At 42.5% G+C, this 60,948-nt stretch overlaps 2 protein-coding genes across 2 annotated transcripts; both read left to right on the top strand.

Moving 5' to 3' along the window:
* The first annotated feature begins 6,987 nt into the window (after positions 1 to 6,987).
* LOC145404588 (uncharacterized) lies at positions 6,988 to 25,560 on the top strand. Its single transcript, XM_080276109.1, has 4 exons — positions 6,988 to 7,064; positions 16,855 to 16,947; positions 18,699 to 18,911; positions 25,438 to 25,560. The coding sequence occupies exons 1-3, from the start codon at positions 7,032 to 7,034 to the stop codon at positions 18,909 to 18,911; spliced, it is 339 nt and encodes a 112-aa protein (XP_080132235.1). The 5' UTR covers positions 6,988 to 7,031; the 3' UTR covers positions 25,438 to 25,560.
* Positions 25,561 to 25,646: 86 nt separating this feature from the next.
* On the top strand, positions 25,647 to 26,649 carry TBC1d7 (TBC1 domain family member 7). Its single transcript, XM_080276081.1, has one exon. The coding sequence runs from the start codon at positions 25,662 to 25,664 to the stop codon at positions 26,610 to 26,612; it is 951 nt and encodes a 316-aa protein (XP_080132207.1). The 5' UTR covers positions 25,647 to 25,661; the 3' UTR covers positions 26,613 to 26,649.
* Positions 26,650 to 60,948: the final 34,299 nt, after the last annotated feature.

The raw sequence follows: 60,948 nt of genomic DNA, 5'->3' as shown, positions 1-60,948 counted from the left end.
ACCACTGTCCGCTCACCCTGGCTCATATCTGCTATTCTTTCTCTCATCCCAGTCATGTCCTCATGGCCCATATTCTTGCTGGTTAAATGGGAGCTTCTTAACACTTCTTCCTTAGCAGTTTATTCTTGACATGGCACATTATTCCTCTTCCTTAGTGGTTTATTTTGCAGTACAGTATTGCACATGAATATTCCCTTGAGTATGTTTCCTAGTACGGTCTTGCATATAAATATTTGCAAGGTTCCTAACGGTTTACGTTTTGATACTGCGCATGAGTACAGTTTTATCTTTCTTAGCAGTTTATTCATTGATACTGCACATTAATACAGTAATCTCATGTTATTTATGCAGTGTACAGTCATGAGCTAAAGTTACCTGACACTTCCTTACAGGCTGTGGTTGTGGAGGGTTTTGTTTGATATATTTTGATATGATTGCAGTATGAAAAGGAAGGATATTCTCCAATGTTCTGGGAGGAATGAAAAATATAGAATGCAGAATGCAGTGCTGTCAGGGGATTGTTGGCAAACTTTTACTCATGGCTGTACATTGGTTTTAGGCACATAGACTATTAGTAGCATGTGGGAGAGTATTAAATTATGAAATGAAAAATAGGCAAACCTGGGGTCTGGGTGGTTAGATTGTCAAGTTGGAGTGATGGCAGTGCATAGGTTGAGATGCAGAGGTGACAGGGTACTCAGTGGTGTGCACAGACAGTTTTGGTGGCAGGGGCTCTAGCTCACACCCCTTGAGAGAGAGAGAGCGAAAGAGAGAAAATCATTTTAAGAGTGCACTTGGTAACCAGCAGGGCAAAGGGCAAAGGCTGTGACTTCTTTGATCCTTACCTGTGCATGTCCTGTGTTTTTGATTCTATAATACCACCAACAGAAGTAAGCTGGTTATCTGCTGTTAAAATGTACAGGACTTGGGTAATCTACATTAACCTCAAACCCCTACATCCTGAAGGCAATAAAATGGAATTGGCTCTTATTTTTTAAACTACACCTTACTATTCATGCTTGTAATTCATGCCTTTAATGTTGCAGTTGATCACATAACACACAAGAAAATCTCTGTCACTCTGTCAAGCTGCAGTATCTGTTAGTCTGTACTGTATATTAATTGCCAAACACCTTAAACTCTCAAAGAGTGGCCACAAATAAATTACCTCCACATCACCCTGTCCCATGCTATTTGGCTGCCCTCCCTCTAACTCTCACCCCTTTGTCATATCTCTCTCCACTCCATCCCTTTATCTAATCCATGGTCTCCCCCTCCATTCACTCACATGCACTCTCCTAGTCATTTTCTGTCCTCTAATTGTGCCATATGTGAAAGTAAACTATTAAGGAAGAGGTGGTGGTTTGCCTCCTGAACCAAAGAGGATATCATCCCAAGTATTTCCTGCTCTCGGCCTGAGTGTGGTGGCTGTGTTAATCCTTTTGGTCTTGTGATGTGAATCTTATATACAGTATTCATGCTAACTCCAGATGACTAAGTTTAGGGATAAATCCATGTCAAATAGTAGTAGTAGTAGTAGTAGCAGTAGCAGTAGTAGTAGCAGCAGTAGTAGTAGCAGCAGTAGCAGTACAGGTATTTGTAGATGTAGTCCCAGGTTCATCTGAAACATGAACCCGGTGGACTGCAGACCGAAGTTCCCTTTCTCCTGCAGTCGACCATCCTTCTTGTGGGGGAAAGGGAGGGAGTTGAAGGACATTTGTATAACCATCAGTGGAGTTGCTTAGTTATTTTATTACCACCACTTGAAAGCATCCCTCTCTAGCACCCCTCTTGTAGTGAAGGAGTTAATGAAGGTCATATCTAACCCCTCCATTCCAAAAGCTCTCTCCTTTGGTTAATAAAATCATCTGGAAGTAATAAGAATAATTATAAAAGTCCATCACTGAATTGAAAGGGTTAAGGGCATATCAGTACCGCAGTTTCTTGTGTAAGCCCTTGTGGAGCGGGCCAAGGCCACACAGCCTTTGTAAGTGTCTGTATTTTTGGCTATGACAGCAGTGTGAACTTGTTCATAATAAAAGTAATGGTTTTTTGGTACCACTTCACTTTGTATCCCAGAGCTTGTACTGCATGTTGTCTTTGAGGAAAGTATTACGGTTTCTTCTGTGGATGAAACTGGGCCTGTCACACAACTTGAAGTTGTGGTTGCTTGAAATTCATTTATCTTATTTTACTGAGGTAGGAATGAGTCTCTTTGTTCTGTAGTCAAATTGATCCTCTAGTCTGACTTGACATGGGTGTCAAATGAGCTGAAAGGGATTTGGGAATTTCATCAGATTAGAACAAACACACTGTACTTTGTACTCAAACACTTATAGGAGTATTGAGAGATTGAGAGAGAGAGAGAGAGAAGAAAGACATCATCACTACCATTGTAATGCATTCCAAATGTATCAATCTGTTGACATCAGGAGGCTTCTCAATGACTCATAAAACAATCTTGATATTAGTCAGAATATACAGTGGAGTCTCTTTGATCCGAAAATCATGGGACTTTCAAAGTTTTGTTTAATCGATTTTTTCGGATAAAAGATACTGTAATAATATGTAGGATACAAGGGGACAGTATTGTACTCTCCCATCACCTATTTCTGGCAACGTCTAGCCCACCACCACCACCCCAAAAGCCACTCAACCATCACCAAAACACTTAAAACGCTGTAGTAACAACGTATGTAACAGCAGTTTTGAAACTGTAATAGAAACTGTCAACTTAAATAAATCTTCACTCAAATAAACTTAAATAAACCTTCACCAAAACAATTGATTCACTGATGCAACCAACGCTCGCTCTAGTGACTTGCAGAGCAACCGTAAACTAACGCTAGTGGCAAAAAACAAGCCCGCCGTGTTTGAATTTTCGGATAGATTTCTGATTTTTGCGGTTAATTGAAATGAAAACGTTTTAGTAAAACTTACAGTTAATGGCATATTACGGTTAAAAGAATTTAGGATAAAAGAGACTCCACTGTAGTACTGTAGTTGTAGTTTTAGTAACTGCAACCCCAGGCTCATCTGGACATGAACTAAGTGGACTGCAGGCTTAAGCTGGCCTTCTTTAGTCCATTATATTTTCAGGGGATAGGGAAGAAGTTAAAGGATGTTTGTATAACCAGGCGGGGGACCCAGCTGGTTACATTATTGCCATCATGTGAAGATGTCCCTCTCCAGTACTGTTTGAGTAAAATAAGTTGCATCCAGTAGGTGAAGGATTAAATCAAGATAGTTTCTTAACTTTCTGATCTCTGAAAGTTTCGCTCTGGCAAGTAAAATTGTTGGTGTTAAACTGTACTGTAGTTCATTCATCTTAGCGTGGCAGATGTTAGTCCATTTGCAGCCAAGTTATAAGACCTTGCCACTGCCCTGCATTCTTTGTATAACACTTCATTTTGACTGCAACCATGTTCAAGTATGGATCTCTTGCTATGCATTCAAGATCTCCAGATGTGAATTTTATGCCTATTTAAAGTGAATAGTGTACAATATAGCCCTAGTTAATAGAGAAGTTGTCCCGTGGGATTTAAGGGCTAACTGTGCGGGATTGGAGGTGAATGCTGAAACCTTTCCCCACTACTGTACTGGTTTAGGCCTGTGGCCATTTGCATTCTTGTGCCTTCCACAGCAGGTGAGGTAACTGAAATTTGTGGTAGGTGGTGGCAACCATCATCCACTCACTTGATGTAGTGCTGCTTACTTTGCCCTTCCCTTTTATCATTCTTTTTCTTTGTCTGCTCTCCTCTTCCTATTTCTCTTATCTTTCCTGTCACTTTTTATTACTCTTCTTTCTTTCCAGGTGACTTTACATTGATTGATAAGCCTAATGGTTTCCTGTGAACCAGGAAACCATTTACAATGCTGAGTGGTAACCATATAACCAACCCCTACTTGTTCCTTTTGTGTCATCAAGTAGGTTTGCAGAGGGTTATTGCCTCTCCTGGTAAAACAACTAACACAAAGACAAATGGCCACCCCTTAGAGGATAATGGCATCTGGCTGAAGATAGGTAGATAGGTAGAAAGACTACCAATTCAGGTGCTGATGAGGACCCTACACATGGTGGTGCTGTGCACTCTGGGTGCAACAGCTGTGGCATCCACTTAGGAGCCAAACTTAATATTTCCCAGCACCTCACCATGGGGAAGGAACCGTCTGACCCTGGTGAGGTGCTGTCTACCACAAGGGGGCACCAGATTCCCTCACAATGTATCCCTTTGTACTTGTAGGATGGCCGCACAGAAGCAGTTGTTTACCTGTGGTTAACGAACCTACTTGGCCAGACAGACTGGAGTTAAACAACAGCAGCAACAACTATTGGTTCAGCTTTTGGTCAGTTTTAAAACTCACACCAGTACTGTACATGATATTCTAGAAAGTAATTTGGGCTCCAAAGATTGCCTTTCTGGATTTGAATGACTCCTTATTGCATAATTATTTATTATAATGGAATAGATCATGGCTCTCTGAAACGACTGCCATGATTAAGTGGCCTATTGGATTGGGCAGATTTAGGCTGTCTGGACATTGCTACTCCTCACCCTGCCCTTGGGTGGGAAAGGAGGTCCAGATGATGGTGATAGAATAGATCGTTTATGTCCACAACTGCCAGGGGCTGCCTTTCATGTCTACTGTGTGTTTTTGGTGCTGTAGATATCATGCACTGCAGGCTCACAGGGGTTACTAGGTCAGGCTGGTGATCATGAGCAAATGTATATCTGGGTGGATTTTGATTGTGGTTCATCTGTATTTGAATGTGGTGAAGTGCAGGGTGTTACCATCCTCCTGCAGTCCACCATCCTCCGTTTAGGGATATAGAGGGATTTGAGAGGCATTTGGAAGCTGCTAGAGTATAATTTGTTGAGAGAATAGAGAAAAGGAATAAAAATCGTTTTACCCTTGCCTTATCACCATGTTGAGGATGTAAATAAATGAGCATCTTAATCTGGCCCCTAGTGGCATTGTGTGTGTATATATATATATATATATATATATATATATATATATATTATATATATATATATGATATACATAAAGAAAGAAAGAAAAAACTATTGCAGTGTATGTACATTTGTAGCTCAGATTTTCATGAAGCCAGCTGTAGGCAATGTTGATTATACCAAAAGATAAGAAATACATAAATGTTGCAGTGATGGATCACAATTTTGACTGCACCACAGAACGTGCAGGATAACTGCAGCGGGACAGTTAACCCACAGTATCAATTATCCCTTGTCGCAATATCCAGCCCAGTGCAATTTCCAGAGCATTTCGCTCGGCTCTGTTCAAACTATCCAGCAAAATTATGTGATATCCAGCTCAGAAACAGGAAACAATCAGGTCTTCAGCTCAGACACAGGACCCAGTCGGCATGTGGGCAGATCCTGCAATGCGCCAGCCACAGTGTGTTGAGGGAGCTACCCAAGTGGCACACCTAGCCTACCGTCACTCTCTCAATCTCTTCCATGGATGCCGTATAGTGAGGACGTATATGTGTGCTCTGCTCTTGTGGTCTATGTGGTGGTAGAGCCCTAGTACTGCGATATAGTTTGTGGCCTTCCATGCCTCGCCTGTCGCTGTAGTGGTGTGACTAACCTTGTGCCCCCTCAGTGTTCTGTTCCCTTGTGCTTTGACTACTGTATAGTGAGGATGTACCTGTGCATGTCAACCCTTCATCAGTGCCAAAACTAGGTAAGTACACTACAGTTATGATTATATTATGTACTGTGTCACTCCATTATATGCACTGTATCAGTACTGTATTGTATTTTATGCTTAATTTTAATCTTTTGCTTATGGGTAATACTGTAGGAAAGTTTTTAGGATAGAGAGTTGAGACGGATAACAACACATTATGTGGCTTGACGTCGAATGGATAGCCAATTGGGGGTATTATGGAGTATCCGGCATTCTACAATATCCGGCGTGGGTGTTGGCTGAATTATGCTGGATAATTCAAAGTTTTACTGTACTATTACCATTTCAAGGAGATGTAATTAGATCATACTGTAGAAATATGAACTGCAGACAAGGTTTCAGCTTTCCTGCACCCAGCATACCTTCCATGCCAAACTGGCAGAATAACATAAAAGATCTCCATGTAATACAGTATATAAAATCTGACATGGGAATATTGGGAACAGACTGAAGGAAAACCTATAGGTTACTTCTGTAACTTACTATCGTTCTGGACCCTGGAATGAGAAAATATTTATAAAGATTGAGGAGAAGCACCCTGAAATGGTTTGACAAGGTGGAGAGAATAAAGAATGTAATATTGATTATACAGCCATTATTCTAACTTTACCTAAAATTACCACCACATTATCCCGAATGCTGTTTTGTAACAATAGGTTAACAGTAGAATAGGTTGTTAATAATGAAGAAGTGCTATGGAAAACATGCAGAGCTGTGTAGTCCCTTATTCTGCCACTGAGCTATTTGAACAAATTACGAAAGGACAAAAATCTAGATGAAAGAACTAAAGGAAAGTGTATTTATGTGAGGAAGAATGGGTGGGGGAGGGCAGGTATGGGTGGAGTTGGAGGGGTACAGTATATGAATGAGGGTGGTTGTGAATTGGAGAAAGGGCAGCCTGATGGCAGTGAGCAGAGTGACATGGAGGCGATTTGTATGTGATCATACTTTACTAGCTTAAGGTGCTCATACGTAGACAGAAAGATAGTGATAAATATTTCAGTGACTCCTCCAACTAAACTCGATTTTGAACCTTCATACTCCCAAGAAGAAAAAGATTATAGATAGAATAGTAAGCAAATTGGCGCTAAAATACATTGCTTATACAGTAGGTTTGTGTTTTATATATATATTTTTATTTATCGGCAAACGAGGATTTGAAGAAAAAATGACATTCATATGACAAATTCTATGACTCTACTGCTTGGTAGTTGACGCGGCGGCCACATTACAGCAACAAACCTTCAGTGTTGGTCGCAGCCGCCTTGGTACATGCTGTCGGTTGTCACTCACAGCAGCAACGGCAGCATCTGTGTACTATGGAAGATACAGCTAAGAAGCTGGAGAGCCTGGTAAGATAACAGTGACTGAAATGTATAGGTAATAAGCATACATAAACATGAGTCCCGTTTAGTGGTGTCAGTTTGGGGATTTTCCTACTGAATTTTGATTCTTCATGGAATCATGGATTGCCTGACCCCTAGGGAACTCCCTTAAGCTGATACGAAATCATTATACTTCAGTCTTAAGAAAATACTGTACTCATTTCACTCAAACTTGGCGCAGATTTTCGTCCCTTTGCAGCTTATTTCACATGGCTCAGTGACATAAAAGATGACCACAGCCTTTACATAGCATTTATGAGTAGTGTTAATCTCTTGTTATAATTCCTCATTCAGAATGGAGAGATGGCAGTTTTAGGCAAGTTTGAGTAAAAAAGGCCAAGTGAATCCTTAGACTGAAAGAGCTTAATGGAAAAAGTTTACAGTTTCATAAAGTCTTGTTACTGCAGGAGGCTTTCTGCTGAGCCTGTGACTCCAGCTCAGTGCTACCTGCTGAGATTATATGGTGCTGTTTTGGCCCGTTATTATTTGGATACCCAGCCTAACCTAATAATTTAACATGCCTTGGAAACCTAACCTAAAATTAGGTGACATTTCTACCATATTACTACATTAATATGTTTCCCTGTGCCCTAGCAAAGTGTTTAGTAGAACAGCAGCTCATGTCAGGCATTGTGTCCTGTGAGTTTGGATCTGTAACCTATACCAGTATGTAGGTAGTAATTAAGTAGAAATGTCACAGAATATTTGGTTAGGCAAGGTTAGGTAACCAAATAATAAGGGACTGAAACAGCACCACGTAATCTCAGCATGACTGTAATCTTAAAAAGTGACACAGGCATGTTTCTTGGTGGTGGCTGCTTGAGGTGAATGTTAGTGTATATGTGCTCTATGATTGAACTTTTGTTCTGATTTGCCCCAAATTCATCAAGGCTGTCAGGTTTCCCAACTGTTTTAGACACTTACTTCCAGTACTTTTAAAGTTCAGGTAAATCATCCCACATGTCCACAACTCCATGGAAATTAATATTTTCTTACATTCAATCTTGATATTGTCTTGGAGATTTTCTTTGAATTGCCTCTTACTGAAATTTCTCCCTGAAATGGAACATCCTATCACAAAAGTGTGTGTAATATTTCCTACAGTATAAGTTCAGCCAACTGATTATAAGACTCTAGGTTCTCTTCTTTACCCCCTGGGGGTAGGGGGGTTTTTCAAGAATACTCCCCCAGTATCCCTGCTTGTCGTAAAAGGCGACTAAAAGGGTTGGCGGAGGGTTAGTGCCCCTCCCCGGAAAACAACTAACTAAAAAAAACAAACAACAAGCCTCGGACAAGGACTGACCAAATGATGACGACCAAGGACCAGACAAAGGACATGGTAATTGGAACTTGGAATGTAAGGGGAGTGAATGATGAGATGAAATGGAGGGATGGGGTGGAGAGGTATATGAGAGAGGGGGGTGTGAGTTGGGAGCAGGGCAGTGAAATGGCGGGGGACAGGGCGACTTGGAGGCGATTTGTTTGTGGCCACCCCAAACGGGACTGAGGCGTCTGGCAATAGATAGATAGACAGATATTGTGGTAGGTGGTGGTGACCATCATCCACTAACTTGTAGTGCTGCCTGCATCTTCCTTCACCTTTATCGTTGTTTTTCATTGTCTGTCCTCCTTTCTTCATGTATCTCCCATCTTTCCAGTCACTTTTTATTACTCGTCTTTCCTTTCCAGGTGGCTTTACATTAAGTGACAAGCCAAATAGTTTCATGTAAGCCAGGAAACCATTTACAGTGCTGGGTGATAACCATATAACCAACCCACATGAGTTCCCTACGTATCAGCAAGTGGGTTGGCTAAGGGTTAGTGCACCTCCCCATAAAACCACTAACTCAGAGACAAATGGCCACCCTTTGTGGGATTATGGCATGTGGCTACAGTTAAATAGATCTCAATTTTGTATGTTTCAGTCATATTCCCATGTAATCTTTGATAGATCAATATATATATATATTTTTTTCATATATGCTAGGAAGAAGGAACCAAAGGCCACAAGCCCACAATAATCGATCCCTCCAAGAGAAAAACAAAATACAATAGAGAGCCAAATTCAAGATCCGATCATTTTGAGATGCCTGGACACACTGCGTTTGAAAGACTGGAAATCATAGCTAGCAGGAAATACAGACAGAGGGAGACAGTTCCTGATTTAACCTGTTGCATTAATGAAGGACTGGGAGTAACAGTTAACTCTTGCATTAGAGAGTTGGACAGAAAAGGGATGAGAGTTTGCTGCTAGACGGGTGCTACACACCCGTCGTAGAGGTGGAGGTATGCAAGCAGACAGTTCAGAGGAGCAGTGACCATTAAAGTAGCGATAGAAAAGAGATAAAGATGCAACAGTGCGGCGAAGAGACAGAGGTTGAAGGGAGGCAGTAAGAGGAGAAGAGTTAATGAGACGAAAAGCCTTTGACTCCACGCTGTCGAGAAGAGCTGTATGTGGGGGAGCCTTCTCACACATGAGAGTTGTACTCCACACAGGAGTGGATAAAACCCGTGTATAGAGTCAACATTATTGTGCAGGGGTAAAGAAAGAACAGAAATGGCTTAGCACACCTAATCTCTTAGAAGCAGATTTTGCAAGAGATGTAATATGTTCTTTCCAAGATAAGTCCCAAGCGAATGAAACCCCAAGCATATTCAAGGATGATGCAGGATTAAGCTGAATATTATTAAACATTAGTGGGTATACCTGTGGAAGATTTTGACAGGTTGGTAGGTGTAAGAACTGAGTCTTTGATGCATTAAAAACAACAAGGTTAGTTTTACCCCAGTCAGAGATATGAGCCAAGTCAGACATTAGCTGTGCCATAGCCTCATCCATTGTTATTTCATTTTTTTTTTTTTTTACGTGTCCGAATTTGGGCAAAGGCTCAGGGCCTATTTCGTGGGGGCAGTGACCTATCCCAAGGCCCAGTCGTCCTCCTACACCTCCACATGTCACCACTTTGGCGCTAACACCCACCATCCATATTGAATACATGCTAGGTCTGTCTCATACAGGACTGGTGTCCTGGTACTAGCGGGGGTACTTTTACGACATGTCAGCGGGTCATCAGGTAGATCAGGAAAGTCTGCTTTCTAGGAAATTCAAATCCTTAAACTGTTCCCTGCCCCGGCTGGGATTCGATCCTGGGTCCATTAGGACTGCAAGCCGCCTCTCTACCAATTCAGCCTCCAAGTCACTCTGTCACTCACCATTTGACTACCCTCCCCCCTCCCTCATAGACCTCTCAGTGGTGGATTCATCGGCGTACGAGTGGATAGGGTTAGATGTACAGCTTAGAAATTCTTTGATGAATAAAAGGAAGAGAGTGGGTGATAGGACAGAGCCCTGAGGAACACCACTGTTAATAGATCTAGGAGAAGAACAATGGCCACCTACAACAGCGGCTATAGAACGACCAGAAAGGAAGCTATAGATGAAGGCACAGATAGAAGGATAGAAACTGTAAGAGGGCAGTTTGGAAATTAAAGATTTATACCAGACTCGATCGAAAGCCTTTGAGATGTCAAGTGCAATGGCAAAACTTTCGCCGAAGTCCCGAAAGGAGGATGACCACGATTCTGAAAGGTAGGTGAGGAGATTGCCAGTGGATCGTCCCTGATGCTCAGCCTTTCTTCGTATGGTATTTCCTTCATCCCAGGTACTGGTAGCAGTTTGGTATCCCTGCATAGCACACTCTACTGCCTCAATATCTTTCACCAGCTGTGGGTTCCATGTCTGATTTGCATACTTAAGATGAGGTCTCACCAAGGCTACACACACTGATTTGAACATTTTGTTGTCCACTCTAAGGAAGGTCCTTCTTATCAAGTAAACAGTCCTTCTTGCCATGTCTATTTTTTCAGCAAGATGGTCCAGCAAAGCCAGTTTATCATTGATGATTACTCATAACTCCTTTTCTGAAGAGCTTTTTTACAGGCATCTGGTCATTTTGTAGAGTCAGCCTTCTGTACTGCCCCTTCTATTTCTCATGAACTTGCACTTCTCTGCATGGCAATTAAACATCTATTTCTGAGTGCATTCAAGTACTTGGGTATTATGATGAGTAAGGATGGAACTTTGGGGGATGAGTGCTTGAAAGGGTACAGCAGGGAAGGAAGGTTGTTGGTTCACTGAAACCAGCGATGCGAAATAGGGAGGTGAGTATGGAAGTTAAGAGGTCACTGCATGATAGTATTGTGATCCCTACCGTGATGTATGGAAGCGAGGCATGGACCTTGCAAGAGGGGAACAAGTCAAGAGTGAAAGCAGTGGAAATAAGTTACTTGAGAGGAGCATGTGGAGTGATATGGAGGGACAGGTTGACGAATGAAGAAGTGAAGGAACGTTGTGGGGTGGATGTGGAGGTGGTTGAGAAGATTAGGAGAAATACACTGAGGTGGTTTGGACATGCGGTGAGAATGGAGAATGAAAGACTGACTAAGAGGGTGCATGTAGGTGAGGTGGAGGGAGGGGTAGACCGAGGATGAGGTGGAGGGATGGAGTTGAGAGGTCTATGAGGGAGGGGGGAGGGTAGTCAAATGGTGGGTGACAGAGTGACTTGGAGGCGTTTTGTCTGCGGCCACCCTTTGTGGGATTAGGGCGTCTGGCTATAGATGGATAGGTAGATTTCTGTGTCCACTGATACAAGCTGTGGCAACTCCCTTTGCCTGCAGTCTCTCCAAGATTGACTCAAATTGTCTTGGTGTTTTCTTAGATTAATGCAAATTCCACTCTTGAGCTATTGTAAAAAATGTAGGCTAAGTATGTAGGCAGTTCTGTAGTAGGCTCTATACGGTTAGCTATTTCACACTTTCTCAGCGTCTGAATTCTCAGCACATTACTGCTTTTAGTATTTACTGTGTGTAGGCTCTTTATGTATAGCCAGACACCCTCATCCTTTAAGGCAGGGGTGGGGAATCTTTCTCCTATTAAGGGCCATTAGGATATTTTTAACATCATTCGCGGGCCATACAAAATTATCAACTTAAAATCAACTGTAGCCCAGTACATAATATACATATATTCATTCATGAGTTTATGACATTGCATTTATGAATTGTCTCGCGGGCCTGATCAAATGGTCTTGCGGGCCTTGTACGGTCTGGAGGCTGGACATTCCCCACCCCTGCTTTAAGGGGTGGCCACAAACCAACCACCTCCATGTTGCCCTGCCCTCCCTCCCAACTCAAACCCTCATTTCTCTATATTTCTTCATATTGTCAGAAATATGGTCAGTATAGGAGTAGGCCTATAGGAGTAAGTGTTTCTTCAGAAGGTGACACATGCTATGATGCCGACTACCTCCACGGTATTGTATGGTACAGTGCTTTGTTAATAGCATGGATTGTTGGGAGTTCATATACAGCTAGTAAATTTAATTATTCTGGGAAGGTTTTCTCTTATATGCTTCTATCACAATTGAATTGTAATGTTGGTGCTTAATATTTTATTCAGCTCGAGAGTCAGCCAGTCATGTTGTGTTGGCCAGGTTTCAGCCAGTTGCAGCACAGCACACTGCCTGTTGGTGAAGTTGAACTCCGGGTCAGGTCTAGCTTAGGTTAAGTGTTAGCACATATATGGTTGAAATTATACTTTTGTGATACATTTTTGTGCAGTTTGTATGATTGTAACACACATTTCCCAGAGGAAAAGCTGGAGTCTTGAAACAGAGTGGGGTGGGGACTGTTGCAAAAATAAGTGAGTATATGTAAAAAATGACTCAGGTCAGGTCATGCATTGACATGCTACAGATACCATGTAATCCAGTACTACCTGTTTCATGGTCGGAACGTCGGTGACTAAACCTGCAACCCCACTGGTTTTGTCCAGTGAGGAGGGTGACTAGACACCCAGCAAAAAGAAAAACAAGACCTATCAAAGATTATATGAGCTGCTTCAGCCAATGACCGTCTGGTGGGGTAGGTGGAGGGCATTAGCTTTGGTTGGCAGTTCACCTGGTGGCTAGGGAACCCACCCTCATGTCCTTAGGGTAGTGGTAAGGCCTTCCATGCCTTTCGGGACTTGGGAGGTTGGCCAAGGGTTTGCATTCTCTCCCCACAGAAACTGCTGCCACCATGAAAAGAGGAAGAGGGATCAGGGTCACTTGGTCTTGGCTGATCCTAACCCATGTTTTTTGCTGGGGGTCCCTCCCCACACACTGGCGAGGAAGGGCTCTTGAGCAGGTCCAAGTGGTGACTCTGATGGGCTGGCATTAGGTATGAAGGTTGTTGGGTCAAACACATGGGACCCCATCAGCCAGATGTAAGGTTGGGGGGGGATACCTAACCCCACCTAGTTTGTGATGGGTATTATGCTGGTGCAAACATGCATTAGCCAGGAGTTTCACCGGGGGGTTTAGCATTTGGAGAACACTTTGAAAGGGGGCTTTGAACATTCCAAACCTTCTGCAGTCGAAGAGAGTCATGTTGCCAGACTGGCTAAGGATCGGGAGCAGCACAGGCTTCTGTCATGTTCTGTAGAAATTTCAGTGAGAAGGGATAGAGAAAAGTATGTCATGGAAATTGCTGAGAGGGTGGAGGATCATTATCATACAAATGACCTTCTGCCTACTTATCAGCCCTGAAGAAACTCTTCTTCAGGCCCAACTCCCGGGATAACTCTGTTCAGACTCCACGCAGAAGGCTTCTGTCAGAGGTGGGTGAGTAGAGGGCTGGTTGAGTTGAGTGTTATGTGCAACTCTATATGGCAGAGCCCCCAGTGAATTGCCTCTGTTGACTTCTCTTGTTGTTGAGTAACCTGGTCTGTCTGGCCAAGCAGTCTTGTCAACTCTTGGCAAGCAACTGTCTCTGCAGGGCTGTCCCATGCAGGGAACAGATGTCTGCTTGTGATAGACAGTGCCTTCCTATGGCGAGGCATGGGTAAGAGTGTGGGGATTTGGTTCCCTGATTGACGTCGGATTTGCATCTCCACCAAGTCAACATGGACACCAAAGGAGGCTCCACGTCACCTCATTGCTTTGTTATGTGGTTACCACCCAGTATTGCAAAGTATTTCCTGGGTTACAGGAAACCATTAGGATTGTCACTCAGTATAAAGTCACCTGAAGTGGGGAGAAGAATAATAAGTGACAGGAAGGATGAGAGAAATAGGAAGAAAGGAGGGCAGACAGAAAAAGAATGATACAGATGTAGGAAGAAGTAGGCAACACTACATTGAGTAGTGGATGTTGGTCACCACCAGTGACCAGTTTGCACTGGCTTATGTGTAACCACTAACTGCTAGGCTGTCCTGTCATATGTTACAATGCTGTGACTTTTCTCGAGGAAGTGAAGAAGGGAGTGGCTAAATTGAAAAAAGACAGAGGTGCTGGTGTTTGTGGCATCCCTGTGATCCCTGTGGAACTTACCATAGCTGGGTGAGAGGCTATGACCTGATGGTTACATGTGGGCAAGGAAACTGTTTGGTATATTGGTATAATTCCTGTGGTAGGTAGTGGCGACCATCATCCACTCACTTGATGTAGTGCTGCCCACTTCTTCCTTAGCCTTTATCATTCCTTTTCTGTGCCTGCCGTCCTCTCTTCCTATTTCTCCCATCTTTCCTGTCACTTCTTATTGCTTTTCTTTCCTTTACAGGTGGCTTTACATTGAGTGACAAGCCAAATGGTTTCCTGTAAGCCAAGAAACTATTTACAATGCTGGGTGGTAACCATATAACCAAACCATACATGCTCCCTATGTGTCAACAAGTGGGTTGGTGGAGGGTTAGTGCCCCTCCCTGTAAAACAAATAACTCAAGGTCAAATGGCCACCCCTTATGGGATTATGTCATCTGGCAATAGATAAATAGATAGACCCTCTGGCCAGACAGGAGGTTTAGTTATCCATGTCTGGAAATGGAAAGGAAATCAACATGACTGCAGTACTTTGTGATGCTCAGCATGACAGGAAGTTTGTAGCTCATGTGCTTTTGATGCAACTCGAAGACCGGATGCTGAAAGTCTTGGGGCAGACCTGATTCATGCTCAGTAACCCTAAAGTTGACCATATTCTAGCACTGTAGGTTCTTGTGATGTGCAGACAAGATTTTTGGGAAGGAGTGCTAGCAGTCTGTGCTGATCTCAAAAAGTTATTTGACTGAGCAACATAAACCAAGAGTAAACCCTGGCGGTTGCATTGTTTCAGTCAATCAGTCAAACCGAGAGGCACCTTTTTCGTTCATACTGTGTGTCCTCTATAAACAACATTTTCATCTGTGAGTGTAGTTCTTCCATTTGCAAAGTTCACAGCACTGTAAAATATGTCTATCTATCTATCTATAGCCCGACGCCCTAATCCCGCAAAGGGTGGCCGCAGACAAAACGCCTCCAAGTCACTCTGTCACCCACCATTTGACTCCTCTCCCCCCAACTCACCCCCCCTCCCTCATATACCTCTCAACTCCATCCCTCCACCTCATCCTCGGTCTACCCCTCCCTCTCCCTCCCTCCACCTCACCTACATACACCCTCTTAGTCAGTCTTTCATTCTCCATTCTCTCCACATGTCCAAACCACCTCAGTGTATTTCTCCTAATCTTTTCAACCACATCCACATCTATCCCACAACGTTCCTTCACTTCTTCATTCGTCAACCTGTCCCTCCACGTCACTCCACATGCTCCTCTCAAGTAACTCATTTCCACTGCTCTCACTCTTGACTTGTTCCCCTCATGCAAGGTCCACGCCTCGCTTCCATACGTCAGGGTAGGGATCACAATACCATCATGCAGTGACTTCTTAACTTCCATACTCACCTCCCTATTTCTCATCACTGCTTTCAGTGTACCAACAACCTTTCTTCCCTGCTGTACCCTTTCACATACTTCATCCCCCAAAGTTCCATCCTTACTCATCACACTACCCAAGTACTTGAATGCACTCACATTCTCCATATCCTCACCATCCAACCTCACTGCACACTCTGTGACTTCATTCCTCTCAAACACCATAACTTTACTTTTGTTTACATTAACTTTCAGCTTCCTCCTCCTACACACTGTCCCAAATTCATTCACCAAACCTTGCAACTCCCATTCATCTTCACTCAACAATACTGTATCATCAGCAAACAGCAACACCGGAAGCTTCCAAATCTCACCCTCATTCATTAGGGCCACCCCCACATCCACTGCCCTACCTTGCACCTCCTTTACAACCCCATCCATATATATATTAAACAGCCATGGAGACATCACACACCCCTGTTTCAGTCCCACATTGAGATCAAAGAACTCACTCAGCTCACCATCCACTCGCACCGTAGCCCTAGCTCCCTCGTACATACTCTTCACAGCACTCAACAATTTCCCCTCCACTCCATATATTCTTAATACCTTCCACATACCTTGCCTATCTATTCTGTCATAAGCTTTCTCCAAGTCCATGAAGGCAGCATACACTTTCCTTCCCTTCTCTAGATACTTCTCCACTAAACATCTTAGAACAAATATCTGATCTACACACCCTTTTCCCTTCCTAAATCCCCCTTGTTCTTCTCCAACTAGCTCCTCTGTCATATGCCTAACCCTATCAATGAGTATTCTACCATATATTTTACCAGTCACACTAAGAAGGCAAATACCCCTATGGTTACCACATACTTCTCTCTCCCCTTTTCCTTTGTACAGAGGAACAATTATACCTGATTTCCAGTCCTCTGGAACCCTTCCCTCTTCCCAAGCCAATCTACACAACTTCCGGTATATATTTATATTTTTTACAGTAATTAATCATGTACTGTATTCCTCTTGCAGATTGGGAAGGCTGAGAGTGAACTGGATACTCTGTCATACAAGGTTAATCAAGAGTACCTGAATCTAGCTAATGCACAGAGAACTGACTCAAAGGTAACTACCCCTTATTTGATTTGTGACTGTTGACAAAGTAAACTGGAATTTACTGTTTTGTTCACATGAACTTGTAGAGGTTTCCATCCTTTTGTAGCATATTTCCCTGTAGCTCAGTGGCATAATAAGACAATGCAGTGGCTCTACATCTGTTTCTGTAGCTCTTCATGACTAAGCACTGGATTTTAGTGTTACTCTCATAACAGGCATGGCATTTTAGATGAAGAGAGACCACTTTTAGGCTAAGTTAAAGTGGACAGAAAATGTAGGGCTGAGGCACAGTAAATTGAATCAGAGGCAAGTAGCTCTTATCTGATTAATGATTTGTGAGAGATGGGACTGGAATTTACTGTTGTATACCACTGTCTTTGGGATTACATTACCAGTGGACACAGGCTGAGTCATCATCCAGTACACTACAGCTACATACTGGTATTAGAAATTACACTAAGCCCTTGTCATTCATAGGAGTTATGCTACGTGGTTCCCAGAAGAATGGAATCTTCAAAAAATAATGAAACCCCTTAAAAGGACTCATGCAGCCATAATTTAACAATGTAAAGTCATAAAAATCCTTTGTAGTATCCCAAAACATCACCAGGCATTAGAATCTGCATGTAGTGTATTTTGAGATGATTTAACAACAGTGTTTAGTATAGTCCCAAATTATACCTTGAACTTTTTTATTTTGTGATCTTTACACTCCTGCAAAAAACAATTGGTAAAATCAAGAACCATGATAGACAGTGGTGTATTGTATATTGTTACCACCACCAGATGATTATTATTTTTTATTCTTGCCATATCCTGACTCTTTTTTTTCTTCTTTTTTTTTTTTCTTTTTCAGCTCAAAATGGACATCTTGAAATGGAGGCATTAAATATACCACAGTCTTAATAAATTCAGTCAGAGTGAGAGGCATATCCTGATTTGAATAAAATAATTTGGTAGTAGGAAATTACACTACTCCATTTCACCAAGTATGGCACCTTATCAGTGATGTCGTCAACACCTGTTACATTGATAAAGGCCCTCAATACTGGATATACCTTTTTGCATTGCCTTTATATTGGTTCTTAAGGTAATAAGTAAAAAGTCACCTAGTACAGAGGATTTACATGTACATTACAGGTGTTGATGACATTGCTGATAGTGCCAAACTTGGTGAAATGGAGTTAAAAAAAAAAAAAAAAAAAAAAAAAAAATTACATTGGTTCAAGGGGTTAAAAAGTAAACTGTATCTGCATAGTCGTTAGAAAATTCCTGGCTATGCCTCTGAATAAGACATGTGCTTTTGCTGTATGTCAAGTGATTTGGTGGGTTGCTGTGACAACAGATGACAATGATGTATACAAGTCCTGACAGCAGATGTTGCTGATGAGGATGTCAAAATATGTTTTTTCATGTCATCTTGTTAAAAACTGTCTGTAATGAAGTAAACTGGTATTTTTTTTAATGCTGGGCAAAAGCCCTGTAACTTAGGTCCATTATGAATGAAAGAGATAGTAACTTCATGTGAGACATTTCTGTGCTTAAGCATGATCTCTTTCATACCAAGAGTAATACTAGTTTTGATAAGCTTAGAAGCAATTTTAGAGTTAATCCTTTCACTACACTGATGTCCATTTGTTCACTCACTAGCACCAGACTACTGTATTTTTAACATCATCCTGTGATTGGAAAAAAAAAGATCAGGATAATGATGATGATGATGGTGATGACAATGATGATGACAATCATGTTTTTTCCAGACACCAAGTGAGTTAGTGGGCTGTGTTCAGGCCCTGAGGACAGAGCTGAAGCAAGTAGCAGAAGAGGTTGCTGATATTCACAAGCAGCAGCAAGACCTGATGGTCTCATTGCAAGCTCACGTTGCAACCCTGTGTTCCCAGTTTGATGATCTTAGCAGCATAACTGGACCTGCGGCCACACAAGAGGGGGATGACAACAGTAATGGTGTTTAGGTAATTATATCTCTTAAACCTTTCACTTTAATTACATTTTGTTTTAGTTGCCACCGTGATACTTGTTCAGGGTTAGGGAAACATCTAGTCTTGAGGGGGTCCCAGCCATTAATGCATCATCCAGTCCTGTTTTTGCCCCATCAAGAGCATTTGAACCTGGGGCTAGGCTACAAGTCCCAACATTTAAGGTTAGCATAGCCAGCCTCAATCATCCCTGAGTGGCATTTTAGTAGTAATCCCCAGCCACCCCTAAAATGTAAACCCTCCTTGGCCTCATCCAGTGGGAGCACCTTAACCCACTAGGCCATCAAGTGTCATAAGGCTTCATGGTTACCATCCAGCAAATTAAATGGTTTCCTGGATTATGCCTTACATTTTGAAACATGAACAAATCATTGTGATAGCCTATATGGGCTGGTCTGTGGTGGTGTTACAGATGATTTGTAATAAATCATATTATTCTTATTTGTTATGGTAATACACTAAAATAGATATGGCACAATAAAGGATGTTATGTAGTTTGAGGCACCAAAGTATAGAGCCATCTGTGTTTGGGGAATGTGCTCATTTCCAATACCATCAAACCCCAGTGACATGATGCTGGTTTTTAATAGCTACACTGCTATACTAATCCCTCTTTTACCAGCAATATCTGTTTGCTAAAAATTATGGTATGGTCATGTGGAGAGAATGAATAACAATAGAGTGGTGAAAAAGATATATCTGAGCGAATTTGAAGGAGGGAGGAGGCGAGGTGGGACAAGGAGAAGGCAGAGGGATATGGTGAATGAGTGTGTGAGGAAGAGAGGTATGGAAGTCGGTGAGGCTAGGGAACTGACAAGAGATCGAGCTGGCTGGATGAATGTTGTGAGGAGAAGTGCATGATCAGGGATTTTGGCATCCCTTTTTAACGTGCCAGCATCTGGATTGACTCAGTCGGATACGTTTGTGTAAAGCTACAGAGCGTGGTGAATGTTTTTGGCATATCCAATGGGGCCAGGATTCTGGGGGCTTGATGATGAGTGAATGGAAGTGTGGCCCATTGGATTGGGCAAATTTGGGCTGTCTGGACATTGCTACATCTCACCCTGCCCTTGGGTGGGAAAGGAGGTCTGGATGATGATGATGATGAAAATTATGTTATAAATTTGGATTTGCATGAATTTCCTCCCTGTTACCTGGTTAATAAATTAGGCTTTGGGTAACCCCATCAATCAAGCGATGTATATTTTTCATCGTACTGTATTCTCTTTACATCCATATAATTACTCTTTATAGTCAACGTAGGACAGACCTCTAGTAGTTAACCTGTGGGCTGTGACATACTGGTACCACATGTGGGAGTGTCTTGTAAAGCTGCCACATACCTCTCATGAGCAAGATTTTCAACAACGCACCAGAAACGTTGTAGAAGGATCAGCGTTACACAAAATTTATGGGGTATTAGGGTACCTGGTACCTTTCATTCCTACCCCATATCTTGAGCCCAGGTGCTAAGTTGAACCAGCAGCAATGACCCAAAAGTACACCCTTTGTAATGCATTTTCCCAAATATTATCACCCCAGGAAAGGCAGTAGTTGGCCAGATATGCTTAGAATAACATAAAATTAAATGTAAGGTCAGTAGGAGGTAATGGAAGAGAAGTAGGGTGGTAAATAAGGAGTGTAAAAGTAGCACCCTAAGCTTGTATTGCAGCTTGCAGAGCAGGCTGGCAACCCTCGTGGTGAGCGGGGAGACTGGCAAAAGTATGTTTACAGCCTGTCTTGTGTGCCCCAATATACATTACATTCTTTTTCTCCCTCTCTCTCTCTCTCAAAGCATAGTTTTCATGTTCCTTTCAGAAAGGCAATGTCTGACAGTTATTTCTCCAGAACTTTGTCGATTTCAATAAAAAAAAATCCAAGGGTAGCTGCATGATGCAGTTTCCAAGCCACTGATATACATGTCACGGAAATCTGTAAGAATGACCCAAATTGCCATTTTGCCTCACCACTGAGGATGTCTGCACGATCCCTTGCCACAGCCCACAGGTTAAGGTGTTAATGAAGGCTGCCATGTACTGGACCTAACTCCATGAATTTGAAAAATCTGTCCAAACCTGGATAAAATTGATAGAAATTATTAAGTCCTGTACCATACAGCGAGCGCTCACACATCGCACGAATATTGTCCCTGGAAGGCCCCGCTTTTTGAGATATTCGCATTATAGAGCCATATGTTTTCATGTTAAAAGGTTTCATGGTAGCCAAGCTAGCCCCAAGTTCACCTTTTGGAGCAATTTTTCAGGGATTTTTCCTGGGACATTTACGTACCTAATAATGACTTCATTATACGAACACTGGAGAATTCCTCGCCTCGAGTGGAATAGGTTGTGGACTTGCTGGGGGGAGATGGAGTGGGGTTCCATGACCAAAGAAAAGCAAAGATCACACAGAGCACATGTGCAACCAGAGCACAGGGAGAGGGTAGGCTCAACTGGGTCAGGAATATAGACCATGACGACACCCCACGCAGACACATGACAGCCATAAATCACTGGCAGATGCAACCCGCCCTGTGACTATTGCTGCCCTCACTATGTCTGTTCCCACCATGTTATGACCATTTTTTTCGTGTAATGATTGTTTAAACCTTAATTTGTGGCCTCAGGCTGAGTAATCCCTATCATTGCAGCGTACTGTAGTATGGTTTTAAAAAAAATGATTAGGTATTTTTTTTCACCTGCATTATATGTCATTTTTGCATTTGGACCATTTCTTGGCCTCAAAAATTGCCTTCCGTGTTATGTGAGGTTCGTGCATTCTGATCGTGCGATAAGTGAGCGCAGGCTGTATATAGTATGCCCTTGAGTGAAATGGTTAACCCATTCAGTCAGATGTCTTTGATTTAATTTATAACTTATCATGATTTTTTAAAACTGTATTGTAAACTTACCAACTGGAGGGGCAGAGGCAGCCTTTAAAAGCCCTGTTATTGTAAGATGTCTTTCCCAAGTCAACAAAATTGCATGGCAACCGCAAGGCACTGACCCCTTCTTGCTACCAGCAGACAGTTTTATTTAGTTTAGGACAGAGTTTTCAGATACAGAGATTAAATCCAGTATTTAGTAACCCTTTCACATCCAGAGTTCTCTAATATATGAAATAAAGTTTAAAGGCTTTAAATCTAGGTTACCCTTTGTCTTATTCCTGGATGTCTTGTTTCTTGATGCACCACCAAATCCAGTCCTCATTATTACTACTATCCTCTTTTTATTCAGATTCTCCATTATTTAAAAGAAAAATGTCTGCTCAGTATATTTTTCTCGTTTTACTTTAGGAAGATATATAATTAACTTCAGATTTATATTGTATAGTAAGTCCTTGTTATAAGTATGGAATCGTTTTCGTTTTCGTTTTTAAAGGCTCCAACATGCATGCATGTGTCGGCCTTGGTCACCTAATGGCAGCTCTCCACGCTGCTCGATCCATTGCAGCCTCCCTGTTCAGTCCCTTAACCCTAAGGTCACACTTAATGACCTTGTCCCATGTCTTTCTCGATCTACCCCTCATAACCCCACCCCCAATATTAACACTTCTCACCTTCCTCACCCAATTATCATCCCCCATCCTCTCCACATGTCCAAACCACCTCAATCTACCTCTCCTCATCACAACACCAATACACTCCAGTCCCATCCTACCTCTCAACTCTTCCATTGTAAACCCAGCCCCTCCAGGCCTTGGACGCAGGGACACACTGCACATCCACCTAATCATTGTCATTTCTGTACATCTGAGCCGGCGAATATCTTCCTCCTTCACTGCCCAGGTCTCACTGCCATACAGCATTACACTCCTAACACATGCTGCATACAAAGACCCCTTAGCACCAACCACTTCTCACCCTAGCCAACCACTTCTTCCAACCACTTCTCACCCTAGCCACAGAGCTAGCTCCAGCCCCACCTCCAGCACACAACATGTCTCCCAAATAACAAAACTCTTCCACACACTCAAGAGATTCACCAGCAAGTTCAGTCCTTTCACGTCTGACACTCTCCACCTGCTCACCCCGGCACGCTGTACACATAAAATCAGCATTATCTCGCAGTCTACCTCTGATACCACTACATCTCTTATGAACCCATTTATCACACACCGCACAAGATGAAATTACTTCCCACGCCCTTGTGGCAAACTGCACATGGCCACTCTCCCTCGTCTTTGACAGTACCTCCACCAACCCTAGATATCATCACTTTTGTTTTATCTGCATTTACCCTTAAGCCCTTGTGCCCCATACCATCTCTCCACTTCCTAAACCTTTCCTCCGCCTCCCTTTCATTCTCTGCAGTCAACACCAAATCATCAGCATACAACAACTCCCACGGGAGTCCATTTCTAAAGTCACGTGAAAGGGCTTCAAGTACCATGATAAACAACGTGGGACTCAAGACTGACCCCTGATGCACACCAACATTCATGGAAAACTCATCACTCAAATCTCCATTCACTCTCACCTGGGTGTGAGCACCCACATACGTGGCCATAACCACCCTAACCAGCTACTTCTCCAAGCCAAGCTTTCTCATTGCCCACTTCACCACCTCTCTAGGGACTCTGTCAAAGGCCTTTTCCAAATCAACAAAAACAAAATAAAGATCCCTTCTGCCACCAATATATTTTTCCTGAAGCTGTCAAACAATGAATATGGCATCAGTGGTCCCCCTACCTGGCATAAACCCAAACTGCATCTCATCAATATTCACTCTTTCTCTAATCATACCTTCTAAAACTCTCTCCATTACCTTCATTATCTGATCTAAAAGCTTTATACCTCTATAATTTCCTCTTTCCGGGGCAGCACCCTTCCCTTTATACACATTTACAATTACACTCTTCAGCCAATCATCTGGGACAACACACTCATAAATAATCCTATTTATCATGTCAGTGACTAAACTCACCCCTATATCGCCTGAGGCCTTCAACATTTCAACAGTCAACCCAGACACACCTGCTGCCATCCCCACCCTCATCCTGCCTATTGCCTCACTCACAGTAGCAGTATCAATCAAAGGCCAAGGACCACACACTGGATCTGCTGGCTCCAAACCTTCCCTGTCCCAGTCAAACTCCTCATTCAACAACCGGTTATAATGCTCTCTCCATGCATCTTTAATATCCTCACTGTTCACCACTACTCTTCCTTCATCATTCTTCACACACTGCTCACCTATGATATCCTGATTATCCCTCTTCACCTGACCTGCCACCCTAAATATATTTTTCCATTCCCCATGATTTAGGTTATCAAGTAATTGTCTCTGTGACTCAGACTTTGCCCTGTATACCTCTCTTCTAGCCCTACGCTTGGCAGCCAAATATTCCTCTTTGCTACCACCCTTCTTCCATTCCCGGAAAAGCCTTCTTTTCTCCTTAATTGCAGCTTCTACACCCTCATCCCACCACCAAGTTACTTTATGTCTTGGTGGTCCTTTTGTCCAACCGCATGTTACATCAGTAACTCTCAAGAAATTGTTCTTGAGGGCTCTGTACTGTTCATTAACTCCTCTGCCTACAGCTCCCTGTTCAGCTACCACTCTCCTCAACTCGCTATAGAAGGTATCCCTTACTACTTGGTTTTCAGCTTCCATATTTTCCTCCTAGGTACATAAGTCCTTTTTTTCATCACTTGTTCTTTAAGCACCATATCACAAACCAATAGTTTGTGCTGCTGCACACGCTCCTCACTTCCTATAACTTTAACATCCCTCACTAACCTCCCATCAGCCCTTCTAACCAGAAAATAATCTATCTGACTGCTATTTCCCCCAGACTGATACGTAATTAACCTACTGTCTCTTTTCCTAAAATATGTGTTGCACACAATCATGTCCGTTGCCTCCCCAAACTCGAGTATCCTTTCCCCTTCTGCATTGCTTAGACCATACGCACATCCCCCATGCACTGCTTCATAACCTTGTACTGCTTCACCTACATGACCATTTAAGTCCCCTCCCAAAATCACTATCTCATCATCCCGCATAACACTCACTACACGTATTAAATCATCCCAAAATCTATCTTTCTCTGATTCATCCAATCCTGCCTGTGGAGCATATGCCGATATAATCGCAGCTATCTTTCTTCCCAACAGAATTTTCACTACCAATATCCTATCGCTTACTCTCAAAACATTCATAACATATTCCACCCATTTCTCCGCAACCATCACATCAACACCTCCATATCCGTCTGTCCCCCCCTGCCAAAATGACTTATAGCAACAGTCCTTCCCAACAATCTTTCTGGCTGATCCACCCCTGTACCGGACTTCCTGCAAACACGCCACATCCACCCATCAGACAAATCCACTCCATACAGTATGTAGGAGTGGAAGTTCAATTAGCAGCTTTTCTGAAGTTTACCCAGGAATTAATAGTGAGAAAGTGTATGTAAAAAGGTAGCTTATAATAAGGACTTGCTCTGTTAATACAATAATGGTAATTCTTTGATCCTAAAGTTTTCAAACAATTTTCAGATTACCTTCGGTGATGATATTCAAGTAAATGTGTTGAAATTGACTGAAGTACATTAAAGTTTAAATGCAAAAATGGTAAACTTTGACTTGTGGTAGTCTGTGAATATGGTAGTGTAGTGGATATACACAGTTCATGACAGTGCGATATAAGTGAAATGTATGCATGATTTAAAAAACTGTAAGAAACTAAAACTGTAATAAACTTTAAGAGACAAGAACTTTCAATGATGGCAGAGGAACGCAACTTTCGCGTACAGTTTTACGAGAAGGTTGGGCTGCGTGAGGTTGAGGAGAGGCGTGCACTGGAGGCGTTACTGAGAGAAGAGCCAGTGGATGTACGCCGGCTTGTTGTGTGGTGCCGGAAATGTGTTGTGCCTCAGTGCTGGCGTCCATTAGTGTGGCAGTACCTCCTAGAAGTCACACCCAGACATCTTGAGTCCCAGGAGTATGTGCGTCTGCAGCAGAGACTGACTTTTGAGGAGCTGTGGCGTACTGTGAGGAGTCTCCGTCTACACAAGGCCCCTCCCCCAAGCTCCCCACTCCTCCTGCCTTGTCCCAGTCCCCCCAGGACAAATGGTGTTAGTGACCACGGAGATCCGGGGACCCCCCAGGGACACCACTATGTCCTGATGTGGCTGGTGAGTGAGGCGCGATTGCTGTACAATCCCCAGCAGCAGTTGCAGCGGCAGGAGTGCCGTAAATTTCTCTGTATTGCACGCCGCATGATCATCTTCTACCAGGACCCAGTAGAGGTGCTGCATGTGAGCCTGGCAATGTGGCGGCTGCTTTGCAATCAACAGGACGTTGTGATGGAAGCCATTAGCGAGGCAACTGGACAGCTAAGGCGTGAGAACCTTGCTATACATCACCACCTACTGAGCATGGGTCTCTTTGCAACCTCACTACTCACAGATCTTTGCATGGGACTATTTTATGAGGTGCTGCCAGATACTGCTGCAGCTAAGGTGATTGACAAGGTAGCAACTGGTAATGTGAGTGTGTTAGGGTATGTAGTGCTAGCCTTGCTCCTGTATCTACGTCAGTCTCTCTCCTCTGTCACCACTGTGGAAGGTGTGGCTAGTGTTTTGGCCCATTTGCGTCCAGCTGAGGCAGAGACTGTGGTGTCAACGGCCCTTGAATACTGGGCTAGACTTGGCCACCAAAGGCGTTCATAATTGCTGTCTGTGCACTAGGATTGTGTGGAGGAAATGTGAGTTGAAGAGTATAGGATACAAAAACCCACACTGGCAGACGAAAAAAAGATGTATTCCAAACAGTTTCGGCGACAGCTGTCGCCCTCTTCAGTGGATCTACAGACCAAGAGTGGTACATACAAATGCCGAGAAGCTGCTTATATGCAGGGTGAGGACACGTTTTCCCAACCACACCTGATGTGACCTCACCTGACTCTCCCTCTACTCTGTCCACGACCTGAGTGAGGGATTACAAGGGGCGGCAAGGACCTTGCCACTAATCCTCTCATCACTGGATCTAATTTATACATTCCTTCACCATGGTTAAAATTATTATATCTCTCTATACATACAGCTTCCACAATCCTACGTTTCTTATAGTTACTACATTTGTACAATATTTGGCTAGAATTCCAGTCGATTCTATGGTCGTTTTCCGAAGAGTGAACGTACACTGCGTTATTTATGTTCCCTATCTTACAAGCATACTTGTGTTCCTTAATGTGAGTGTCCAAATCCCTTCCCGTTTCACCAACATAAACCAAATCACAGTCTCTACATGGAATTTTGTATACCCCTGCAGTTTTGTTACTAATTGGTTTATTCTTTACCAGCATTGATCTTAAGGTGGAAGTATATCTAAATGCAATGTTTACATCCAAATCATGACTCACAGACTTCACCAAGCTAAGATTTGACACATACGGAAACGTGATGTATGGCTTATTTTGCCGACTTTGTGGCGTTGATCTAGGTACAAAAAAGGCTTTTCTGGCTTTAAAATACGCTTGCCTTATAAACCAACTGGGATATTTTAGATCTAAAAATATTTTCCATATCTTGGCGTTTTCCGTATCCAGATGTTGGGGACTACTAATTCTGAGTGCTCTAAGGAACATAGAAGAAATAACTGACATTTTAGTGATATGAATAATAATGTATATACAAATTGCACTGGGTCGGTTTCCTGTATACAGAAAAGCTAAGTGTCCCAAGTTCATCCCTGTGCACAAATACATCTAAAAATGGAAGGGAACCATTATTTTCCCATTCAACTTTAAATTTAATCGAGGGAACCAGTGCATTTAATTTTGTAAGAAACTCGTCAAAGTTAGCGTATACGTCTGGCCAAAATGAAAACACATCATCAACATACCTATACCAAATTAAATTTTGAGGAGATATGGTGGTAAGAAGGTTGGATTCAAAATATTCCATGTACAGGTTACTAAGAATTGGAGAGAGGGCGAGCCCATACCCATACCAAACTTTTGCATGAAAAACTGATCACCAAAAGAAAATGCATTACACTGCACACAAAGGCTAATAAGTTGGAGAAAGACATCATGTGGCATGCCGAGATCAATGTTACAATTAGGTAATTTTTCTTCCAAGAAACTAATTACATCTTCAATAGGGACTTTAGTAAAAAGCGAGTCTACATCAAAACTGACCAACCTGCCACTGGAGAAACTGAGAGACTTAATCTTATCAATAAAATCAGTAGAGTTTTGGACATGGGATTTAGAGAATGTGCCAACCAATGGTGCTAATTTGTTCGCTAGAAATTTTGAAAGTTTGTAAGTGAATACATCTTTTTTTCGTCTGCCAGTGTGGGTTTTTGTATCCTATTTCATTGTCACGATAGTGTGACTCTTCAGCCGGCTGAGTTGAAGAGATTGTGGTAATAACACTTTTTTTTTTTTTTTTTTTTTATACCATTTGAATTCTCTTATACAGTTTTTTATTTCATTCTTGCTACTCCCAGACAGTTCTGTTCAACCTGGGCGAGCACCTTCATTTTAATGCATGCTGTATGTAACTCCTCCATTAAAAAAAAAAATCTCTGAAACTTCAGAGGCAGCAAACATGAAACAGGAAAAAAAAATGTCACTGTGGGATTAAATTGATAGGACGATAAACTAATTTACATTAAAAAAATGGGCATTGAAGATCCATTGCTGCCTGTGATTTGCCAGTTCTCCCATTGTGCAGTAATGTACTCTCTTCATATGAATTAGTTGTAAAATTGCCACCTTGCCTTCTTGAATACTGAGTTTTAATAAGAGACTGACCCAAGAATATGTTGCTAGTCACAATGAAGTTCTGTGGGAAGGATGTTAAGCCATAGTATTGTTGCAGTCTGCCACTGAACTGTGGGAAATAAGCTGTAATAGAACAACAATCTCTGCAGAGTTAATGTGAATGAACTTTTATATATCATCATCATCTGGACCTCCTTTCCCACCCTAAGGCTCGATGAGGAGAAGCAACATCCAGACAGCTAAAGTTTTCCCAGTTCAGTGGGCCATGCTTCCATTCACTCACCATTCAAGCCCTCGAAATCCTGGCTCTATCTTTTATAAGTGTTTAGAAAAGTTGTAATAAATTGGAACACGTATCTGACCTAGTGAGGACTTGATATGTTTAGTTGTGCAGTCGTATTTATGGTGATCTGATGATAAAAACATCTCATTTGGAATGATGAACATCTGTAGGTTTGATCCTCAGGAGGGGAGTGGTGGTTGTTGATTATGTAATGCCGTCAAGGGAAGTAGGCTGGTCAGCTACAGTAAAAGTACTGGGATGGGATTCTCAACCATATTTATGATTGATTCCATGTAACTTTTTATATACAGTCAAGCCTCGGTAACTGAGACAAACTGGGGGGTAACTCGGTCCGAGTTATGCAATTGTCTGACCTAGACGGGTTTGTACAGTAAATCTGCATAAATCATCACATTTTCATGCATAGAAGTATTAAGGCACGTCAGAGTACAATACGGTATATGAAAACTATGATGTCTCTTAACATTATATACATGACAGTTGTGCAAAGGAAAATGTTTTACGTGACATTCCATACTGTGAGCTGAGCAATGATATGATGAATATTCCCGTGTGGCTAATGGCATCCCCAGAGTTAGAATTATTCTGAGGATGAAGAGCTGTTGCCCAGCTCCATTTCCTCACCAGCTCTGGGGGTTGAAGGCGGCAGTGAGGGCAGATGGGCCTTGGCAGAGAGTTTGGCACCAGGTAAACTCCACTGTGGAAGTGGTGAGGCGGGATTTTTTAATGGGGGTGGCACAACTTTGAAATTTTCAAATGGCCACTTAGTTACCCCCTTGTCTGACCTGTATGGGGATCTGAGGTATGCATGTCCGACTTATTGAGGCCTGACTGTGTATATATATATATATATATATATTAAAGGAAGGACAAAGAAAGTAGTATCATCCCATGTAGCTTGTTCTTTGTACAGAAGTATATCTTTGTTAGAAGGGAAGAAACTATCTTAGGTTGTATCTGCTTTCTGCAGTATGAAGAAGGTAAATACAGTGCAGAATCTTTCCTCGTCAGTGTCCTCTTGCACGACAGGGAACAGATTGTACAAAACTTGTTTGGAATCCCACCTCACGACTACAGTAGCTTAGCCTCAGACCCTTACACCTCCAAGGGAGTAATGTGGTATTGGCAGTTACCGGTAGCATTTCACCCAAGCCATACCTAACAAGGCCTAACCCACCTTTGAAAGCTGTCTGATTTGGTCCAAATTGGGTAGCCTTTAGAATTGACCTTGACAAAGAAGGAAAAACCAAAATGTGTGACTTTCACAGCTGAGTTGCCTTGTTAAGTTGGGTTTGTGTTGTAGTATGTGGCAGTAGTTGCAACCCCAGCCTCATCTGAATATGAGCCTGGTGGACTGAAGCTGAAACTACCCTCTTCTTGCAGTCCATGATCATCCCTGGTGGTAAATAGAGAATTAAGGGACATTAAAGCAGTTATGTTTTTTAACCAGGCACTGAAAATGCTCACTTATATCAGTACCACCACATGAAGTGTATGATTGTTTTAACCCAAGGACTTTTTTGTTTTCCTTTAATAATTTTATTCAGCATTGGAAAGACTTTTCAAACAGGAGGAGATTAGATATGGCATTCATTAATCCCTAGATCTCTCTCCTAAATTTAATAGAATTGGGTGGTGGCACCAGGAATAAAACACAAGTTACCATTCCTCAGGCTGACCATTGACCAGCCCTTCATTTACCATAACATCCCCAACTTACAATGGAACTGCCTTCCCTGAGTTTGAAGTAAAACTTAGTAATTATTATTTTTTTTTTAATTTCTTGTACAACAGTTGTAAAGTTGTTTTCCAATTTTGTACATTGTATGACATGAAAATTTTGTAAAGATTACCCCCAAAATACATGCAGACAGCCTGTGAGGTAAAATCAGTATTCTAGGGGCATGAAATGTGAATGAATGAGTAAATGTCCCATTTCACTGGGCATTCTGTTGATTTGTTCTCTCTCTCTCTCTCGTGTTGTCTTGTTTCATGCTTTCTGGATCTTGCCCCACCTAGCCCTTTGTTGAAGTCAAGATCAGAATGATTGAATTTTTTATAATTTAATATGCTATGCTACAATTGAAGATTTGTTTTGATGTATTTGTTGTGTGAGTTGGTTTTAGGCAAGTTTTGTGAATTTCTACTTACCATGGTACCTGCATCAGTGTATTCTGGGTAATGTAATTTAATAAATGTTACCTAAATCTTGATTTAAAGGTGATTTTTTTTTTTTTTTTACACAGGTGAGAGTACCTAAATGGTGACCTGTATATAACTCAGGAAACTGATTACTATATTGGGTAGCAATTATACAGTATTGCCAAAAAGTGTAGTGTAAAGCTTCTTGGGCCTTGAATGGTTGTTCAGTGGGGGTTTGGCTCAGTAGGGCAAACTTTGGTTTGTCTCATTCCTCTCTGGTTCTATCTGGCTGTCTGGACTCTGGACCGTACCACACCCCACCCTATGGTGGGGAGGAAGGTCTGGATATTGGTGATGATGGATGCCATGTGGTACTAATGAGTTGAGAAGCTCCACCATTATTTTACCTGTAGCTATGGGTGTAAGTGTGAATTCTGGTTGGAGTAAATTGTTCTCATAATGCCATTTGGGAGTTTTTGGCTGGTCACCTTTTCCTGAAATGTCAGGGCTGGTTAACCCAGCCCCTATACAATTGATAAAAAGGAACCAAGGCTTGGATGATACATGGATAGAAAGTAAGACTGTGTTATGTTAAACACAGTCTGCATTTGAACACATGAGGTCTGTTCAGAAGGTATCTGACTTTGGGCCCTTAAAAAATAAACAGCTAACCTGTTGAGCTAGGACACTAATCCCCCTCAAAGTAGGCCTTTTCTGACTTGATACACACAGCTCAGCTTTCTTTTCACTGCCTGAAACATTTTTCAAGGTTGGTTTTCGGTATCTGCAGGTGCTTCGTTGCATTAGTCATGCTCTTTTCTCTAAGATGAATGTTGCTCAAGACATGTTGGAGTGTGCAAATTGTGACCCAGACTTTCTGAAGACTGTTATTGCTAGAGATGAGACTGAGGTGTACGGGTACGACCCAGCAGTCAAGGCACAGTCATCCCAGTGGAAGCCTGCAGGGTATCCTCAGTCAAAAAAAGCACGACAGATCTGCAGCAAGGTGAAATGCACTTGCATATTGACAGTTTTTTTCGACTATCATGATGTTGTGCTTTATGAATATGCACCAGGTCAAACTGTCAGCAGACATTACTACTGTACCTTGGTGTTGTCCATCATCTTCATGACGTAGTTTGGCGGAAGAGACCAGACCTTTGGAATGCGGCAAGTTCGAAGCTGCATCACAACAGTGCCCCTCCCCATTCTTCTCAACTGATTCAGGAATTTTTGGCCGAGCACAACTTCTCACAGGTCCGGCAGGCTCCTAACTCACCAGACGTTGTTCCATGTGACATTTGGTTATTCCCAAGCTTAGAAATCTGCTGAAAAGTTCCTGGTTTCAGACGAGAGATTTTGACGAATGTGGTGAAGCACCTGTAGGAGATATTGAAAACTGACTTTGACAAATGTTTCAGGCAGTGGAAAGAACACTGGGCTACGTGTGTCAAGTCAGAAGGGGCCTACTTTGAGGGGGATTAGTGTCCTAGCTCAACAGGTTAGCTATTATTTTTTTTAAAGCCTAAGGTTGGATACTTTCTGAATAGACCTTGTATATTAATGTCCGTAAGAGTGGGGATTATCTCTTTAGTGAGAGGTCTAACACTTTCATGGCCAATTTATGCACTTGTAGCTTTATTCAGTCTAATGGCAAACTGTTTATTCAGTACAGGTTAGTCCCTGGTAAAAAAAAACAAAAAAAAACACCATATTACAGTATTTATTTGAGAAAGGCATCTCGCACAACACACTCACTACATACACCACCCTCTCACAATACAGTTCCTCAACACAACCTCATCAAAAAAACTCAGGGAGTACTCAGCTGAAGCGGCCCGTTTCCTGCAGTCCACTGGGTGTGAATTACAGATAAGCTTGAGGCCACAACAAGAGCAGCAGCAACAGCAACAAGAACATGATATATCAGAGGAACCACAAAGATTTGAAGGGTAAGTATTGAATCTTATAATTTCTATACATTTAATATAGGTAGTCATCTTTTTAAAGTTTTTAGTTAAAGTTCTTTCAGTCTGAAATAGTTGATAAGATAATGTCAGTTTTTCACAAAGTTGCACATGATTCACTGGTGAAGTTTCAATTTTTTTTTTTTTTTTTTTTTTTTTTTTTAAGCATGTCTCATTTAAAGTTCTTTCACTTGAAGAAGCATTGATTGTTCTGTCATAGACTTTTAAGTGAGGTTGTCCACATGGTACTCATTTAATAGCATCATTAAACCCATTAATAAGGTAATGTATTATTTAGGCATGCCTTTTACCAATAATCAGTTTTCTTCACCGAAAGGAGCTAATAGAAATTCTATAAAAGAAATTTTAGGGAGGGGAGTTTGCTTATAATCACTTCATGTCAAGATCAAACACTTCCATTCCCCACTGAAAATGATTTTTACTTGAATACAGGTAGTCCATGATATTATGTGAAATATATGGTCAGTTATTTTAGGGAGATGATTTAGGTTGGTCTGAATGCAAATATAAGCAATAATTTGCACTATTGGTTAAAATCCCTGCTTAAGACATTTAGATATCAAGGGGCAGCTACAGACAACATAAAGGAGAATATCAGAATATTATAAACAAAATACCATGTATTATTAAAGACCAGATGTTGTACTCTTTTTACTGTAACTTGGCCTAAAATTGCTATCGCTTCATCTTGAATACAGTACTGTGTTTTACATTAGAATATTATGCAAGTCATGAAGAACTGGCATGGAAAGGATGTACAGCCATATTATTGACTTGTTCAGCTACTGGTCTGTGTAAGCAGCAAAATGGCATAAATCTGAGTCAAGTTAAGGTAAAAGGAGTATAGTAAAGATCTGTGTTCTTACTGCAAAAACAAGTTAGGTACATGAGGGAGCTAATTCTGTGTTATATATTTCCAAACGACCTAAAATTTCTCATCATCTTGAATGAGGAGTTGTAAAAAGAGTAACATTAATGTATGATGATAGTCCAGAAGAAGTGCTGTGGAAAGGATGTAGAGTCATAGTGTTGTAGTTGTGTGAAATTAGCCGTAAAAGGAAGAATATCCGAGACAAGTCATGGTGAAAGAATTAGAGTGAGTTTTGAGCTCCCATTGTGATTCCGTGATCTGGCTGCAAGATTAGAGCTGAAGGATTAGAATTAACTGGCTTATCATCATCAAAATAATAATATCTTGGCCCCATCATCATCATCGTCATTATCATCAGTGATATCTTTTCCCATCATCATGATCATTATCACCATTAATATCTTAGCCCCATCATCATCGTTAACCCGCCCTGTCCCGGAGACGTGAATTCACATCCTCACATGATGTGCACTCATATCCCGGAGACGTAAATTAACGCGGCAACGTTGAAAGGTCCCTAATTTGCACAATTTTCAATTTTCACGAGTGATTTTTGGCATGTATACACGGGACACCTTCCTCTACAAGATGCCAGGCAGGGACAATGCCTTACCCAGCATGACCTCCTCCCCCCCCCTGCATGCCCTTTTCTCAGCAATTCACCTGTTATCAGTGACCTGGCCAGTAAAGCCACGTCATGCCACGGTACGAAATTCAGGGCCACACCGATGGGAAAGGAACGGCCGGTAGCCGTGCTCCCCCTGTTTTCCGCGGGACCTCAGCGACAGTCGGTGGCTGCGCCAGGGGGGGGACACCACAAAAGTCCCTCACCCCCTGTGACTCTACATCTGGAGGGAGACCCCCACTTGAGCCACCCTGCTGGTGGTGGAGCAATTCCCATCTCTAATTCCCCAGCCCGAGGCAGCCTCCAGGAGGAGAACCTCCCGACAGTGGATTGGTGAAGAGGACCTGTGTTGACCCCGGGGCTGCACTTCATCCAGCTGGCACCTGAAGGTGACCAGCACCTGTTGGACTCCTGTCGCCAGCAACGCTGCAGGCCTACCTTGACCGTGAAGCAGCGGGAGCGAGACCACAGCAGACGAGCCCTCCACGCCGCCTCTAGTACCCCGGGGCTCGACCTCTCCAGTCCGGGCGAGGAACGACGCCCTTCCCGCACCGGGTGCTTGCAGGAGCACCTACAGAAGATATTTGGCCTCAGTTCTGAGAGCCAGACCCCTGTACCAAGCCCCTTCAGTTCGGGGCCGTTCACCACGCCCGATCGTAGCCCACTCCGGAGGACGATGCCCCTACAAGTAGTCCCATGTCCCCTAGACAAGAAGACTCCTGAAGGGACTCAGCCGACACTGGACTGACACCTGTGAGCCGCCAGACGACTGCTCCCTTGCCCCTCACCCCTACTGTGACTGTGACTTCCATGCCCGTGAAGTAAAAGTGAAAGTGACAATCAGAGTACTGTGATAGTGTTTAACTACCTCAACTCCACTATCTGTGTGGCGAGACATTAGCAGTATTTTACCATCCTGCCCAACTCAGTGAACACGGGACATGTGTATGATTATTATAAAATACATGCAGCCCAAGAATTAAGTGTACTCCCAACTTCACTTGAGTACAGTGTCTGTCCGCCTATTCTCGAAACTGCCGGTATCTATCTTGATACCCGTAATATATATTTGCCATCTGAGCTTTGCCTTTGTATAGTCTCGTGGATTGTCTAGCTTCCCTGTATTAAGAATTTGGTAATATACATGTAAGGTTGTTGCCTTGTGTTTTTATGCTCAGTTCCTCTCACACTGTGTCTTAGCTCCGGTCTAGAAAGGGAACCCAGCTATACCTTAGGTGTTGCTAGGACGGGGAGCCGCCCTAAAAACACCTAGCATAACAAATATCTTGGCCATAGTTCCATTATCATCATCGTCATTATCAACAAGAACACCAACTTTATTTACATTATCATTACCACCACCACCATTAATAACATTGTAGTCCCATTATCATAATCACCACCACCACCACCATCTTAGCATCATCATCATCAGTATTATGAATGAGGAAGTAGGCCCCATACAGAAAAACAAAAATACTGTACTGTAGGAAGAGAATTGGCAGTTGAGTTTCAAGCAGAGAATATGAACCACACCGTCATTCATTTGTCATTCGTGCTTGTCGAAAATGACACATAGATTTTAATCCTTTGAAGTACGTTGAGATGGTTTAGTTATGTGGAGGGATTGGAAATTGAGAGACAGACTAGAAGAGTGTGAGGTAGAGAGTAGGATGGGAAGGGAGAGACTCATGGGATGTAGTGGAGAGATAGGAGTGAGGGTGGTGTGAGTTGGATAGAGGGCAGCCTGATGGCAGAGGTTAGGGTGGCGTGCCAGAATTGAGGCGTTTGACTGTTTGTAGACGATGGGAAGCTACTCAGTGTTGCCGATTGCAGTCCTGAACGATTGAATGCGAGTTTCTGATCATAAGCTTAACCTTCATTGTATGATGTATACGATAGCAGTGCAGACAGCGTTGCAATGTGATTGAGTTATGTGTCTACGTTAACTGTCTGATCAGCACCCATTTGGTTCAGAGGTGGAGCAGGGAAGAAATTATTGGATTGTCTTCAAGGTCAGATTTCAGGGCGTGGCGTTTTCTCGTCAATACCTGATCTTCTTCAGCTCACACTTGGCACACGCAGTACGTGTGAGCATGGGAAGAGATTCCATTTTAGCGCAGAATGATTAGAAGACCAAGGTCATATGTTATGTTGTTGGTTAGTGGTCGATTTGTTTGCGTCATAGAAGTGAAGGAAAGGATACAGGTTTTTCCTCTCAGCATTTTGGAGACCTGTGTTTGCGTTGCAGTAGTGAAGGAGATAAAGGATTTGTGTGTGTGTGTGTGTAATTCACCGGGTCGGTCAGGATCACTTGATGGTCGTGATCGTCAGCTTTTACCCTCCCGGAAGAGAGCTGAGAGCTCATATAGTCCGATCTAAGGGCAAGGCTGTCACACACCCGTCCCCTTGCTCGAGGGGGACAGTAACCACCCACTTCGTCAGTGAAACTTTTCGCAACCTGAGCGAGGCGCGAACTCCTGTCCACCAGTTGGCAGGCGAGAGCGTTACCACTGCACCAGCGAGCGGTGTGTGTGTGTGTGTGTGTGTGCCTTTGATCAGCGTGTGCATCCTAGTGGTGCCTGGCGCAGACATACACCGTCACTCTTCACGCGCTCTTGACTCACCGCTGGGCCGTTCGCACTTGGAAATTGATGGATACTGTTTCACGATGTATCTTCTATCTATCTATATCTATATACCTAGGCTGCTTCCCCCAAGGAAAGGGAGGTAGCCGAGACAGGACGACTCACTCTCCATTTACTCATCCATTCAAACACATTCATTCGCATCTTAGCTCCAAAGGGGAGAACGGACAGATCCTCACCGCATCACACCGCACAAGGGTCAACTGCACAATGCAATCAGTGACATCCGCAGCAGGGCCCGACAGCGGAACTGGTTTACCCCTGCCACATCATAACAGACCCATCCCCTTACCCGCACCTGACCTGACTAGCTGATCAGATGTATCTTACCTCATTTAATTCATTCACTGTGAGGACGTACTAGTATATTGCTACCGCCAGACGATTTCATTAAGCTTAGAAAGGAATGAATTACTGCAGACTAACTAACCCCCATGCCTCCCACAAGGATATTGATGGCTGCAGTTCAAAGACATATTGCATTTGGCACCCGGTTTAAACAGTTTTGTAACTGGAAATGTTGGTTGAGAGAGAGAGAGGTTAAAACTTGAATTCTTTATTTTCTTTACGTTTTGGGCTACACGGAACCTATCTTCAGAGAAAACAAAGAATTCAAACCGTAACCTGTCTCTCTCCCACTCAGCATTTCCGGTTTTTGTAATCACTGATCATATATTTGTTGATGGAGGTGCGTGGTAAGACTCGCCACTTTCTTTTGTTGTATATCTCGGCCACTCTTATCACTACAAGCAGCTAATTGCCTTGAGTAGTTCATCAGTGACTTTTCAACTTTAATTCACTTTACGGTACTGGAATGTCACAAAGAATGTTCCATATCGATAAGACACCGTTTGAGAATATCAGTAATCTAACGATGTGTTTGTGGTGGCAGTGATGAATTAAGTCCAGTATCTTATCCTAGTCTCTTGCTGGTATTGTTAAAATAGCAGCGGATATGGTACTGTCCTGTTTTCACTTTAACTTGGCCCAAATATTCGTTCTTTAGCAGCTTTTCACGCGTCTCATTGACAAAATAATACGATACTTCGGCTGTACATCCTTTCCATAGCACATCATGGTGGCCGTCATCATAGTCGATTGTTAATTAGTTGTTACCGCTAAGCATTCAAGATGGAGAGAGGGCTTTTGAGGCCAAGTTAAAGTAAAATGGGTATAATAATGCCCGGGGGTCATGTCAAGGGGCGAAAGCATCAAATTTAGGTCAAGCTAGTTTGGGTTGGGCTACGGTTGGCTAGGTTAGACTAAGCTGCAGTTGGCTAGATGAAGTTATACTGGGCAAGGTTAGGACAGTTAAGTTAGACTAGGCTAAGTTAGGGCAGTTAAGTTAGACTAGGTTAGGTTATGGTTGGTTGTTAGATTAGGTGCGTAAGGGTAGGTTAAATTAGAGGAGGGCCTCAGGTCAGATTGGGTCACGTCTGGTTAGGCTCACTTCTGCACGGCGTGTATACAGTAAATAATCCGATACTTCTAATGTGGAGGTCAGTGGATGAGCCAAGGGTCTGAGTAGGACAGGTGTTCTTAAAAGTATTGCCAGAAAGCGTTAAAAAAAAAAAAAAAAAAAAAAAAGTATGGTAACTAGGACTAACTGGCGACATTTTACAGGAAACTAAAAGTGAAAGCAGTAGTAATATTATAGATGGGGTATTGGGGGAGTATGGGAGCCGAAAAATGTAAAAAACAATTGGACTGCGGCTACCCACCTACCCCCCCGTGCCCCATAGCTAGGCCACTACTGGGTAAGGCTAGATTAGTGTATCCCCCGTGTTATGACAGGAAAGCTGGTTGATACGACTAACTTGCATGCTGATATTTGGAACCGTAGTATTTTTTTCCTTTTAAGTGCTGTCGAGCTACGTGAAATGGCTGGAGACCGAAAATCTGGACCAAGTTCAGATGAAAAAGGTATAATAATTGACAAGGAAAGGATGTAGAGCCGTATTATTTATGATTATATACTCATTTTTTATTGTCACAGCTCCGTGAAATAAACTGGAAAGGGAAAATCTGGACCAAGTTAACGATGAAAAGGGAATTATCATACAGTAGGTGAGATGGGTGGCCAGGGTGGTGTACGGCTGCCAAGACTGTTCCTTTCCCAGTCACAGCCAGTCATCGACCCCAACCACGAAGGCGGGAAACGCAGTGAAAGGGAAACTAAAAGAGATGGGTCGAATTCTTAGTGGTATAGGAGGCTTCTTAGCACTTCTTCCTAAGCGGTTTATTTTGCCTGTTTCACCTTGCTGCCCTCTTGCATGTTGGTAAAGAAAATTATTCGATGTTAGATAATGCAGATTTTGTCGATAGGGGAAACGGGGGAGGGTGGAAAGGCCGTAGTAATAAAGGAAATTGTTATGCTGAGCGTTTTTAGGTCGAGTCCTCGTCCTAAAAACACTAGCGACTGAGCCGGATCCTCTTTCCGGACCGGAAGTAAAGCACCAGCAGAGGAACAGGACATAAAAACTAGGCAGTATACCTTAACACATCTATTGCCTTAATTCTAAAACCGTTACAATATAACACAGAGTGATATTTAAGATACAGGATACAGGGACACAGTTAGACTTTGATAGCACAAAATACAGTTGCACTTAACACACGATATGATACGTGTATACCAATGTCTTTAGTTATTTATACGGAGATACCCGTATTTCATTTAAGCCCAAAACATATATGCACTTGTAACAAGGGGAATAAACAAGGTTAAGAGTCCGTGGGGGGAATATTACTATAAAGAAGACAGGGTGCGGATCACGACACTCAACACAGTTACCTGGTCGCGGCGGCACTTTACACAGGCTTTTGATTCTCCCGCGCACCCTGATCTTCATTCACAATCACGGGAAGTTCCCTTATTCTGGGGCAGGTGCAATTACTTTACTTTCTATGACTGGGGGGTCTAAGTATTTTCTACTCTGCTGGGTATGTAATTCTTTTGGATTAATAACATTAGTCACTGGTTTTACATTAATCACACTCTGTCACTGTTCACTGTTCTTCCCCTGGCTTATTTTCGGTATAAGGGGCGTCACTTATTTACCCGTGTTTCCTGGGTTGTTTCACTCTGTCGTCGGGCGTGAGGGGAGGACCTCAGGGGGACTCTGCCTGTAACGGGCAACACACTACCCGCAGGGGAGTCACTGCCCGGGTCCGGGCCGTCGGTGAGGTGCAGGGAGGCCCTCCTGTCTGGGGGCCTCGACCTGAGAGGTGGCTCTCGGGACTGGGGCCAAACAGCTGGAGGAGGCGGGCCTGGCGTCTGTGGCTCCGCGGGGTGAGGGAGTCGGGGTTGCCCTCGCCTGTGGTCTGCTGGGCTCGCCTGGGGGTGCGGTCGTCTGCCAGGGGACGCACCGTCAGGGTCGGACTGCGGCCTCGCCTCCTGCTGGTGCCTGCGAAGGACAGAGTTTTCCCAGGCGTGGGAGGCAGGTCCGGTCTCGGACTTTGCCACCACTCTGGCGACACCTCCGGGGCAACACTCTCGGGTGGTGACGAGCAGTTCCCACAGGGGAACAAAGTAGGCTGAGTGTACACGGAGACCGTGTTCTCTCCTACATACAGGGAGGGAAGCATAGAGGCGACTCTCTCTCATGGGCCTGTCACAGCCGTGGCTCCAGGTCTTTTTACCCTGGGACCCACTTCTAGCTGTCTGCTAGGGCCTCCTGCCCTTGGAGTGGCTGAGGGTACTAACACCTCGGTGCACACTATTGGGCCTCCTGCCCTGGACGTGGCTGAGGGCACTGACACCTCTGTGCTCACTAAAGGGCCTCTTGCCCTGGAAGTGGCTGAGGGCACTGACACCTCTGTGCACACTCTAGGCCGCAGCCTTGGGCCTCCTGCCCTTGAGGGTGTAATTATGGCCGTCGCCAAAACGTTACTTGGGACTGAATCCTGTTCAGTCCCACCCCACTGCTGGCGATGGTTGTCCCGCCTGCAAGGTCATTGCCGATCTTTGTTCACCTGGTGTTGGGGCAGTTGCGGGGAAGAGGGGCGCAGGTCAGTAGTGGACGGGTGACCCTCTTGCCCTGGGTCACTAGCCCCCCCCCCCCGTTGTTTCTTCCTGGGGTCGTGGTGTGGCGGTGGCCCGATGGTGGGGTGGGGGGTGGCGGGGTGGGTGGTCCGGCGGCGGGCATTTTAGAAATTATAGTCTAGTGATATGGGAGTAAAACAAATAATTCAAATGGCCACCCCTTAGGGGATTATGGCGTCTGGCAATAGATAGATAGATATAGGAGGCTTCGTAGCACTTCCTACTAAGCAGTTTATTTTGTTGCACCTAGGTATGTTAAGTAATGCAGAGTATGTCGATACGGGAAATGGGGGACGGTTGAAAGGTCAATAGAGCAAAAAGGAAGCTGAGAGTTCGAATTTTTAGTTGAACAGAGATTTCGTAGCACTCCTTCCTGAGCGATTTATTTTCTCTATTGTACCTACGTATCCTCTTGTATGTTAAGTAAAGCAAACTGTGTCAATATTAAACGATATAACACAACTGAAAGGCCAACGAAAGGAACTGAAAGGTGATAGGCTGAATTCTTAGTAACGTAGATGGTTTCGTGACATTCATTCCCAAGTGATTTACTTTGCTTGGGGCACCTTGTTGTCCTCTGGTATGTTAATTAATGCAAAATATGTCATTGTTAAAAAGTTACGCAGCCAAACCTTTAATTTTTCCCGTAATTATGATTTTGTACGTGTTAGTATCCTTTCCCACAAATTTATCGTACCCTTTGGCTGTAATTATCGTTCATTTATTTTTCTGCTTGTTATTTTTGCGGGCAAGCCTCCTCGTTGAAGAGTAATTAATTCTAAAAGCGGTCAGGGTTATATTTGGAGCGAAGGGGCTTAATCGATATGGACTGGAAGTAGTGGTATGGGATGTGCCTCTGAACCGCTGTAGCGTTATGATCTGTCCCCCTGTCCGCCCCCTACGGCGCATGCGCGGGGGTTGCCAGAGGCCGCCACAAATATGCCATTTGTCCTCTGATCTCTGTAGGGGTAACATGATCGGAGCCTCTCGCCCTTTGTTTACAAACGGCAAATGGTCATTCCGGCTTCTCTTATCATTCGTCTCAAAGCTTTCTCGGGTAGTTTCCGCCCTTAAATTAAATTGGGTTAGGCGGAAAGCGGTAAAAATTCGAATTTCAAAGGTATGAATGAGTTAGGTTGGATAAACATAGATATAATTAATCATCTGGGGACGAGTTATCTAATCTGTTAGGCGTGAGGATTGCCTTAGCTATGTATCTTTACAGGAATGAGTCAAGCTCGTACTGTCCCGTGTATTAAACCATTTTTATCATACATATCCTAGAAATTATAAATAGTTTTGGCACACACTACCTCATTCGGTTGTGCTTTCCACTGATCAATTGTCCTATTAGGGAAACTGAATTTCCTTACATCTTTATCACCTCTCGTTTTATGCTGTATTTTGCAATGTCCTCTTGCTGATGCTTCACACACATATATATTCATTTATGTCTATTTTCTGTTCCCCTGATATGCATTTATATAGCATAATCATGTCTCCTCCTCCTCTCCTGCAGCGTTGGTTAATTCAATCTTTCCAGTCTCTCTCAGTAACTTAAATCCCTTAAGCTTGGTACCCATCTTGTATTGGCCCGTTATACTTTTTCAATCTTAATTTGTGTTTTTTGAGATGAGGATTCCAGACTACTGTGATGCATACTCCAGAGTTCGTCTGATGAATATCTTCCTCAGCATATCTTCATTTATATATGTGAATGCTATTCTCATATTAGCAAGCAATGTATACATGTTTCGTACCTTCTCACTGATGTGATCATCAGGAGATAGTCTGTTACTGATAATTACTCCTAGGTCCTTCTTCTTTTCTGATGTGTAGGGTTGATCTTCCTAACTTATAATACCAATCTGGTCTTTTCTCACTTTTACCAAATTTTATTACATGACACTTATCCACATTCCATTCCATTTGCCATTTATTGCTCCATTCATGAAGCTTGTTCAATTCCTCTTGCAGCTCTTTGCAAGAATCTATGTTAGTAATTTTCTTTTGAATTTTTGCATCATCTGCAAACATATTTAGATAGTTTCCTCTCTGCCTTATATATTCACTTTAATACCCACCCAACCCCTTTTAGATGCCATAGAGTCAATAAGTGGCTTGGTGCTAGCTTTTCCTTTTCCTTTTTTTTTTTTTTCCAATTATCCAATCCAATCCCTTTAGTTTTGAGAAATCTTACATCTCCCTTTAGTTTTGAGAAATCTCACACAAGAGTGTTAGGCTAGTCCAGTATAGTTCAAGTTCAGTCAATGTGAAATATAAATTAGCCTCAAAATTTCATTTAATGGAAAAGTACTTTTAACTCCAAACACTATGAAAACAGTATGCACTCCAGTAGGGTATGCTTAGTGAAGTAAATGGATAATTATTCAATGGATAATTATAAAGTAAAAACCCTTACCAGTTACGTTACTGAGATCACTTCAGATACTAGTTGTTATGGGAAATAAAAAAAAAAAAAAATCCTAAGTTAGGTTGTTCAGCACATTGGGTACATTACTACACATCACTGATTGGCATATTTTAATACCAATCGTTTATTTAAATCTGCACACATGTGCAGTAACATAAATCCTGTCGTGTCCAGTAGCACAGGATATATTTATATACTGTACTATCAGTGGAAATGCATTGAACACAGTAATAAAAAAAAAAAAAGATTAAAAAAAAAAGCAAAAGTTAGCACCAAGCCAATGAAACTATGGCACTGAGGTGGAAGGGGGTTAGGTGGTTATTAAAGTGAAAATATAAGGCTGAGAGATAAGACACATGAAGTACAAGAGGGAGTGAATAATAAGCGCCAGTACCAAGCTAAAACAATGACTACATGGCACTATAATGGAAGAGGGTTTGGTGGGTATTAAAGTGAAAATGTAAGGCAGAGAGGTAAGACAGATAAAGTACAGGAGCAGAGTAGGAAGAGGGGAAGGATGGAGATTAAAGTGCCCCTTTTGCCACAAGCAGGGATACTGAGGAAGTATTCTGTCCCCCCTCCCCAGAGGGGTACTATCAATGGAAACTAAGCCAGCTCCCAGTCACGGTTATCTCACGAATCCTTTCCCCTCGGGGAGGGGGGGATAGAATACTTTCTCAGTATCCCTGCTTGTCGTAAAAGCCCACTAAAAATCCTTCCCCTTTTCCCCCTCTGCTTCTTGTACTTTATCTGTTCCACCTCTCTGCCATATATTTTCAATACCCACCCAAGTTAGTGCCATATAACTTAGTCATTGAATGGAATAGATTATTAAAAAAAAAAGAAAAAGAAAAAGAAAATAAAATAAAGGAAAGCGAGCACCAAGCCACTCAATGACTATATGGCACTACAATAGGAGTTGGGTGGGTATTAAAGTGAAAATATAAGGCAGAGAGGTGGGACGGATAAAGTACAAGAAGCAGAGGGGGAAAAGAGGAAGGATGAAGATTAAAGTGCCCCTTTTAGACGGTTTTTCCGACAAGCAGGGATACTGAGGAGGTATTCTATCCCCCCCCCTCCCCAAGGGGAAACTTAGTCATTGAGTGGCTTGGTGCTCTCTTTCCTTTTATCTTTTATTTTTTTTATTCCATTCCATTTCATTCCATTCCATTCATGAGTCCTTTACTCATCCCTCTTAACCACCTGTGAGGTCTACAAATACCTGTACACTAGTCAAATTTAACACAATGAGAACTACTCAGCTACAGACCAGTATCACTGACCAGTGTTGTAAGATACTAGAAAAGCTGATAAGGGAAGTTTGGGTAAAACATCTAGAACATGGTATGATAAAAGAGGCAGTTCGGTTTTAGGAAGAGAAAATCCTGTGTTACTAATCTTCTAAGCAATTATGACAAAGTTAGAGAAACATTACAGAAAAGAGAAGGATGGGTGGACAGTATCTATTTAGATTTTAAGAAAGCATTTGACAGAGTACCGCACCAAAGACTTTTATGGATGCTGTACTATCAAGGAGATATCCAAGGCAATCTCCATTGTTGGATGCAGGATTTTCTCAGAAAAAGGGAAATGAGAACAATATTAAGGGGAAATTACTCATCATGGAGGGAAGTGACCAGCGGAGTTCCACAGGGCTCAGTTTTGTTTTTAGTATATATAAATGGCATAGATAGTAAAATTGGAAACGGAAGCTATCTAAATATGTTTGCAGATGATGCAAAAATTCAAAAGAAAATTACTAACATAGATTCTTGCAAAGAGCTGCAAGAGGAATTGAACAAGCTTCATGAATGGAGCAATAAATGGCAAATGGAATGGAATGTGGATAAGTGTCATGTAATAAAATTTGGTAAAAGTGAGAAAAGACCAGATTGGTATTATAAGTTAGGAAGATCAACCCTACACATATCAGAAAAGAAGAAGGACCTAGGAGTAATTATCAGTAACAGACTATCTCCTGATGATCACATCAGTGAGAAGGTACGAAACATGCATACATTGCTTGCTAATATGAGAATAGCATTCACATATATAAATGAAGATATGCTGAGGAAGATATTCATCAGACCAACTCTGGAGTATGCATCACAGTAGTCTGGAATCCTCATCTCAAAAAACACAGATTAAGATTGAAAAAGTATAACGGGCCAATACAAGATGGGTACCAAGCTTAAGGGATTTAAGTTACTGAGAGAGACTGGAAAGATTGAATTAACCAACGCTGCAGGAGAGGAGGAGGAGACATGATTATGCTATATAAATGCATATCAGGGGAACAAAAAATAGACATAAATGAATATATATGTGTGAAGCATCAGCAAGAGGACATTGCAAAATACAGCATAAAACGAGAGGTGATAAAGATGTAAGGAAATTCAGTTTCCCTAATAGGACAATTGATCAGTGGAAAGCACAACCGAATGAGGTAGTGTGTGCCAAAACTATTTATAATTTCTAGGATATGTATGATAAAAATGGTTTAATACACGGGACAGTACGAGCTTGACTCATTCCTGTAAAGATACATAGCTAAGGCAATCCTCACGCCTAACAGATTAGATAACTCGTCCCCAGATGATTAATTATATCTATGTTTATCCAACCTAACTCATTCATACCTTAGAAATTCGAATTTTTACCGCTTTCCGCCTAACCCAATTTAATTTAAGGGCGGAAACTACCCGAGAAAGCTTTGAGACGAATGATAAGAGAAGCCGGAATGACCATTTGCCGTTTGTAAACAAAGGGCGAGAGGCTCCGATCATGTTACCCCTACAGAGATCAGAGGACAAATGGCATATTTGTGGCGGCCTCTGGCAACCCCCGCGCATGCGCCGTAGGGGGCGGACAGGGGGACAGATCATAACGCTACACCGCCACTGCAGCTCGGAATCCACATCCTGGGGCAGGGGGGATGGGGAGAGGCTAGAGCTGTTGTTAGGCCCAGCCTGTGGATTCTTCATTCCGGCTCCGATGATTGTTTGGGCTCCGATGATTCTTCGTTTGGGCTCTGATGACTCTTCGTCCAGGCCCTGATGATTCCTTGTCTGGGCATGTCCTACAGCTAGGCTCGTCGATTCCTCCGAAGGGAAGATGCGTACTCCAGTGTCGACTGCTATGGCAGGTAAATATAAAGATGATAATTTGAATTGTGAGCAGGTGGAGATTGTCAGGCGTGAAAGGATTGAACTTGCTGGTGAATCTCTTGAGTGTGTGGAAGAGTTTTGTTATTTGGGAGACATGTTGTGTGCTGGAGGTGGGGCTGGAGCTAGCTCTGTGGCTAGGGTGAGAAGTGGTTGGAAGAAGTTCAGGGAGCTCTTGCCTCTCCTGACATTGGGAGGGCTCTCCCTACGTGCTAAGGGGTCTTTGTATGCAGCGTGTGTTAGGAGTGTAATGCTGTATGGCAGTGAGACCTGGGCAGTGAAGGAGGAAGATATTCGCCGGCTCAGACGTACAGAAATGACAATGATTAGGTGGATGTGCAGTGCGTCCCTGCGTCAAAGGCCTGGAGGGGCTGGGTTTACAATGGAAGAGTTGAGAGGTAGGATGGGACTGGAGTGTATTGGTGTTGTGATGAGGAGAGGTAGATTGAGGTGGTTTGGACATGTGGAGAGGATGGGGGATGATAATTGGGTGAGGAAGGTGAGAAGTGTTAATATTGGGGGTGGGGTTATGAGGGGTAGACCGAGAAAGACATGGGACGAGGTCATTAAGTGTGACCTTAGGGTTAAGGGACTGAACAGGGAGGCTGCAGTGTATTGTGCAGCGTGGAGAGCCGCCATTAGGTGACCAAGGCTGACACATGCAAGCATGTTGGAGCCTTTAAAAATGAAACGAAACGAACGAAAACCTCCGTTATCTGTAGGGGTTAGGTTGTCCACTCAGGAATTTTTTTTTAATCGAGGGCATCATATCTGCATAAAAACTCCCAGTGTATGAGTATTTTTTTTTTTTTAAATCAGACGCATCATATCTGCATAAAAACTCCTCATGAGTATTTTTTTAAAATCGAGCGCATCATATCAGCTTATTAACTTCATGTGAGTATTTTGTAATCGAGCGCTTCATATCGGCATAAAAACTCCTTCATATGAGTATTTGTTTTTTAATCGAGCACTTCATGTTAGCATAAAAGCTCTAGTGTATGAGTATTTTTAATAGAAGGCATCATATCAACATAAAAGCTATCTGTGAGTATTTTTTTTTTAATCGAGCACTTCATATCAGCATAAAAACTCCTGTATAGGAGTACAAGTATTTCTTTTAATCGAGCGCTTTATATCAGCATAAAAACTGCGTATGAGTACTGTATTTTTTTTTTTTTCCTATTGAGTGCCTTGTATGACCAGGAAGACTAGTACTAATAGGTACTTTTTCATATCAAGCACCACATTTGCACAGGAAAACTCTGAACATATGTATACTGTATTTCTTTGTACTGGGGACTTTGTGTAAGTGGAATAGCTTATGTATGTTTTTTTTTTTCATACTGGGTATGTTATGTGAACAGGAAAATAATTAGAAATCGGTATTTTTTCACATCGAGCATCTTGCATGCACAGGAAAGCTTTTGCATGTGGATATTTGTATTGAGCACTTCGTATAAGTGGGAAAGCACCTATGTATGGGCATTTTTTCATATTGAGCACCTCATATTAGCAGAAAGACTTTTACATATGGGTATTTTTTCATATTAAGACCTTGTATAAATAGAAAGACCTTTACGTATGGGTAGTTTTTCATATCAAGCACCTCGTATAAGCAGAACAACTCTTACGTATGGGTATTATTTCACATCGAGGTCTTGTATTGCCGGAAGACTCTTATGTATGGGTATTTTTTCATATCCAGTGCCTCATATCAACAGGAAAACCATTACATACAGATATTTCTTTGTATTGAGCACTGCCGATAAGAGGGAAAGCTTACATACAGACATATTTCATATCGACCACATTGTATAAGCAGGAAGACCCGTACGCGTGGGTATTTTTTTTTCATTGAGTGCTGATACAAGGCACTCAGTGGAAAAAAAAAAAAAAAACATGTAAGAGTCATCCTGCTTAAAAGAAGTGGCCACTCCTTATGGGATTAGGGCGTCTGACGATAGATAGATAGCCTCGTGTCAACAGGAAGGCTACAGGCAGACCCCGAGATACGATATGCCTAGATGCGATTCACGCCCATAGCGACGGGGGTAGAAATACCATCCTACCCCACTGAACGATGGCCAAATCCCGGTATGACTTTTTTTTTTTTTTTTTTTTTTTTTTTAATAAACTGCTTTTAGACGTAGAATAATGTGTTTTAGTCACAGGTGGAGTGAACAGTGTCATTTTGGGGTACAGTGTACCAAGTTTGATTTTTTCCAGACATATTTAATGAATTTCAGATTTTATTTTTGGGTTTAGGTGAGGTCTATCTACCTATCTATCTATTACCAGATGCCTCAATCCCATTCGGGGTGGCCACAAACTAATCGCCTCCATGTCGCCCTGTCCCCCGCCATTTCACTGCCCTGCTCCCAACTCACACCCCATGTTTTTAGGCTTAGTAAGCTTGTTTTAAAGCTATTTAGGGTTAAGGTTAACTAGAAACTTGTTTTTGGACTCAATTGAGTGGGTTTAGGACTTGGTTGGGTGGAAACCCAAGGCACCAAAATGCATCCCTATACTGTACTTTACATGTTAAATCTACCCTGAGTTACAATATGCCACCTAGTGATGGGTTTTTACTTAAACAATTGCATCATTAAACCGGGGTTTGCCTGTACTACATATGGATTATTTTTAAACAGGGCACATCTTATAAGTGGGCAGCTCTTATGTATGGGTGAAGCCAACAGGTCTGTACGTTGGCAGCTCTTATGTGTGGGTGAAGCCAACAGGTCTGTAAGTGGGCAGCTCTTATGTATGGGTATTTTTACCTGTGGTGAAGCTGACAGGTCTGTATATCTGGGGATCTTTTTCATATTTCTCCTTCTGGAATATCTGCTTTTGGAGAACTCAGAGCAAAATTCTTATGAAATACAAAGTTGGTCAGGTTGAAATTTTGAATCCATTTTATCATGTCAGCTGTTCCATTGGCTGACACATCAACTGACTTTTATGTGACTTTCTGTTTGGATTATAAAGAGTCATTTTAGTGACTTATGAAATGCAGAGTTCCTTGGCTTGAAATTTGAGTTGAAATGACATGTTAGCTGTTGCATCAGCTGATTATTTAGCAGTTTTCAGTTTTGTCCATAAGAAGGCCTTTTAATAAAACAGTTTCACATTCTACGAGTTTCAAAGAAACTTTTTAAATTGGCTGCAGTAGTTTTGTTGCAGGTCTATGAAGATAGTTTCTTCTTATTTCATATTGAGCACCTCGCATAGAGAGGAGGAGTTGCATATGGGTAGTTTTTCATATCCACTACCCCATCAGCAGGAAAACCTCTCTCTCTCTCTCTAAATCTATCTATAGCATATCTAACAACAGTATAACCAGACGCCATAATCCCGTAAGGGGTGGCCATTTGTCTTTTGAGTTAGTTGTTTTTCCATATGTATATTTTTGTGAATGGAGGGCCTTGTGTAAGCAGGCAAACCAGCCTATTGATATTTTTCCACAAAGCAGATTATATAACCTGGATAATATATCTGTCTATCTATTGCCATACTTCATAATCCCATACGGGATGGCCACAAACAAATCGTCTCCACGGCACCCTGTACCCCGCCATTTCCCTGCCCTGCTCCAAATTCACACCCCCCTCTCTCATATACCTCTCCACTCCATCCCTTCATCTCATCTTTGGCCTCCCCCTCCCTGATGTATGAAAATATCTTAGCAGGGGGAAGTCCACATATCGCTTTTTTCGGAGTTTCGCATTTTTCGGAATGGCTTGGGCTCCAGATACTCTGTTTTAGTGAGGTTTTATTGTATGTAGAATTGTTTAAAAAAAAGGAAATATTGGGTAGGGAAATGTGGTGGTGGTGATAGATGGTGGTTGTGATGATGGTAGTGGTGGTTTGTGGTAGTAATTATGGTGGTGGTTATCCTGTGTGAAATCAATAATTATCATTGGTGTAGCTCTCATCATCATCATCATCCTATAGATAATGTGTATATGTGTGTGTGTGTGTGTGTGTGTGTGTGTGTGTGTGTGTGTGTGTGTTTTTTATGTGTCCGACTCTGGGCAAAGGCTTCAGGGCCTATATCTCGGGGGCAGTAGCCTATCCCATGGTCTGGTTAGTACTTGGATGGGTGACCGCCTGGGAACACCAGATGCTGTTGGCATCCCTACGTGACAAGTGGGGTTGGTGGAGGATTAGTGCCCCTCCCTGTAAAACAATTAACTCTAAGCCCTTGGCCACCCCATTTGGGATACATGGCGTCTGGCAATGGATGGATGGATGGATTTTTACGACATGTCGGCGGGTCATCTGGTAGATCAGGAAAGTCTGCTTCTATGAAATTCAAATCCTTAAACTGTTCCCTGCCCCAGCGGGGATTCGAACCTGGGTCCTTCAGGACTGCAGGCCGCCTCTCTACCGATTCAGCCACCGCCTCCCCTAAATTGTTCCTACCTAATTGTATCTTTACAGGAATGAGTCAAGCTCGTACTGTCCCGTGTTTTAAACCATATTTATTGTACATATCCTTAAATTTGTGAATTGTTTTGGCACAGTATTTAATTTGGTAGTGCATTCTGCTGATCAATTGCTATATTTGGGAAACTAAATTTCCTTACGTCTTTATCACCTCTCTATGCAGTTTTTTTGCAGTGTCCTCTTGCTGATGCATCCCCATAGGTTAAGTAATCATTTATGTCTATTTTCTCCTTCCCTGATACGCATTTATATAGCATAATCATGTCACCTCTTTTCCTTCTCTCATGTAGTGTTGGTAGATTCAGTTTATTTAGTCTTTCTTTGTAGCTTAGATCCCTTCAGCTTGGTACCCATCTTGTAGCAGCCCTTTGAACTTTTTCGATCTTGTCTATGTGTTTTTTGAGATGAGGACTCCAGACTACTGATGCATATTCCAGGACTGGTCTGATGAATGATGTTATTATCTTTCTTAGCATGTCTTGATTTATGTATGTGAATGCTATTCTCATATTTGCAAGCAGTGTATACATGTTCCTTACCTTCTCACTGATGTGGTCAGCCAGAGATAGTCTGTTTTTGATAATCACACCTAGGTCCTTCTCTCTTTCTGATGTGTGTAGGGTTTTATTTCCTAACTTATAATCCCAATCAGGTCTTTTTCCACTTTTACCAAACTTGATTACATGACACTTGTCCACATTGAATTCCATTTGCCATTATTACTCCATTTATGAAGTTTATTTAATTCTTCTTATAGCTCTTTACAAGAGTCTGTGTTAGTAATTCTCCTTTGTATTTTTGCATCATCTGCAAACATATTCAGATAGCTTTCATTTCCAGTGTTACTCCCTGTATTATTTATATACACTAAAAACATGATTGGTGCCAGCCAGCACTGAGCCCTGTGGAACTCCACTAGTCACTTCTCTTCCATGATGAGTAGTTTCCCCTTAGTACTGTTCTCATTTCTCTTTTTATGAGAAAATCTTGCATCCAAAAATACAGTTTGCCTCGAGTTCCTCCTTGATGGTACAGTGTCCATAAAAGTCTTTGGTGTGGTACTGTGTCAAATGCTTTCATGAAATCTAAATAGATACTGTCTACTCATCCTTCTCTTTCTTGTAATGTGTCTGTTACTCTGTCATAGTAGCTCAACAGATTAGTAACACATGATTTTCCTTTTCTGAAACCAAACTGTCTTTCTGTTATGATATTGTGTTCTAGATGATTTACCCAAGCTTTTCTTATAAGCTTTTCTAATACCTTGCTTACAACACTGGTTTGTGATACTGGTCAGTGGTTGAGTGGATTTTGTCTATTCCCTTTCTTGAATAAGGGAACTATATTTGCTTTCTTCCAAATATCAGGTAGTTTACCTTGTCTCAAGGATTTCTTGGAAATAAAAGATAATGGTTTACTTCACTCCTTTGCACACTCTCGTAACACCCAACATGAAATTTCGTCAGGACCATTTGCTTTTCCTTTGTCAAATTTACTTAACTCCTTCTGTATTACTTTTTCTGATATTTGTATATCTGGTAGTGTGTGTGGGCATGTTCCACATAGTCCCTCTAAAAGTTTTGTTCTTTAAAAACTGATTGGAAATTCTTTAGTGCTTCACAAATATCCTTCTCTTATGTATAGGTGATTCCCTTGTCCGTAATGGATTGTATTTTATTTTTTACTTTGTGTGTGTGTGTGTGTGTGTCTAATGAGAGAGGAGGGGGAGGAAAGGGGGGGGATGGAGTGGAGAGAGGAGGTAAGGAGGGATGGAGGGGAGAGAGGAGGTAAGGGGGGATGGAGGAAAAGTGTTTTTCAAGGAGGAGGAAGAAGGAAGGAAGATTGATGACAAGAGATGGAGAGAGAAGGAGAGAGGAAGGAAAGAAAAAAAGAAAAAGGAAGGAGAGAGAGGTGGAGGAAAGATGGGGGGGGGAACTAGTGGGGGTGGAGGGAAGGGAGGATATTAGGAGGGAGAGGGACAGGAGGAAGAGTGCTTTTCAGGGAGGAGGAAGAGGTGGAAGGAAGAAGGAAGACAAAGGAGAGAGAGAGAGAGTGTTGGAGGAAAGAGGGGGGAGAACTAGGGGGGGTGGAGGGAAGGGAGGATGTCAGGAGGGAGGAGAATTGGAGGAAGAGTGCTTTTCAGGGAGGAGGAAGAGGTGAAAGGAAAAAGGAAGACGAGGAGGAGAAGGAAGGAAGGAAGAAAGGAGAGAGAGAGAGGTGGAGGAAAGAGGGGCTGTGAAGGGAGGGAGGAGGTGGTGGAGGGAGGGAGGAGGTGGTGGAGGGGGGGAGGAAACTAGTGGGGGGGAGGAAGAGAGGGAGGGAAGGAATGGGGGGGTAGGTGGAATGTGCCGGCTTTTGTCAGTCAGGCTCCAGCAATTACAGGGGAAGGGTCTGCAATTTTGGTAAGATATTTTTCATTTCTCTTTCCAATAAGTATTTTTTCTCTCCAGTAATTACCTTTCTCTCTCCATTAATTGCTTCTGTGGTGATATTGATTTTAATTTGTATTGTAAACAGGCCTGAGTGTTTCTAAAGGCTACTCGGATGATTGACAGGGTAAGAAAGTAACATAACAGAGCTGGGTGTGAACTCTGGAGTAGGGTGTATGTATGTGGAGCTTGGGGTGTGTGTATTTATTTATTTATTATTTTTTTGTGTGTAGATTTTGGGTGTGTATGTATGTGTGTAGATTGAGGTGTTTGTGTGGAATTTGGATTGTGTATGTGTGTGGATTTGGGTGTGTGTGTGTAGGGTTTGGGTGTGTGTAGATTGGGGGTGTATGTGGAGATTTTGGGTGTGTGTGTGTGTGGATTTGGGGGTGACTGTGTGGAGTTTGGGGTGTCTGTGTGTGTGGAATTGTGGTTTTGTTTGTGTATGGATATTTTGATTTTTTATTGAGATTTTCTTGTTATGGCTTATAAGGAATATTCTTTTTCAGGGGTGTGAGTTGGGGAGAAGGCAGCCTGATAGTGAAGAAGAAGAAAAAAGACCTGGATGTTCAGTAATTGGCCATGTAGCTGTAGAGAGACTGCTACCACAACCACAACTACCCCTACCACAACTACCACAACCACAACCTTCTTTGGGGGACATTTAATTGGATACTTACTAGGTGAATATGCCAGAACCTTCTGTTTTATCTATCTATCTATCTATTGCCAGATGCCTCAATCCCATTTGGGGTGGCCACAAACAAATCACCTCCACGTCACCCTGTCCCCCACCATTTCACTGCCCTGATCCCAACTCACACACCCCTCTCTCATATACCTCTCCACCCCATCCCTCCATCTCATCCTCGGCCTCCCCCTCCTTCTTCCCCCCTCCACCTCACTCACATACAGCACACTCTCTTCGTCAGTCTCTCACTCTCCATCCTCTCCACATGGCCAAACCACCTCTGTGTGTTCCTCATAACGCTTCCTATCACATCCACATCCACACCACAATGTTCCTTTATATCCTCATTCGTCAGCCTGTCTCTCCATGTGACTCCAAAGGCTCCTCTTAAATAACTCATTTCCACTGCTCTCACTCTTGACTTGTGTCCTTCCAACAACGTCCAAGCTTCACTTCCGTACGTTAGAGTTGGTATCACAATACTGTCATGTAGTAACTTTTTCACTTCCAGGCTCACTTCCCTGTTTATTATCACTGCTTTCAAAGAACCAGCAACCTTTCTTCCCTGCTGTACCCTTTCAAGCACTTCACCCTCCAAACTTCCATCCTTACTCATCACACTACGCAAGTACTTAAACGTACTCACATTTTCCAATTCCTCACCATCCAACCTCGCTGTACATTCACTGACTTCACCTCTCTCAGAGACCATGACTTTACTCTTCCCTACATTCACCTTTAGATTCCGTTTCTTACACACTCTCCCAAACTCATCCTCCAAGCCTTGCAGCTCCCCTTCGTCTTCACTTAACAACACAGTATCATCTGCAAACAACAGTACAGGGAGTTTCCAAACACTATCCTCTCTCACCAGGGCCACTCCAACATCCACTACCCTACCTTGTACCTCTTTTATTACCCCATCCATGTACAGATTGAACAACCATGGAGACATGACACATCCCTGTTTCTAACCAACTTTCAAAGAGAAAAATTCACTTAGTTCACCATCCACATGCACTGCAGAAGTTCACCATCCACATGCACTGCAGTCTTAGCACAATCATACATACTCTTCACAGCATTCAACAACTTCCCATCCACTCCATATATTCTTAATACTTTCCACAATCCTTGTCTATCCACCCTGTCATATGCTTTCTCCAAATCCATGAAAGCTGCATACAACTTCTTTCCCTTCTCTAGAAACTTTTCCACTAAAGATCTAAGAATGAATATCTGATCTACACAACCTCTTCCCTTCCTAAAGCCTCCCTGTTTTTCTCCAACTAATTCCTCTGTTCTTTCTCTAACTCTGTCAATAAGTATCCTATCATACACTTTTCCTATTATACTAAGAAGACAAATGCCCCTATGATTATCACACACTTCTTTTTTCCCTTTTCCTTTGTACAAGGGAATAATTATACCTGACTTCCAATCCTCCGGGACTCTACCTTCCTCCCAGGCCAATCTGCACATCTTCCACATCCATTCTACTACTATCTCTCCCCCATGCTTCAGCATTTCACCACACACTCCATCAATTCCTGGGGCTTTCCCCAATTTAACTTTCTTCATTGCTTCCACAACTTCTATCCTACTGATTTCTTCCTGTCTTCTCACCCTCCTTCTCCCAGCCATTCCCCAGCCACTTATACTCGGATTACTTCCATCCTTTATGTTCAACAGTTCCTTAGTGTTCTCTCCATCTGCTCACTTTTTCTCCCTTCTCCACTAGTAATCTACCATTTTCATCTTTCACTCCCCTGCTAACTTCACTTCCACCCTGTCTTCCTCTATTCACCTCTTTCCAGAACATTTTCTTAACAGTCCCTCCACTTTACACTCAAATTCCTTCCAAATTCCTCATCCACTCTCTTCTTACTCTCTCTTACTAATCTTTTCACCTCTCTCTTTCTTTCTACATATGACTCTCTCTTCCACCTCTCAACTTCTTCCACGCCCCTATTTCTCATCCATTCAATGTATGCTTTCTTCTTTTGTGCCACAGCCTGTCTCACCTCTTCAGTCCACCACGCTGTTCCTTGTACCCCCCTCAGTCTTCTCATATTATTATTATTGTTATTTTAAGCATACTACTTCCACCTGGCTCTTGTGGAGGGGTTAGGTATATCTTTCCCAGCTAATTTCTAAAAATAATTTGAGTTTTTAGTGACAGATTCCCAGCCTTCACAGTTTATGGCCAAGTGTAGCCTGATTGGGAGGGTAATTTTGACTAGTAACCAAGGAGACATTCCATACTCATGACCAGGGCTCTCTGTAAAATCTCTAACCCCTTTTCTGTTAACCCTTTAACCGCGGGCATTGTTTTGACCCGACTGCCCCTCCCCCCCCTTGCGGGGGTTCCAACCAAAATGTAAACAAACTTTAAACCTTTATAACTCTGCACAGAATAAATCTAGAGCGAAAAATAAGGTACCATTAGAAAGTACTAACCTTCGGCTTTGCATTGATGTAGGTTTCATGATTTCGTTGACTATCACTGGATGGGCAGTGCCATTAGAAGTGAGCAATCTAAAATCACTATTTTTCGCTCACACACCATTACCAAATGCCAGCCTCATTCTGATAATAATACTATAAACATATATGAACACTACACATACGATAAACACCCACTCTGTGTTCACTGAGGCAGGTAAAAGGCACTGTAATTGCCCACACTTCACTGCCACATCAGCAGTGTTGTCACTCACAAAGCTGGACAGATACTGATGCGTGTTTGGTCAGGGGTGGGGTGGGAGGCCCGGGGGGTGGGAGGTGGGGGCCCGGGGGGTGGGAGGAGGGAAGTGGGGGTCGGCTGGAGTGAAAGAACTTAATAGCTACTCTCCCTTGAAACAATTGGCGCGCGGAAAAACACGCGGTATTCAGAATATTCACAAACATTCCAGAATGACACCCACGATTTGGTCCAGTTTTAGCAATGTCATTCTGGAATGACACCTGCGGTTAAGGGGTTAATGACCAGGTGTAGTCAGATTGGAAGGGTAATTTTGACTAGTAACCAAGGAGACACGACTAAGGCTGTTCGTAAAGATCCCTAACCCCTTTTCAGTTACACTATGGCCAAGTGTAGAGATTGGAAAGGTAATTTTGACTAGTAACCAAGGAGCTTCATGACCAAGGCTGTTTGTAAAGATCCCTAACCCCATTTGTTACTTTTTGGCCAGGTGTAGTCAGATTAAATCATTCCATAACTAAGGTTCATAAAACTCCATGCAAAGACTATGTAAAGATTCCTAACTCCCTTTGTTACTTTATGGCTGTGTAGTCAGATTGAGATGGTAATTTGGGCAAGTAACCAAGGAGACTTATTCCTTAACAAAGGCTAAAATTCCATGCAAGAATAGAATTATGTAAAGATCCTTAAGCCTTTTTTCAGTTAATTTATGGCCAAATGTAGATATTGGAAAAGTAATTTTGACAAGTAACCAAGGAGACTCATGACCAAGGCTCTTTATAGATCTCTGACCTTTATTCAGTTACTTCTTGGCCAAGTGTAGTCAGATTGGAAAGGTAATTTTGCTAGTAACCAAGGAGACTCATTCCCTAAGACTCAAATTTCATGCGACAACTTTTCAAAGATCCCTAACTCCGTTTTAGTTAATGCCAGGTGTAGTCAGATTGATGCTTTTGATGAGTATTTCAACCAGTAACCAAGGAGACTCATTCCCTAACCAAGGCTCCAATTCCATGCAGCAACTATTCAGAGATCTCAAAGTCCTTTTCAGTCAGTGGTTGGCCAGGTGTAGCTAGATTGGAAAGATAATTTTGACTAGTAACCAAGGAGACTCATGACCAAAGCCCTATGTAATGATCACTAGCCTGATTTCAGTTACTTTATGGACAAGTGTAGTCAGATTGGGAGGGGAATTTTGACTAGTAACCAAGGAGACTCACAACGAACGCCCTACGTAGTGATCCTTAGCCTAATTTCAGTTACTTTTTGGCCAAGTGTAGGCAGATAGGAATGGTAATTTTGACTAGTAACCAGGGAGACTCATTTCCTAACTAAGGCTAGTATTCCATACAGGAACTATGTAAAGATCCCTCACCCCTTTTCAGTAAGCTGATGGCAAGTAGTAGTCAGATTGATGGTAATTTTGACTAGTAACCAAGGAGACTCATTCCTTACTCATGACCAAGGAGACTCTTCATAATTTTCAGTTTATGGCAAAGCAGTCAGATTGGGGGAGGGGGTAATTCTGACTAGTAACCAAGGAGACTCATTCTTTACTCATGACCAAGGCTTTGTAAAGATCCCTAGCCCCTTTTCAGTTAATTGATGGGCAAGTGTTGTCAGATTGGGAGGGCAGTTTTGACTAATAACCAAGGAGACTGTCACAATAGCTTTGCCCAGGTGTTCATTCCTTTGTATATTATTTCACACAGCGCATTGGCAGGAAAAAAGCAATGGTATGGCTTTACAGTCATCCCATAGCACTTCTTTGTGACTAGCATCATGTTCTAGTGTTTATCTGATTACAATTCAGCATTCAGAATGGAGAAATGGCAATTTTAGGCCAAAGTAAAGTAAAAGCAAGCTAATAACGAAGGAGACTCATAGCACTTGTTCATGACTAGCATCAAATTTTAGTTGTAAATTGGAATAGTAACCAAGGAGACTTATTCTTGACTCAAAACCACAGCTCGTCAGGTGCAACCACATCTTCGTATTTTTTGTGGGAGTGACCAGTCAGATTTTAGTAGTTGTAAATTGGAATAGTAACCAAGGAGACTCATCCTAACTCATAAGTACTGCTCGTTAGATGCATACACATCTTCGTATTTTTTTGCAGGAGTGACTGATTCAGAAGTGGCTATAGGTATAAAAACAACTTTCCACTTTGAACACTTGGCTGTAACAAAATTTTATTAGAATATGATGCTATGCCCTTCTTTTTTGGTTTAAAATATCATAGCATCATGAATTTTGAATTGTAACTGTAGATGAGTAGAATGTTGCTAGTCATGAAGAAGTGCTGTGGAAAGGGTACTCTATAGCATTACCTTGTTCTGCCACTGAACTGTGTGAGATGGACTGCGTAAGGCAAAATATAGGCCAAGTAGAAGGTAGAAGAAGTAGTGCTATATACTGTATAACTGTCTACTCTAAATGTGAATAATTTGTATTATGTTCCTACAATCATTGCAGTGGTGTTCCTGTGGTGGCCATGGGTTTGTGTGAGTGTAAGTGAAGTACAAGAAAGCAGGGTTCCAGAGAGATGGCAGTGTGATGGCGGTTCAAGAGGAGTGAAGGGAGACTGCGTGGAGAACTCAGAGTAGCAGAGGGGCCACGACTGCTTGGAGAGGTTGAAATCTGTTGTGATGGGTATAGTACTGTCTCCTGTCTCTCCTGTCTGTTTTTCCTGTCTCTTGTCTGTCCCTCTTGTCTCTCTTGTCTGTCTCACTTCTCTCTCTTGTCTGTCCCTCTTGTCTTTGTCTCTCTTGTCTTTTTCTCTCGCTCATGTCACTCTCTCGTGTCTGTCCCTCTTGTCTGTTTGTCTCTTATCTCTCTTTTCTGTCTTTCTCTTGTCTGCCTCTCCTGTCACTCCTGTTTGTTAGTGTAGGCAGGTCACTATGGAGGGTTGAATTGAGCAAGGACACTCATTCTTACATTTTAGTCAAGGATGAGATGAAGGGATGGAGTGGAGAGATTGGGGGGGGGGGTGTAAGTTGGAGGGATGGAGAGTAGATACAAGTAGATATGGGAGTGAGAATGTGTGTACGAGGGAGGAGTGTGGGTAGATATGGTGGAGGGAGGGTGTGAGTTGGAGGGATGGAGATGAGAGGGGGGGTGTGAGTTGGAGGGATGGCAGTGAAATGGTAGAGGACAGGACAGTGTTGAGGAAATTTGTGGCCACACCTTGCAGGATTAAGATGTCTGGCAATAGATAGATTAGATAGATGTGTAACTGAATTTCCAGCAAGCACACTGTATTGATGTGGGAGTGGTAGTTATGTCCAGTGAAAACATGTAGTAACCAAGGAGACTCATTCGTACCTCCATAACTATAAAATTAATGAAACTGTAATTAATTAAGTACTAAATTTGTGAGAATGGGCCAGTTCCACCAGGTGAAGGACAGACTACAGTATAGCTAAGTGGCAAGATTATTTTTTCCTTGGTTAAGAAATCTAAGTGAGATGGAAACACAGATTTTACTCTTAAATTGGTATAGCTTTTTGTCCTTTTGTGGAGGGATACAGCTTAATGCCAGATTGACATTACCTTGCCTGTACACCTTTCTCATAGCCCAGAGGTCAGCAACCGTTAAAGCTACAAGAGCCATTTAGTTTAACCCGTCACATCCCGAGGTTTTCCGCACCTCCGACATCCCCCAGTCCCAAGGTATTTTCGATTTTTTTTTTTTTTTTGGGCTAAAACCTTCGCTTTTGGTGAGAAACATCGAAAATTCATAGAGAAATCGCTCACCTGAGGCTTAAAATACCCAA

Source organism: Coenobita brevimanus, chromosome 7 (assembly GCF_032717465.1).
Source record: "Coenobita brevimanus isolate Jiangsu-jjx chromosome 7, ASM3271746v2, whole genome shotgun sequence".
Classification (NCBI taxonomy): domain Eukaryota; kingdom Metazoa; phylum Arthropoda; class Malacostraca; order Decapoda; family Coenobitidae; genus Coenobita; species Coenobita brevimanus.
The sequence above is the reverse complement of the archived record's forward strand: the minus strand, read 5'-3'. Positions and strand labels throughout refer to the sequence as shown.

Bases quoted from the DNA above. Each gene is read 5' to 3' on its own strand.
- LOC145404588 (XM_080276109.1), top strand. From the start codon at position 7,032: ATGGAAGATACAGCTAAGAAGCTGGAGAGCCTG. The intron at 7,065-16,854 runs GTAAGATAACAG...TTCCTCTTGCAG, and splicing joins CTAAGAAGCTGGAGAGCCTG to ATTGGGAAGGCTGAGAGTGA. The intron at 16,948-18,698 runs GTAACTACCCCT...TGTTTTTTCCAG, and splicing joins CACAGAGAACTGACTCAAAG to ACACCAAGTGAGTTAGTGGG.
- TBC1d7 (XM_080276081.1), top strand. From the start codon at position 25,662: ATGATGGCAGAGGAACGCAACTTTCGCGTACAGTTTTACGAGAAGGTT.